The following is a 72,089-nucleotide window of genomic DNA, read 5'->3' as shown; positions in this document are numbered from 1 at the left end:
GTGAAATTTCCAGGAAGGTGCAAAGGCCTGCTCTTGGATGCATTCAAGGTGAAAAGTAAAAATGGCCACCAACTTGGATAGCATTAAAAGACAATTAGACATATTCATGGAGCCTTGGGCTATCATTGACTACTAGCCATGATGGGAGGGTTCTACCTCTTCTGTTAGTGGCAGTATGTCTCTGAATACCAGTGGCTGGGAATCACAGGTGGGAAGGGTGCTGTTGCATTCAGGTCCTGCTGGTGGGCTTTTCATGGGCCACTGTGAGAACAGGATGCTGGGCTTGATCCTTTTGGCCTGATCCAGCTTGAATTTGAATTGCCACCAACACCCCATCCCAAAAGCAACAAGACAATGCCCAAAAGTCTTTAAACATCTTTAACAGAACATTAGAAAAGTTTTTTTTTTTTTTTTTTTTTTTGTAAAGCAACATATTGTAATGGAAATATTTACTGTTGTTGTTGTTGTTTCTTATCTGCCATTCATCACAGGTTCCAGGGCAGGTTAGAATCATATAAAACCACAATACTATAATATTAACTAAACCCGTCTTAAAAACTAATGGCAATGTTATCACCACAGGGGGAAACTCTTAGGCGTTTCTGAAGCCAAGTGATTGGTTTTCATGGGCACTTGCTATCTGTGAGAAGAAAAGAGCTTGGGGAGGGATTTTGAATTTGTTGAGTGTGTGCATGTATTTTGGGAGGGGTGGGGTTTATTAATTCATTTGCTGCCTTACATTTATATCCCACTTTTCATCTGCTGTGGAACTCAAGATGGTATCCATGTGCCCCCCCAGGCCGTGGCTAGACTTGGACATGCTTAGGTTTCAACAAGGTAGTGGCCCCATATACTTTCACACCACCACCCTGGGACCTCCCTTTCCCATTAGTCCTCCGCTCAGGGTGCTAGCCTCCAGGGTGCACAGGGGTCCATGACAACTCTTCTGCAAGGTGCCCTCTATATTGGGGTGAGACACACTTCAGTGGTGTGTGTGTGTGTCTGGTGGGCCCAATGCACTGACAAAGCGCCACCACCCCAAAGTCTCTTTCGCTGATTCCCACTCTATGCACCTCATTTCATGCAGGTACCACCAGGAGAGCTTGCTTTGCTGATCTAAATGCATGGGCGGGTTGATACGGAGCCACACTACTGTATAATTCTGTCTTATTCATACTGGGGGCTGGGGAAGTTCATCTCTTTGACCTGGGCTGGGTGGACTGTGGCCAGTCCTGTCATGGCTGTCACTTCCCACACTCCTCCCAGACCCAGAGCCCATGTTTCATTACAATATTGTGCATATTTAGAAATAATTCACTCTGTCTATTGGCCTCTATAGAGCAGTCTCCATAGCTGTGGCAGCTGTAGTTAGATGAGAGTCCTGTGAAGATTAATACATTAAAGAATATGGAGTCCTTAGATATTAAACCGGGAGAGGACAGGCGGGTGTAATAAAGAGATAGGCGTTTTCACAACCCACCAGACTCGTCTTAGAATCTTCAGGAATCAAACATTAATCTCTCTGAATACCACTTTGAGAAACCAAAGGAAGTTGGGGGCCGGGGGGAAGGAATCACAGAGAAATACTTTGGATGAACATTGAAACTGGCTGGTTTTGTTATCTGTGTTTCATTACTTTCATGCATGGTGTCGCTGAGATGCTATCGTCCAGTGATTATAGTGCATAATCAGAAACATCCTCTGGTAGTTAACAGCTGCCCTCAAGCCCCTGTCCACACCATACATGGTATAGATGTGACTAGTCCATAACATCCAACATCTTGAGTCTCCAAACCAGGATGCGCATCTTCCCACCAGTGCTCCTGTTCGAGTCACATGATCTACATGAGATCACGCAGCCTGAAAGATGCACTTTCTTCAGGATTGCTCACACTGCACCAGAAAACGTGCAGTGGAGGTGCCACACGAGATTTTTTTCGGAGCAAGATCTTGGCACGAAATTGTGCAAGATCATGGCACCCAAAATGGTGCTCTTGTGAGAGAAAACAGGGTGTCTGTTTTTTCCGGGACACTTGCTAGTCATCTAAAAAAAAAAGGGGGGGGTATTTATTTATTAACAACATTAGCATTATTCACATTTAGGCCTCAAACCATAAACAATCATGGCTTCCCCCAAATAATTATGGGAACTGTGGTTTGTTAAGGATGCTGAGAAGATCCCTATTCCACTCACAAAAACTGCAGTGGCCACAGCAGTTTGACAGTCAATCCTCTTCCCAGGGAACTCTGGGAATTGTAGCATTCTGTGAGGAGAATAGAGGCCTCCTACCAACTCTCAGCACCCTTAACAAATTACAGCTCCCCAGGAAGCCACCACTGTTAAAGTAGCATGGCATTTCTTTAAATGTATGGTGTGAATGTAGCCTAGGTATTAACTTTGGACGCTCAAGAGTGGGCTTCCCTCACTCCACCCCGTGGATAAACTGAAATGTTTGTGTTTTTGGTACTATGGGAACAACTGTGTCAAGCAGAGGGTGATCTGGCAATTTATAACAGCCTAGCAGACAGTGAACGTGCACACTTCAGGAGTTTGGAGCTGCCCTAGCTACTAATTTCCCCTCTCTATTGGATTTATATGAAGGGGTTCCTAGGCTGCTGCTGTTGTTGCTGTTTAAGAAGCATTTCCTTCTTTAGCGAAAACTTCTTTCAAATAAGCAGTTGACATTAAAGCAATGCCGTTCATTACGGGTTTGTTTGGGTTCTCCGTGTGGGATTATGCTCTGCCACAGGAAGAGTGCCAGCTGGTAATTTAGGGAAATTACAGAGTCTGGGCATCTCTAAGTACGGTCACGCGAGGTTCAGCTTGACAGCAAAAGAAACAGGAGGGCAGATTAATGTCTGTGAAAGTAGCTAGGCTCTCGGGCGACTCGAGTTCAGTCTCTTGCCATCAGGGCTTGGTTATGCTAAGTATGCTACAGAACAGAGGCTCAGTTAAATTAGGGGACCTGCTGTAGAGAAATCACTAGGGAAAGTCCTTGGGGGGGTGGGAGAGATTGTGGTTATCACACTCTGCTGGAAAACCCTACAGAACACCATTGCAGCTTCTGCATCTCAGGGCAGTAAAGGAGCAGCGTTCTTTCCAAGTGTGGGTATATTTAAAAAGACTTGAGTTGGGAAAAGCATCCTTCAGTAGGTGTGGGCCTCCAGGTTTTCTTTCTTTGAAAACCAAGGGGAAGAAAAGCTATTCCAAAATTTTGGTAAAACAAGTTCATACTCATTCTAAGGCAAGAGTGATGGAACCTCAGGCTCAGAAGCTGAATGTGGCCCTCTAGGCCTTTCTATTTGGCCCTCAGAACTCTCTTCAGGCCACACCCCCTCACCCTGTGCCATATCCTTCACTGGCCCTGCTTCAAACCCCAAATGTTTTTGCCCTGCCTGCAGTGAGTCCTCAAACTCTGATGCAGCCTTTTGCTTGGCTTGGCGGAGGGTAGAGAGGGGTGTGTGAGAGTGGGCATGTAGAAACTACTGTATTTATGGGTTTTTGTGTGTGCATATACACACAAACAGTGGGGTACGGGTGGCGCTGTGGTCTAAACCACTGAGCCTTTTGGGCTTGCCAATCAGAAGGTCAGTGGTTCAAATCCCTGCGACAGGGTGAGCTCCCGTTGCTCGGTCCCAGCTCCTGCCAACCTAGCAGTTCGAAAGCATGCCAGTGCAAGTAGATAAATAGGTACCGCTCCAGCGGGAAGGTAAATGGCGTTTCCGTGCACTGCTCTGGTTTCGCCAGAAGTGGCTTAGTCATGCTGGCCACATGACCCAGAAAAACTGTCTGCGGACAAACGCCTGCTCTCTCGGCCTGTAAAGTGAGATGAGCAGCGCAACCCCAGAGTTGTCTGCAACTGGACTTAACTGTCAGGGGTCCTTTATCTTTACCTTTTTATACATACAAACACACATTCTTATGCACAATCTTGCTTTCTGTTTATATACATACATGCATACATTCTCTCTCTCTCTCTCTCTCTCTCTCTCTGTGTGTGTGTGTTTGTGTGTGTGTGTGTGTGTTTTCCCCTCTAGAAATTAATATGCTTCTTCCATTTTATTCCATTTTATTCACTGGGTAAATTACCCAAGATGTATTTCATTCATTTTGTCTATCTCCACAGTCAGGTTACTATATTGATCTTTCCCCCTACTTCTTCCTTTTGATATATATTTTTTTCCTTTCAGATTTCAAAGAAAAGCCTAATTACATGTATCTGATTCTCGATAGTTCTTGAAATAGCTGAGCAATCAATATTAAGTACACTTTGCACCAATTTAGAAACCTTGTTCTACTCAGACATATATTGTGTGTGTATGTGTGTGTGTATGTATAATTTAAACTGAAAAGCCGGGTAATAGGAATTTTCCAATTAGCTCTGGCTAAATCAGTGTTCTTCCATCACAATCTTAAAAAAAGAAGAAGCTGGTACTCGATGAAGAGAGGGGACTAAAACCTATCAAGAAAAAGAAGTGTGTGTGTTGGGGGGGGGGAGAGGATTTTAAAAGAAGGACATCTTGCATAAATGAGACATAGAAACTAATAAACGGAGTGTGAGACTCGTTTCTGAAACGCTCCCCATTCACCGGAGGGAGGTGTAGGAATGATCATTGCCTGTGGGGAGTGTCACTTGTTAATTAGACGCGTTTCGCCAGCACTTGGAAAACCTACGCTCTATGTGCTAAACATTCACATTAATGATTGCCTAGATGTTGATGGCTTGAGCGGAGGAGACTTTGCAACACGGTCTCCAGCTCATTGTTGTGAAGGCAGTGATTGTTTGCAGCCTTGGATGCTAAAACAGGGAGGCGAGAAATGAAGAAAAGGGATATGAGATTAGAAAGACAAGATGGGGGTATTGATTCTGCCAGCTTTAATTTTCTTGTGCTCCTGGCCTTATGGTGGGGAGGGCCAACTTCTCGTTTGTTGCATCTGGCTTTGACCTATAAAGTGATATAACAGAGATGGTGAGAGATCAAGCAGCCAACCAGCCAGGGGAGGCCGATCCACTAGGGCAAATGGGACACTGCCCCACCAAACTCAGACAGCCCCCAGCCAATCCCCACTTGCTGACCCTCTTTCTTGCAACTGCTCTGGGGGCAGCCCTGGATATCATCTTCCTCCTCCTTAGTTTCAGTCTTACTCTAGTAGAACTCAGCAGGAGGAGGACGAGGGCAAAACAATGCCTTTCATAAGTTCTGGAGCCCCCTATTATTGGTCTCCTTGCCTTCTACCCTACCAGTCCCAATGGGCACCACCAACTCTGGCAACCCTGCTTCCCCAATTTAGTGCCTTCCAGATGTTTTTGGACCAGGTTGGACAGAAGGTAGATCAGGATCTGATGATAGAGCTCTGGGTGAACTGCAGTTGATTGGCAAGGGTTTCTGATGCTCAAATACCTAACAAGTGCTTCCTCACCTCCCTTAGCTAGGTTGCTGAAAACAGTTGCATAGCATGGGTTGCCAGTGCCCGGGGCCGTGAGGAGGTAAACAGACAGGGTATGCATGCTCCTTCAACAGCCTAATGGTGTCCGCGTCACACAGGAGATTGCAGCCACACGGAGAAGCCATTTTCAACAGAGCCTAGCAACAGAAGCGCTGCCAGTCAGTGCAGACAGTACTGAGGTAAATGAACCAGTGGTCTGACTCGATACAAGGCAGATTCCTATGTCCCTCATCTCCTCTCTTGATGAAGACTCCTGTTTGTGTTTCTGCTTGAGTCCCTGACCAGGACATGCCTCCTCACTGACTGCTGCCAGTCAGTATAGAGTAGTACTGACCTCCCTCAGTCTAAGGCAGCTTCCTATTATGTCACTTACTTGTGGTAAGTCAGCTGTATGTTTTGGGGCCCTCCTGTTCATTTTGCTGAGAGGGATGTCTGCCCCAAAGGTCTGCTCTAATGGCATCACTTTATGGATTTTTCTCCCTAGTGTGTGTGTGGGAAATCCCTTGTGCCCCCTTCACTATCTTTTAGCTGCCAGCCCAATTCTGTTCCATTTGCCTGGTTTCTTGAGCAGACAAACATTGATTGTTTGTAATGGCTGCCTTACAGGTATCGTTACTGTTGTTTCTTTGTACCATTTCATTTGTTTTTAATTCCTTTATTCTTAACTGTTTAAGGTATGTAACTTTATGCTGGTGTCATGGGAGGTATACAGTCGGATGAAACACTTATACAAACATACCTCCATATTCTCACGGGGTGGTGGTGGACTTTATTCTTCAGTTAATGACAGGAAAAAACGGAAGCCCAGGATTTGTAACGATGGCTGGACTCTATAATAAAGGACAGACTTTTCCAGTAAGACACTGCCCAGTCACAGAGATCATAAATCAAGGTGCCTCCACCTCCATAGATGAGGTGACTGGTGAGAAGTCGTGGAGCTTTTTATGTGGTGAAACTGTCATCCTGAGACTAGTCAATTGGTACCTGCCCTGCTATCATTTAAGCATCAGAGGAAGACATTTTATTTCCCTTAAGCTTTTGGTTAATTAACATAACGACCCTCTTCTATTTTTTGCCACTGGCATTTCTGTCTGACAGTTTGTCATTTGATCAATTTTTATTTTATTAATTGTTTTTGTGTTTTCTATTCCTTTATTACACTGCCATGCTATACTGTATTAAAAAAAAAAAAAAAAGTAAACCACTTTGGTTATTCCCCCCCTCTCTCTCAGGGCATAAGGATAAAATAAAATAAATAAATAAACGCGATAGATGGATGTTTTATTAAAATGCATTTGTTAAAATTGCTAGAAATTGACTTGTATCCATCAGAGATTACATTCAAACAGCACTTTCTGACCCTCCCATCCCCTGAGGCCTATCCTGAAACTCCTCAACATTTGGAAAAGCAGGCTGGACACACACGTAGGTTTGTTCCTCACAATGAGGAACTCTTGACTGGTAGGCTTGTGGTTATCTCCCTTATCCTATCGCCTTGCCCTTCTTCCATTCATAACTGCTTTCCATTAGGGAAGGTTGCAGCTGCGCAGGAGGTAAATGATGGAGGGCAATTGGCGTGAGTGACAGCTGTGCAGAGGTAGTTGAATAGTGTAGGGAGGTGAGGAAATGGAGCCCCAGTCAAGATGACCCACAGATGCACTGCAAGCTTTCTCCTCTAGGGTTGCCAGGTCAGACTCTTAATAACTGGACTCAGCTCCTCACATTCAGGAAATCGCCTGGAAGAGGAGCCATTATGGAGAACAAAAGCAAATAATCTGTGCTGGATGGGAGGTGGGGGGTGAGCCCCTCCTTCAATGAAGAGAAAGGTAGCTGAGACAAAGCAGAATTGAATTTAGGATTGCAGTGGCAGTGATGTGACCTAGAGGAAAGAGGTTTCAGTTTGTTAAATGCAGCAAGCTGGAGCAGAAGGGCAGAGAGCCATGGCGGATTTCTTTTTGAATCCAAGGCCACAGCAATGGGAGAAACAACCCTCTTGGAGTCTTAATGCTCCATCATAGGCTCAGGTTGTATATATGTGCAAACAAACCGTATGTCCTAAAGACACAGCCATCTCTTCTGTGCCTCATTTCCAAAGGCATGATTCCTGGGTAAGCTCCTGGATGAGGTTCTCCTCAATCCTGTTCTCCTCAGAGTGCTGCTTTTGTGTAATGCTGTTATTTATTAAATGCCTTGGTTGTGTGCACCCTTCAGACAAAATGAGACTGAGTGGGTGGGTGAATCTGCTTCAGACCTGGGTAAAAACAGATCAAAAACAGCTAGGACCGAGAGGGCTGTAAAGGAGACAAAAATATTGTAAGAAGGCAATCCCTGATCAATAGAGCCATGTGCCAGACTCAGATATAAGGTGTATTATGAGAAGCAGAGACTTTTGCTCTAGCGGTGTGTTATAACCTCAAAGAATGAGGAGGAGGGAATCCCCTTGTCCATATCTAAAGTCTATACAGGGGCACCTTGTCAGTCAGATGCTGGGGCACCAGATAAACTTTCAGATGCAGCTGATAGAGTGACCCCGGCAAGAAAGTGCAGAATGATCTCCTTACGGTATTGGGATAAATCAGTTAGAATAATTCATGCTATAGATTGCCTGATGCTGAGAACTCTCTATGCAGGAGAGCATAAACATACATCACATCTGATAGATTTCTCTCTCCACCCCCTCCCCTTCCTCCCTACTGTTAGAGAATCTCTACAGGAGCAGAGTTGAACCACTCGCTCCCCACTGTCAAGATAATTCTCTAAAGACTTTTATTAGTAGGAGATAGCAACAGAGGTAGTGTTTTCTTTCTAATGCTCAAAATTCTCACACTGCGCCATTCAACACTACCTGTCATTACAAAGTTTGCAGACACAGCAGTAAAAGATGTAAGATGGTAAATAAATGGTTGTGGGTAATACTATGCAGATAGAGGCACATCTTTGCCTGTTAGGGTTGCAAAAATGAGGACACATTTGCCGACTTCTAATTTTAACTGTGGATCGCTATGAAGGCTCTACCCATTAAAAAGAGGATGTGTCCTGGAAAAAGAGGACATATGGTAACCCTCCTGAAAATCAGAACAACTGTCATTAGAAAGTTTACTTCAGAGGAGACCTACTGGTATCGGTAGAATTGTTTCAGGATTATTAGCTCCTAGGAAATCTCTGTATCCAAGCGGAATGCCAGAGGGAGGGAGGGAGGAAATTACTGTGAATATTAAGGAAGACGGTTGAAAAATATTAAAACAGTGTTTGAAAAGTCTTTCCCTGATGTGATGTGAGCCAATGTGGTCCAAAGAATTGGAGATCAAATCAGAGCTCATTTGTAGCCCTGTGAAATTGTCACCTCTGATGCTTAGTCCCTCCTGACCTTAGTCCTTTCTGAGCAAAATGGGAATAATATACTACTGTTTTGAGAGGTTGCGGTGAGAATTAGCAGCGTTAAGAGTCCTGCCTTTTTGATAGGCTAACCCTGAGCCAGAAATGCCATTGCAAAGGTAGAAGTGACTGAATATTAGGAAGAATACAGAAGAAGAAGTTGCCAGGGTCGAATTTTGAATTATGCTAGTTATTTGCCCAGGCATTTTAAGTGGATAGTTGTCTGCCCTGCTCTTTTTAAAATTTGCCCTTACAGTATTTGTTTTGAATTGTGTTTTTACTAGTGTATATTATACTGTTTGCTTTGATTTATATTCTGTACCTCACCATAATATCTAGAAGGTTATATATAGATATCCATGTACAGTCTATCTGTCTGTCTGTCTGTCTGTCTGTCTGAATATCATCTATCTATCTATCTATCTATCTATCTATCTATCTATCTATCTATCTATCATCTATCTATCTATCTATCTATCTATCTATCTATCTATCTATCTATCTTCCCTACATCTGAGGGCAGTTTACAATATTCCCATAAAAAGCCCAATAAGACCATGAACAAAATAATAATTCAAATGATTAATAACTGCATTGTTACAGCAAACCAGTTTCAATTTCCCCAAAAGGCACAGGTTGTTGTTGATTTATTCAGCACTGCATAATTTTTCCTTTCTGCTCCCTGTGCACTGAAGTCTCTTCCCCCAGCCTATCCCTATTCTTTGAAATCCCTCCTGAAAACCTCCTCATTTTCCACGTGACCTTTGGGCTTGCACCCTTAATCCTCATTCCCAACCATAGCCACGTTTCAAATATGTGTTGTCATTAGATTGTAAACTACGATTTATTCTATGAAATTATTATTTAGAATTGATTGGGCTCTGATGCGTTTGTATAGAAAGGGTCTATCTACGGACAACATGTTGCTTGAGATGTTAAGAAGGAAACTGCTTCTTTGAAACATATGTTTATCCAATGTCCGACCTGTACGATTTTTTTGGGAGGAAAGTATTAGGATGTATAAAAAAATACTTTGTTGGACAATTTATAATTGTCAGACGATATTATTATTCTAAATCATATACAAACTATATGGGATTTGACAGTGGGTCAATGTCGCTGCACTCTGCACTCTTACTTCTGCCAAATGACTGATTTTGATTCATTGGAAAAATAACACTATGCCCCCCTTTGATCAATGGATAGAAGATATGATAACCCTTGCAACATATGAACAGATTGCTTTTAGACACAGCCTGTGTATGGATAAATATAATGACATGTGGTATGCATTTATAAAAATTATAATGACTTGTTAATAATTTTATACTTGTCGAAATAACCATCGCCTACAGAAGTCTACTTCACCCTGATGCTGTCCAGATATTTTGGTCTGCAACTCTCACCTTTCCTGATTGCTTGCCACACTGACTGAGGCTGATAGGTATTGCTTTTTTAAAAACCTGACTGCTATCTTGGTTATAATGACTTTGATTCCTACTGTTCCTACTGTTGCTTGAGCTTAGATAGATTCCTTCAAAGAATGCTTTAATATTATTTTAATTGTTTTCTTAATTGTTGAATATTCTTTCAGGAGAAAGGCAGGAGAGAAAAATGCATGCCTGCATCCATACTTACGAACTTCAGTCTGTGTAACTCAGCACTGAACTATTTGCAATTTTTGATAAAAAAAAGTATTTTAAATTTCAGACAAATAAACAGCCAATTTGTAGGCAAATGCCAGAAATTTTCTATGGAAATAAATTACATTTTAAGCAAGCAAGCCTAGCAAAATACTGAGATCCATGTAGCAGATCAAAAAGTCCTCATCATATCTAGTCTTGCTTATTTGCTATGGACTTGATGAAATACATTTCCTCACCCACTCCAAATCAATTTCTTATCACCTGAAGAGTCTGAAAAGGTTTTGTTTATTTGTTGTTGTTGTTTTTTAAATATCCCACTTGCACCTTTCTTATTGAGCACGGGAATATTGTGACAGAAAATAAAAAGAGTGAAACTGAGGGGATTCCTTCTACTTATTGCTCAGCAATTTCAAGGGCTTTTGAAACTTTTCAGAAGTTATTGTACCATCTAGGGAGGGATGAAACTGTCAAATTTGGTGTATCTCAGTTACTCATACTTCCAGTCTTATGTGCAGTTCTCCTCATTTCCACAGCAGTTTGCAGTTTTTTTTTTTTTAAAAAGCCATCCTAAACATCAACCTGCATTTTAGTGCTCTTTTCTCTTAATATACACATTTTTGCAAGCCATGTCCCCAAATCTGATATGCTATTTGCACTCATATATACATTTTAATGTCTACTTCCCCCTAATATATGCATTTTTGTGCAGACTATTGGGTTGCAGAACTGCACCACAAGATACAGAGAAGTGTGAATTTTGGTGACCGTGTTTTGGTTTGTGCAGCGTTTCAGAAAGTTCGAACTATTAGAATCCCAAGCGAACCACATTTATCCCTCCTTCCCTGTAGGGCCTACCCTTGAGCCATAACCATGGGAGAGTCACTTAGGTTGGTGGCCTTTTTCAAGATGCCCACAAGCCCAGAACATCTATGCATCTCGTTGGTCAAGCGGAAGGCAAGAGGGCTCTTCCTGCTGTTAGCATATGCCCTGTGTCACTTGAGGTCCTTCTGTCTAAAAGAGAGAACATAAACACACACAAAATGCTACAAGAGCTGTGTCTGTCAGGTTTATCTGCTAAAGCCGCTTAGTCTCTGACCGCTTACATTCTGTTATCTGTTTCCTTATGTATATTTCTCAACCTTCTAGCCAGCTCTTTAGAGATGTGCATGCTAAGTGATGGAAGGGACCACAGAGACACTCCGAGGAGCTCTGCTAAAGGGTGGAGAGAAAGGGGTTAACTGACCATCATCAATTACAGCATCCAAGGGGGGTGATTAGGCCTGAAATTGCTGGGAGGTTTTTAATTTAGCTCCGAGTAGAGGAGAAGGTCGCTGCGGCTTCCACCCTCACTGCTCCTGCCCCCCCCCAGCTTAGCTGAGCTCATCAGATCATATACCGCTTACGCCTTCATCCGCTTACCATACGCTGCTACTCTGAGCTATTGTGTGTGGAGAGGGCACCAAGCAGGCACTCTGATATAATATTATTCCTTTGTGCATCCTCTCTCCAGGTCCACTGTCACATCCTCCTGTCTCAGGACTGCCTATGAAGCAGAATTCCCTTTTGAAAAATAAAATAAAATGTGGTTTAGAAAAAAGGAAGGAATATTGTGCTAGTCATCTGTACAAAAGATGTTGTAGAAAACTTTCTCAATATGGGGGAAAATCCCACTCTCCTGTTAAAAATTGAATGCAGGTTGCTGTCTGGAATGAAGCCCTCCAGCCTTTGTTCTAGAGTATACAATCCTATAAATACAAAAGCCTATATAGCCTTAGTTATGTTAGTCATTGTGAACATCAGCTTTCTCCAGCCTGGGGTCTTCCAGATGTTTTTGGACTACATGTCCCATCAGCCTCAGACAACGTACTGGCTGGGGCTGGTGGGAGTTGTAGTCCAAAGCATTTGGTAAGCACTGGGTTGGGGAAGGCTGACAGTAGTGTGAGTCACCCTTTCTTTCCTTGCACAAGGAGTGTTCATGTGTTACATTCAATGAGGCGACAATGTATACCTGTATAGACTCATGCAGTTATTCACTTGTGCAGTTTGGTCTGTGTACATGTATAAACAATAGCTGAGATGCACAAATCAACCATTGTGTACATGCTTTCACACCAGTTCTTGTAGATGGATAGCTACAGCTGGTACCTGTGCTCGGTGTGGTGTGTGAACATTGCATGTTGACAAGCGTGAGGCCATACTTGCTGCCTGTGCCTCCTCACATCACATCTCCTGCCAGCCCCAGCCTCTGCCCTTCACACATTGGAGTAGGTCTAAGTGGGGAGCCTGAACGACAGAAATTGGGGTCCCCTGTGCAAATGAACAGAGCCAGTGTGTCCCACTTATCTGCCATCAAGACCAATAAAATTGAAAATCTGCAGCCCTCTGGCTGCCACTATGTGCTCGCTTTTAAAGTTTGTGTAGGATTAAGATACGGGCTGCCTTCAGAGGAGCCTATCCCCAGGGTTAGTTCAGGAGTCATCATGTTGGGTACCGCCTTCCTGAAAAATGGCAATCCCAGAACAGTAGTGCAGTCAGGGATACAGTGAGTAGCCTCCTCTGTTACTTTTCACCCCTTAAAATGGCCTTTGCTTTTTGTAGGAAATTACTGAACTAGAAGTTTGAATAGTTGTGATAAATGATGCCTCCTTCTTGTGGCAAAAAATATCATTATAAATTAAATACACCTGAACTATTCAACATCTGTGAGTGGTTTTTTTTTGTTTTGGTTTTTAAAGGAATGTTATTATGGAAAATCTTAGTCTTTAGCAAAAAAATTCAAATGCAACTCTTTTTTAAAAAAATAATTACTGAACATTTATCTGCTATACAGAGTCTAGAGGAGGATCAATGCCTTAAAGCTCTTAGATACAAAAAAATGCATTCATTGATTTAAGCAAATGGGGGTAGCCTTAAGAACTATGGGGAAGCACAACCTGAACAGCATAGAAAAGAGATTTGTTCTGCACAATGCTATCATTTTGCAATATTTTACTGAACTTAACTTTGTGATGGAAATTGGGTTCGAAATATATTAATGGCAATATTAGTTATTGTAACTTAGAATATGCCATTTTTTTATCCACTTGTTTGCATGGCCTTATATTTATCAAAAGTTGTATAAACATACATTTATGTATATGTTCCTGTACATTTATCTGGAGTTATTTTTTTAACTGTAACTGCTTTTAGATGATTTTGATTGTAATTATTCTCAGAATGTATCTATCTGTTTTGGGATGTTTTTAATTTTGTTTTGGCTTTAGATTGTATATCTGTTTGGATTCTTTGGGGAGGAAAGGCAGGACATAAATTCAATAAATAATAAAATAAAGAACATTGAAAAATAAAGAAATTGCTGCTTAGAGAAAGCTGCCTGATGCTGCCTTATTCAGAGGGCTGATCCTTGTCTTTCTCAGTTGGGAAAGGGTGACTCTGTCCAGTGCGATCTCTCTCCGTTTCTCATTTCTCCATTCTTAAGCTTGTTTTGCCCCATTTCTCCATATGTTTCCATTTATTTATTTTTTTAAAAAATATGCCTGAAAATTTATATGCATTTTTATCTTATTTCTCCCAGTACGCACAATTCCATGCACAAATTTTCCAAGCATTAATACTAATAATACATTTTCAGTTTGTTGTTTGCCTCATAAAGGGCAGTCTCTAGGTGACTTACAAGAAGGTTAAAAACGACATGCCTTTTTTTTGCAAGCTTCTTCTCCAATAGAATGCATTTCTGTATGTCATTTTTCACTAATAAATGCATTTTAGTATGCATTCTTTAGTTGGAGAACTGCATTGCAAAATTGGGTGAAGTGCGACGTTTCGAAGGACAGCTTTGCTTTTTGTTTGCATGTTGGTTCTGGACCTGCAGATTTGGCAGGTTTGCATTAAAATGTGAACCAAATGAATTTCTCCACCATCCCTCTGTTCACTATAGCCAGGAAGAGAGATGGGTGAGTGAAGGGACCCGCAGATGAGTGAGTTCAGGCACGACCAAAAGAAAGCAGTGAGCACAACCAAATTAGGACCACAGGATGATGGAAGCTGATCTATCCCAGGTTTGTGCTTGAAAGGTATGATGTGTACACAGCTTTATGCTGACTTAGACCACTGGTTTATCTAGCGCAGCATTGCCAACACTGACTGGCAGCAGCTGTCCAGGTTTTCAGACAGGGTTCTCTCTCAGTCCTGCCTGGGACTGAAGGGGCTAATGCACTCCTGTTGCCTTTACACAAGACAGTAACACTGAGCCAGTCCCAGGTTCAATCCCTGGTGTCTCCAGTTAAAATAATTAAGCAACAGATGATAACAGACCCTTCCCTGCCTGAGACGTTGGAGAGATGCTGCCAGTCAGAGTAGACAGCACTGGGCTAGATGGAAAACTAGTCTGATCTTGTGTAATGTAGCTTCCTGCCAATCTTGAGCACTGAAGTATCTCATTATGCTAGGTTCCAGCTTTCTTTCCTGATGAGCTCCATTCATCTTGATGTGTCATGCTGTAAAGACCAGATCCAGCCCTTTCTCATTTGCTGTTGGCACTGAACGAGATATATGTTTCAATAGAGAGAGGAGCTGCCCAGCTTTGGGAAGGCAGGATTCTGATGATTAAAGATCAGATGCTTCAGCTGCAGATAGTATAGGAAAGGGCTGGTGCCCTCCAGAGTCAGACTACAATGCTCATTATCTCTGGCCATTGACCATGCTGCCTGGGCTGATAGGAGATGGAGTAGCTATGCATGATATAGAGCAAGGACCAGCTCCAGGTTACTGGGGCTCCTAGGAGACCTGCTCACCTTTAGCTCAGTGGTAGAACATCTATCTTGCAAACAGAAGCTCCCAGGTTCAATCCCCGGGTAGGGCTGGGAAGGTCCACTGTCTGAAACCCTTGGAGACCCGCAGCTGGTCAATGTCCACAATACAGAGCTAGATGGCCTCACTAGAAAGCAGCTTCCTATGTCCTTATGGGCTCATTGAGCAGCAGGCACTGTCTTGGAGAACCTGCCTAGCATTTCAACTTCCCACAATAACCCGGAGCGACACCATGTTAGATGTACCAGGATCCTGTAGGAAAATGGAAGGCAAACATAAGAAGCTGTCCTGTGCTGAATCAGAACATTGGACCATCGAGCTCAGCAGTGACTGGCAGCAACTCTCCAAGGGTTTCAGACATTCCTAGCTCTTTCTGGAAATATTGGGGATTGAACATGATACACTCTGCATGCAAAGCAGATGCTCTATCATAAAACAGCCCTTCACGTGGTGAGTCTTGCTAGGGAGCTTGGTTGCTGGCTGTGTGAGGTTGCTGGGTGATGGAGTTTGACCCGAATGGTGCTAAAGATGTGCTCTACTTGGTTCAATCCTATGGCCCACACACACACATATTTTTTTTTTAGCTAGCTGGCACACAGACTTTTTGTTTATTACTGGCCCAAGGTCACCCAGTGAGCTTCATGGCTGAGTGGGATTCGAACCCTGCTCTCCCAGGGTCCAACACTCTAACCATTACACCACACTGGCTCTCTGATGCACCCCAGTAGCAAATCTCATGGATACTTTAGGTTGGAGCATCCCCGTTATAACAGGAACAGGCTGTTTGTATCCTAATGACTGGCCCTTAGCAAAGTAGTAACCATTGTTGCTTGTTAGGTGCAATTGAGGGGAGGGAAATCGGTTGCAATGGGAACAGGAAGGGGCTGGTATGATATCAAAATGGGGAGGAGAGTAGATAATATGCCCCATGCTCTCTCAGAACACCAACTGGGAGTAGTGTGCCTCCCTGTCTTCCACCCACAGTGGGAGGGGGTTATCAAATGGCCACAAAGGAAACCAGAGAGGTATTTGTCAAGGTTGTTACTTACATCAAACGTTTCTTCCCCGCCAAAGCTTTTATTTCCCCTTATAGCAGATCAGGTGGAGTTTCGACTAACTGAGACCTGCGGCCATTGACCGCCGTTTGTACTCAGGGTGCTTTATAATCCAACCTGAATTTTACTTCATTTCATCCCCCTGGTTTATGCTTGTTTACGACTTGTGTTTTCTTTCTGATACGGAACTAACATGTAGTTAATTTATCAGTTATGTTGGAGCGGATTAATTCAAGGCAGGAAGGTGACAGTAGTGGTGGACTTAGGTGAAGGTTGGTTAGATAATAGACCAAAGTCTCCAACAGGTGCATTTGTTTTAGTTTATAGGCAAAAGAAGATATTTTTCATTTTGCTAGGTAGAATTGTGAGCAAACAATTTCCATGGAGGTTCTATCATGGGGGGGGGGGGAAGCTGGTTTTAAAATCATTGAAGAGTGGGATTTGGTGTCAAGATGCCCCCTTTGCATGTCTCCTTCACCCCAACCTGCTTTGTATTGGGAGAAAGCTGCAGTGTGTGTGTGTGTGTGTGTGTGTGTGTGTGCAAACCCTAGGGCTTCTCTAGAGTTATCTACTACAGACTGAGCAAAGGTGATACCTGGGGCACTGTAATCATTGAATATTTTCACACAGTAATTTTATATAGGGATAAGCTAATCTGTCCATTTCAATTTCTTATTTTTCAGCTCTCAAATTCAGTTATCCACATTTCCACGTGATTTTGAAAATTTTATTTTTAAAAAGGCTTCGTGAAAATTCACTAGAATTTTTGTGAAATTTTTTCCTCACATGCACATTTTTTTTTGCATGCAGTTTTACCTTAAATATACATTTTTCACTAATATAATGCATGGTTTAGGTTATTTTCAGCCATTTATTCACTTCTAGGCACACTTTATGTCAGTGTATGAATTTTTGTACATGTTATGCAGCTGGAAAACTTCTGTGCAAATTTCGAAGGACAGCTGTGTTTCAGTTTGCATATTGTTTTGGAAAGTACAAATTAGGTAGGTTTGCCTTGACATGCAAACTGAATCAGGTTTATACCCCATCTCTAATTTGCAGTTTACTCTATTTCTCCTTTCATATTCCTTGTTCAGAGATGAACCATTGCTCAGCTGGAGAGCATCTGCTTTGAATGCTTTGATCCCTGGCATTCTCAGGTATGGGTGAATGAGGCCCTGGTCTGAAACCCTGGACAGCAGCTGCCAGTCAGAGTAAACAATACTGAGCCAGATGAACTGATGGTCTGATAAGGTGGCTTCCTATGTTCCTCTGGCCTCTTCTTTTCCTTTGCTTTGTCATGATCTTCCCTCTGGCCAAAATTTCTAGATGGTAACTACTACTACTACTAATCTAATCAATTGATCATTTCCCCTTGCAGTTGTGTCCCACAATATTGTCAATAAAGAAATAGGAATGAAGAATTAATTGCTAAGACCTGTTTGGAAACCAACCTCTGTCATCAAAGTGTAGTGGTGAGCAAAGCAGCGAAAGAAACTCAGTGTTGCTTCCCACACTGACTATTCAAGACCATAAGCCGCAGTTAACTCTGTAGCCTCAGCAGTTCACCCCTTTGAATTCTGATATCTTAGCCATGTTGGCTGGTAATAGAAAGCCTTCTGATTTTCCACAGAGAAGCATTAGATACTGTTGCCGGAGGTCAATATAGTTCTGACCCCACTTCTTACTCCGACGCACCTCCCGATGACCTCAAAGGGAGTTCTGAGCGCCGTTGTAGAGGCAGCTCCTAATGTAAGTACTGATATGGTTAACTAGGGCTGCCGGATCAGGATTTCAAAAATCAGGCACACCGCCGAGTCAAAAGTGCCTGGCGAGCGAGGTTCAATAGCGCTGGACCAATCTGAATGGGAAGCATCTGTTCTGAATAGTGGCATAGCTCTAGAATTAGAGGCAGCCCTTGAAGGGAAGGCACCTTTGGCCAGTCTTTGCAAGGGCTATATCAGTGTTTTTCTTGCACACTCAAATTAGCAAGCGGGCTGTGTGCTTGTGGAATCCGTTGGGGCATCCTGACTGTGCGGAACTGTGCCGTTCTTTGACTATTACTGGTAGTTTGTTGAGGAGTGGGGTGGGGGGAATCAATTCACCCAAACAAAAGTCTCATTGAATGCGAGAAATTAGGAGAAAGGAGCTTCTCCCATTACAAAGCAGAGGACATATCGTGAAGTTCATGTCCTTCAGAGGCGTCCCTTAATATAGTAGGAGTTTAGTACTTTTTAAAAGCCAATGGCAGGCATCCAACGCTTCTCTCTTGGAGCTGTGAAGTTGTCTAGGAGAACTTTGCTGCCCTTCTGGCTATGCAAGAGGTAGACGGGAAACTTGACCAGACATTCTGTTGTAAGCAACATGGCAGGGCCATGGCATGGTTCTCTCCGGCTGACAGCCAATTACTCCCTCAAACACTGGGGCCCACTTCACTTTCAAATGAGAGGTTTTGCCACACTTGCCGCGGCAAACCCCTTGCCTTGCATCAGGTCACAATTCCTTGTTTCTGAGTTTTATTACATCGCGGCCTGCCCCACTCTCCTGCAAGGACCAAGTTCTGAAATCCATGTCTACAAAGGCTAGGAATTAAATAAGTGACATGTGGCTTCTTTCGCATTAGTGGCAATGCACTTTCTTTCTTTCTTTCTAAGCCGTATTGGGAAAGATGTGATGAATGGTTTTAACGATAAACAACTGCCTAGATAAAATACCTATTTTAAAGTTTTACCTGTATGATTTTTTTTGGTCACAGCCGATAGTTGAAAGAAATTCAACTTGCAGTACAAGTCCCCTTCACTTCACTTACTTGGAAATAAGACACATTGAGCTCAGCCTTGTTTATTTCCAAGTACAAATGCATAGGATTCTCATGTTCCTTACAGGATAGAAATTAAGCAAAGTCACCTTTAAATTGAGATGCTCCATTTCCTTATTTTTCTAAAGGACTGATACAAACCCCTTTTTTTGTGGAGCAGAGGAGGGAGAATTCAGAGCAGATTTTCAAGAATGATGAAGGAACTAGAAAGACAAAGCTGATGAGGAAATATGGGTTTTTAGTTACCATGGAAGAAAATTAATATTGCCAGTTCTGAGTACCTATCCTGTTAAAATCTGTGGCGTCTTGGGTAGCAGTGCAATCCTATACTAAGGTTACCAGATTTTTTTCAATGAATCCGGGGACACTTTTCAACTTCCTACTAAATAGATGGATTTTGTAAGGGGACTGATTTGTAAATCTGGGGACTGTCCCCGGGAAATGGGGACGTCTGATAACCTTATCCTATACAGTGTATACACCTTACTTAGGAGTGAGCTCTTTTGAGTTCATTGAGGCTGATACAGCAGTATAAATGCATGAGATCTATATTGCTGTAGAACAGCATCTTGGAATATTATTAATCTGCTTTTAATTATGAGTATTGTCTCCTCTCACAATAGAATTATGGTGACTAAAAAGAACAAAAAACACACACATAGGGATTCTTCTAAAAATTGCCTATTATGGAGCTTCTGTAAATAATTTAAAGGGGATGTATTTGATTTAGAATCCAGACTCTTGTCTGTACTGCGCAGTAGGATAGATAGCAAAATTGTTTTCTCTTACTTACTGGGCATCATCAAAGTTAATTTTTCAGCCCCTTTATAACAAGAAAATGCAAGCGGAATTTATATGACATGAATAGGGGAATGCCTGATATTAAAGCAGTAGTTGCTATGTTTGTTCTAGTATAATAAGAATAATAAGAAATATACCATGCAAGTTTTGTTGAATGTAATCAAGTAGAAGGAGAAGGAGGTGTAAGAAGAAAAGTTAACACACAATTGAATTGCAGACAAACTCATCATTTGGTCATTTAAAAATGTTATTTCAAGAAACTGTTTCTGAAGGCTTCTGCTGTTCCAATAACTGCATTAGGGGATGGTTCCTTGAACACACAACAGCTACCCATTGATTTCTTATTTGCTCCTATTGGCTAAAGTTATAAGGATCGGGACCTTACCATTAAACTTCTATTGATTTATTTTTATAGCGTTAGCATCTGAGTCAATAATTCAAATAATCAACTGCTGTGGTTTCTTTTTGGTAAATAGCATTTAAAATTGCACCTGAAAGAGTTTTTATCATGTTCCCAAGTTCCTGTTTTCCAAGTATAAGCTTACTTCTGTCTGTTTCCTCCAGTCTAACAACTTTTTCTAAATGCATGAGATGTTTATTCCACACCTTACATTTTACAGCAAATATTTCAGCTTTCTAAGACAACTTTGTTAGGAGTAATAAGAAGAAGCACACATACAAACATATATGTAGTTATTTTTCTGTCATCCAGCTACCTCTTTCCCTGCTTGTATTTATTAAACAAACCTAAATTGCAGCTTAAAAATAGTTTTGTAATCTGAAATCAAGATCTTAGTAAGTAGATTTCAATAACCTAGTTAATTTGTTTTAATTTGGGGCTTCTCTATCTTCATGGAAACAGAAATATAGCAGCTAATTTCATCTGCTTATATCTGATTTAATTGTGTGTACTTGGATGGATTAAGTTTCCAGTTAATTGTTGGAATTCAGAATACTGTAGTAGAGGGAGATTTAAACTAAAACAATAATTAACTACCTTAGATAATTCTAAAATATTCATATTAACTTCAAATTTGGTGCTTTATAAATTACTGATATCTATTTACCACATTCAAACTGTCACCCCCCCAAAAAACCCTGAGTACTTTAATCATATATTAACACTATCAGTGAACAGTTTGTTTTAGGATATAATTATTTTTTTCTCCCTAGAAGTGCTGTTGTATTATGATGAAAACGATTTTTCATATTGTAAAAACATGGTAATATAATAACAGATGAAGGGCAGTTGCATCAGTAAAGGGAATAATTAAATACCCAGAATGTTTCATACAGTTTTGGGTTTTTCACATAAAATTTATTATGGCTTACGTCTATGACATTCTTCCTATGTGTGCTTAAAATATAAAGATTATATTTGGACTGGGGTTTTTATACAATGTTTTCAAAATTGTTGATTGTAAGTTAAAATGAAGATTTCCTTTCCCTTTCAAACATTTGCCAGTACCCAAACCAAAACTTTTCTTTCTTCATACATAATCTAAATATTAATGGAGTAGAACAAGTATACATTTCTGGTGAAACTTAATATCTGCAGGATCTATTGATATCAACAGAATTAAAGTCTAGAAAAAAGTCATTGATGAACTTGTTTTTAAAAATTCACACACACCCTGGGGAAAACCCCCCCCCCAAACGTTTAGTGAGATAATATTTTTAAAATAATTCTGAATTGGATAAAAAGGTGGGCTTCTTTTTCTTCCTTGTTACTGTTATGCCTCAAAAAATATCTCTTGCTAGTGACCTGAAAGTTAGGCTCTTTTCCCCCCTAACAGATTCCTAAGTGATTGTGATATTTTATCACAGGATCTTATTTAAAGTATTGGGAAAACTAGGTGGTGAAGATAGAACTGTAACAAACTGCTTGCTTGATTCATCCCAACTAAACAAAACTCATTAGGACATCTATAATGTCCATTAGGGGATAATTTCCTGAGACAACAACAACAGCAGCAACAACAAAGGTTTTTCTTTTGTTGATTAATTCACTGCCAGATCTGCATGCTTCCCTTTTACTCTCCCAAATTGCAATGTTCTTCCTTCTCGAACGTTTCATCAGCAGCCACTCTCAGATTAAGATATAAAGTCCTAGAGTCATAAAGCTTTGTAACAAGCCTTCCCCGCTCAACCCCGCCGTCTACAACAGCCTGAGACTAAACTTTCCCGCAAAGTAGGGGTGCTCCCCCCCCTAAACATGTAATTAGTATAATTAATAATTATTCCCTAATTGAAACACAGGTTAACAAACTTCCATAACGCTGAGAGGTAAAAAGGGGAGGAAAATGGCATTCATTCACCCTGAGTGTTTTTAAGCCTATAAAAGTCTTCAAAAGACCTCAAGATATCAAGCAATCTTTTATCCAACTAAACCTACCCCCCACCTTCATTCTTACACATACTTAAATACCCACTATGCTCACAGCTTGGAAAAAAAGAAGAAAAGCCTTAATGGATCACTGGTTTTAACTAAAAGAGGATAGGTACGTGCCTCGTATAAGTGGTCTCAAGCCTTTTTTTCTCTCCTTGTGGTATTAATAATTTTCATCAAACGAAAACAAAGGCATCTTAGCAGCGCAGGCGGCAGAGCTTTCGAGAAAGCTCCCATTAACATAGCTTTTATTTCCAAGCACAAACATTTCAAACAATTATGCTGGTGCCCACTACGCCGGTTACTAAAACGAGTCTTCAGGTATTCCTCTCTGGCAGAAAGAGGCAGGAGGAAATTTGGGTAGCTTTTGAAGGGAAGGATCCAGGGCCCTGATCCTGTCCATGCTCTATTCCTCCCAGCCTACTCATTTGTGTAAAGGTTTGCGAGAAATTTCATCACTTGGGAGTGAAAGGGAATTAAGGAACAGAGTAAATGGCATTGGGGCAATTTGTTTATTTATCTGGAATGAGACCCTGACAGTGCATTAATTTTGATTGCATGTTCAGGAATCACATTGTCACATATAGAACAAAAAATATGTGGTCATCCTGATTCCTTTCCTCAATAAAATATAGCCTTGTCATTAGAATATTTAATGATTCAGTGGTTTACTTACAGTTACCAGACTGCTACATTTAGATAAAATCAGGTTAAAATTAAACCCCAGCATGATATGTTAGTAATTTATCAACACTCTTTTAAAAGTTATTATTGTTAAAATTCAATTTTCAGAGAACAAGTTGCTATTAAAAATTAAAGGTTTGTCACCTGCAAGCACCTGAATTTTACATTTTCTGTGTTTTCATATATGTAGATCCATACTGGTGCAAATGTAGCACATCATAGTGTGAGCAATCTGAAAGGCTGAGTTTAATCACTTCTATTACAAAATTCAATAGGCTGAATCTAAGCAAGTTATTCTCAGAGTAGACCCTCTGAATCGAATGGATGTGACTAACATATGTCTATCTATTTCTACTCTGAGTAGAACTAACAGCAACCTTCTATTTCTTAAGTGTGCTTGCTTTTAAAACTGTAAACTGAACTATTGTGAAGAGAAGGCTTTTCTTCAACTGTTTAAAGGGAGCTCCATAAAACAAATTTCAGTGGAATATCATAAACCAAAGTTCTAGTTCTTTATACCTCTTTCCAGTGTCTGGTGTGTGTTTTTTTGTACAGCTCTTGCTACCTCAATTGCAAAGATTGTCATCATCTAATATCTTTAGCAATTACTTTGAAATTGCTGTTATTACCTTTTGTCTATCTGTGAAAAAATTATGATATTGATATTTGAGTTTAAGTTTGAGAAGTTTTGCTTGAATGCTTGCTCTTTTTAGGGGGGGTTCAAAGAGGAGCAAAATAATTTTATTAACCAGAATGGGAGGAAGATGTAATAAAATTGCAAACGCTCCCATTTTGGTTTCAGCTGATTTTGTGCCAGGACAGTTAGTGTGGCAGTTCAACAACTTTGACTGTACAGACTGTTAGCTGACATGCAGGGCTGTGTTAAATCAGTACCTAAATTTTGGAGCTGTCTTCAAATGTGGGGGCACATAGTTATATCCCAGAGTGCTTCCCAACAAACCTTTTTGGTTTCTTTAGAAAGACAGCATTTATTAACCTAATATGTAAGCAAATAAAGTTGATTTGGCATATGGGTGACACTAGAACCCATGGATTTAAGGTAGTTTGGGACCAGGGCTTTCTATGAAATAAACAACCCGGGTTGTGAGTTTAACATCAACTATAATATTTGTTCTTCCACAGTGTGCTTACTTATTCAAAAAAGAATAACCTCTGGCTTAACTGATTTCAGGATCAGAGCTGAAAGCAACATTCTCTACCTGTCTCTCATTTATATACCCGAGTCTTGTTCTGTGGAGAGAAACTTTCTCATTTGCACAACTTACTTGAATATGGGTTTATTTCTACTACTTAAGTTCTATGAAAAACATAAGGCTTAATTTATTTCAGAATCAGAGCATAAATTAACTATATCTCTTTGCGTCTCATTCATCTACATGAGACAGGTTTTAGCGGGGAGGAGAGCAAATCTCATTCCGACATCTTGCAAGAATATCGGAACAGTGTCTATGACTCCAGACTTGAAAAGTCCATGGCCCATAATATATAGGGGTGCCCTTTCCTTACAATGCTCTGACAAATTGTCAAGTCCACCTCAACTTGTAATTGCATATTCAGGAAGACCGAAGAGCTATCTTTTCCCTGACCCTCACGCTGAAAACAGACAAGGACACTGAGAGATACAGGCAGCTTCCATATATATATGACACCTGTCTGGTTGTTGCTGCTTCTTAAAGAAAAAGAGAAAAAAAATAAGGAAAAAGCAAGGGATACCATTTTCAATTGCAAGTGATCCCTGGAGCGATGGCTTGGCTTCTTTCCATTCTTTCAAGAGTGCCACTTGGAGTTTTAAATTGTGCCTTCAAAAACCATTTATAAGTGTTTGCACACAAGTTCTACAATCAACATTCTGGGGCGGGGGGGAAAAGTCACCTCCCCAATAGGACTAACATTGTACAAATAAGAATAAGAATAAAAACAAAAAGACAGAAATTGCCCCGCAAAGGTGAAAAACGACTTCTTACAGCTGCATTAACCTGTAGCACACGAGGCAGTAGCAGAATAATAATAATAGTAATGAAAACCTCTCTACATTTAAACACTCAAGAAAGAAGCAAAGAGCATAGATGGATCATGTCAAGAACTAGCAGAATATCTAATTAAATGGCAACAGTTGGAATCGGTTGCTCTGGGTATTTTATTTTTTTAATTAAAAAACATTTCCCCTTTCTTCTCAAGGAACTTGTTTTTATTTTCTAACCTTTTTAAAGGATGAACTATCATTCCTCAAAGAAGCACTTGTGGATCAGAGAAAAGAGAATCACATTTAATAAAAGAAAACTATCAGTAGATTCTCCTTTTAAATGCACTTGAAAAGAGGGCATACTTTACAGAGAGGTTCTGGTTGTGATCCCGTCATTTTTTCTCGAAAAATGTTTTCACTGAAATCCATCAGATTTACTTCCAAGTAAATAACTGTGGGTTTGCAGCTTCAGTGTCCCAGTATACAAACAGAACACAAATTCCCTTTGTGTTCTATGAGAAGGGATTTGATTGACAACTATGTGTGGTTTACCTACATACCTGTCCATGTTTGCCCAACACTATGCTCTGTCTGTCTGTCTGTCTGTCTGTCTGTTAGAGATGGGCAAACTTGTCAGTTTTGGTTTCTCTTAGTTTCTCATTTTTCCAGTCAAGTCCAGTTCTCCACATTTCCACAAAAAAGGACTTGTGACAATCCATCAGCAAATTTCTTCTAATATACACATTCAGTTTTGCCTAATGAACACGTTTGCAAAGCAATTTTCTCTGATATTATTTTGAATGTTGTTTCTACTAATATATGCATTTTAAGCACACTTTATCCAAATACTTGGCTAAAGAACTGCACCGCAAAATTCAGAGAAGTGCAAATTTTGAACCATGATTGGTTTCATATATTGTTTGGGAAACTGCAAATTTGGTAGCTTCACCTCAAAATGAGATATGAATTTTCCACATCCTACCATATATCTATCTATCTCTCCTACCAAGAAATTTTACAGGAATGGTCTACAAAGGAATGAAATTATATTCTCTTGTCCCATTTCTCTGCACAGTTCAAAAATGAATTTGTGAGATCCAAGTGCCAAGAAACAGTCCATTCCTCGAGAAGTTTAATTAATTTATAATCTAAATAAATAATCTTAATTATCTACTGTCGGCTATGTTAAAGGAAGCTTACAAATACCAAACACTGTAATATGCCATAACTTTTTTTTTAAAAAAAGATATTTGTAGACACTTTAAATACTAAGGTCGTAATCTGCTGGGAAGTTCTGCCATGCAAAACTCATTGAAATAAGCAGGAGAATTAGATGCAAGAGCACTGTAGGCTTCTTGTACCTCTTCTCTACATATCATTGGTGACTGAAGAGGAGAGAAGCAAATCATAACATACAGCACAGATGATCAGAGGCAACACCTATTGATTTTAATGGAGCTGGGTCAGAAACAGATTTGGCTTCCAACACAAAAGGTTGATTTGGGCATAGACAGAAGGTTCTGCTTTGGGGAACCAGGTACATTCTTTCTGACACCACACAGTGCTGGTTTCTTGTTGGCCTATATGCCTGACAGGGACAGTATTGTGACCATTCCTAATTATTGGTTTCCTGTGGTGAACACAGGGTGTTCCCTAGAAAATATCACTTGATTTTGGAGGGGAAGATTCCTCCAAAACATTCGGGAATCCAGGAAACCTTGAGCTCAGGTATGTACATGCCTTCCAGATATGATCAAATACATATATGTATTTGCTGTAAACAATGCTTCTAAAACAACTTTAAATGCCCCTTCCTTACTACCAATCATCTGCTCTTGCAAATGTCCCTGCTAAGATTTACATGTTTGCATAGCCATAGACAACAACCTAGTACTTTTTCACTTTCTGAGAGAGAGAGAGACAGACAGAGAGAGAGAGAGAGACAGACAGACAGACAGACAGACAGACAGACAGACAAAAGTTAATTGCAAAAGGGATATAGTTCCCTGGAGTTCCAGTGACAGAATCCTAAAAAATGTCAAATCCGCTCCCCATCTGAGGCAAATGTTCATAAATACTACTAATTTCTACAAGCCAAGGACCTGGATTCTTAACCTACCATTTCTCATTTGTAATGACTACTGTTCCTTATATCACCACCCCACACATCTTTGAAGACTACTGTGAAAACTATGTAATGAAGGCAGGGGGGCGGGAACACTGCCGTCTCTAAAATGGGCTGATATGCTTTGTTAATCAAAGAAATTTCTTTTCACCTTCTATCAGGGTTAGATTAGGATGGCTGTGATGACGGGGCACAGCAATTGTCAGAGAAGCAAAGTCAAAATTAATGACCAACAGAATCAACTTCCTTTTGTGGTTGATTTCCAGCCAGCCGCATCACCATATAAAAGAGCTATCAAAGGAAGGGATCCATTAATTATTAACTCAGAACAGCTTCAGTAAAACCATCCTTAAACCTCCATTGACATCTTCCTGACAGGCTCATAATCTCTCGAAAAGTTGTTGCTACGAGTTGCTTTTTTGTCTCCATGTGTCGTCATTCCTAGCTCGAACGGTCGCAAGTCCTGGAGGATGTCTCAGCAGCGTCTCTCTGAACACATGGGACCAATGACCATTTCTTGAAAGACATCTGTGCGGAACATTTTTACATCAGAATTCCCTGCATAATTCCCTGTATAACTCTCTTTCAGCTGTCAACATAATAGAGCTGTCAACAGCCTAATTGTAAGATACAACATGTAAAGGGGGGGGGCACCCATCCAACCGAGGGGTGGTGGAGAGAAAGGGGGGGGGAGAGAGAGAGACGTATGTGGAAAGTAACACAACTCAACTGTCATTTTCATAAAGACTAGCCCAACCTGTGGCTAAACCATTTAAACCTCCCATTTAAACCTCCAGTTTAATCCCTGGATTTCTCAGCGTAGGTTGGATCAAACTAAAAAATAAAAAATAAAACCAGCGATCGACAAAAGATAGAAGCTTCAAGGCACCCAGAGCATTGAACACACCTGCCACATAAGCCTGTCTGTTATTGCTTTTCTTATGTCACTGACTTAAAGGGATTTGTTGCTCCCTTGCATTCTGGTTTTTAACTCTTTGACAACTTTATGGCCTCTCCCCTTCTTCCAATTCACTGCTCTCCCAACAGATTACATTCCTGATTCAACACAATATCTATCTATCTATCTATCTATCTATCTATCTATCTATCTATCATCATCTATCCATTGACATGCAATTTCTTTTAACAAACATTTGGACTGAAAAAGTAAAAAGATGAAGCTGTTGGAATTCAAAAAAAAAACAAAAACCATTTAAGACAGGCCAAAAATATCCCCCTCTCTACATGAAAAAGCTAAACAGTTAATGGTGATGATTTCCATTATTTGAAAGGCTCAGTAGAATAGTACACAAAATGCCTTGGATTACTTTAAAAAATATATGTTTGGAATAAAATATATCACGACGAAAATGAACGTTTGCAAAAATCCACCATGGAGTCAACTGGCCGTTCTAGTAATCAAATGCCTTTTGCTATTTAAAAGTTTCCCTCCAACTATTAGATGCTCTGCAATCTATTTCTCGCATTTCTCAAAGGAGACTCGGAACAAAACAAACCACCAAATGTAACAGGTTTCTACTTTCTATTACTTACTGCTTTAAAGAGCAAGAGAGGGAGAGAGAGGGAGAGAGAGAGAAACGTTAATATCTCTTATGTTAAAAAGAGGTTTTTCTTTTTTTCATTTGGAATAATTACAAGATGGATAACAATACCCCACTCTGTGTCCAGAAAGATGGAAAAGTCGACTTGATGTCTCAATGCAACGAAGTCTTTCCTTCTTGAAAATAGTATTCAACCTCCTGAATTTTCTATTTAGCTATTGCCAAAGAGCTTAAAAAATATAAATAAAATAAACTTTAAAAAATCAGATTTTGATTCTTAAAACTTTATTCTGACCCCTCAAAAAGCTATACAAAAACCATTTGGGTTACTGATTCCCGTTTAAAGTCTTGACTTATCAATAAAGGCCCACTGGCAACATTTCAACCCGAAAACAAAAAGTTGCACAAGTTACTAGCTAATTACTATTAGTTGTTGCTGGGGTGGGGGAGAGAAGTTGGGGAAAAAGAAACCCAGATGAATTTATACAGCATGTAATTGCTCTACGGCAGTTTAGTAACATTCCACCCTGCTCTTTCTCAGATTTCCCCCCCTCAATTTAGCTTTGTTTGGCTTTTGTTTCCTACCTTTGCTGGCCTGTCACCTGCTCCATTAAAAGCTGTAAATTTGTGCAGATGCTCCTGATCATTCTATGTTTGCATCAGTGTGAAACCTTAAAAATGTTCTTTGGCTTTAGAAATGTGGGTTAATATAATAGCTACTTGAAGCAAGGGGACAGCGGCAACTTGCGTGTCTATAGTTGTCCTTATTTAGGCCTGTCCACAATTTTGTTTGTTCCTTGCCATTCACGGCAGCTGGACTCTGACCTTCAAGTTCTTTCCACCCCCCCTAAGTATTCTTTTCAGATTCCAAGTTCTTTCCTTCTTACCCTCCCACTGACACCATCCTATTCAAAAGTGGAGATAACTTTATTCATCTACACATCATTGTATCAAATTCAATAGGCAAAAGGCTTCGACGTTCTCCAGAACTGGACAGGCTGGTAATGTCTTCATTCCACACATACACACACACACACACACCAGCCCCCATGCAAAAAGGATTCTTTAAAATTTGAGCCTTAAAAAAAAAGGAGTTCTAAATGTTGTTTATCAGATTTAATTTTCCATCATCTTCTTGGGATAGAACGATTGCTAATGTATCGCTTGCGATGATTCCCAACAAAGCAAGATAAGACATACTCATGTATCTGGAACTATAGAATGGGACCATGTTAATCTAGGGTACATGGGTGTTGAAACATTTCTGCCCAGGTTTATATATTACAAGGAGAAAAGGGCTCTTTCCTAAAAAGGAGGGGGGAAATGTGCCGTCTTTTGGCTGATTTCCCCTCTCGTACAGCTTGCAAGGCAGAATTCAAATGAAGTTGCTCGGGGACTTATCTTCTGTGGGTGGGGGTGGACAACCTAATCTTCACTCCATGTTTGTTGATTACAGCCAAGAATTATAGAAGAGGCTGATTATGTCAGCATGCATTTTCTGCCAGTGACGTAACAAAATTCCAGATCCTAGAACTAATTGAGAGGGCTCACTTAAATGCTAATGACATCAAAATCTATTGATGCAGAGGCGACTCCAGCTGAGATGCATCTGACTGTCTCTCTCTTCATTCAAATCTCTCCCTGTTTTTCTTTTCCAAACTTTCATCAGACCATGGGCAGCTTGCAGAAGTAATGTAGCTGATTCCCTTAAAAAGAAGAAGCAAAAACTGAACACTTTGTGACACTTCTTATGCAATTATGAACACGGGCCCATCTAAACAAAGACTATGTCCAGTGCTGTTGTCCTCTGCCCCTTCCCATTCCTGATTTAACTGTCACCCTACAATATCAAGATTAGTGAAGCTATGCAGACTTTAAATTCATTCCCTCATTTTTCGATGAGCTAAGATGACAGATGGAGAAACCTGAAAAGGTGAATTAGCAAAGAAATAGGAACATCTGACATCCTGAAAGCAGCTGATCGCAGGGGAGCGTTTCAATCTGTGAATTAGAAATAAATAAATAGAGGAAAGTGGTGGGGGAAATAATGTAAAATCAAACCCTCATCCCATACGAGGTATTTCCTGCAATAGGCTCTAGAAGTTTATGTAGAGGGAATAGAGAGCAGTGGCAGGGATTTGTGTGTTTCAAAAGGGAGAAGTTTATACATTAGTGCAGCAAGTTGCAAAACACTGTTGATATTCAAATGTTTATTGTGTAAAATCTGGGATAAGCTTCAGCATGAGAGAGCCTTTAAGTGCCTACAACTATTGCTAATTCCCCTCAGCATTGAGTCAGACACAAAAGCCTTAATCCAATTCCACTCCCCACCCCACCCCAAAGGGCCTACACTATTTTCTCTCACATAAACTAACAACACTATCCCATCCCACTGCAAGAGTGGTCAAAGAAAAAGGGGCTCTGTGTTTATACTTCAACCAACACTTTGTGTTTCTTGGCTAAGTATGGCGAGAAACTTTTAAGTGGAACCCGAGGCCCCCACGCCACCTTTAGAAAGAAAAATCAGCCTTCAAAGATAGAAGGCGAGCAAAAAGGTTGAGACGACGTCACCCGTCTTCTCTATCACTATCTATGTAAAGAAATTGATTGTTTGAGCCAAGACATTCTTGCAGATATTATTTTTTGAGGGTAGTGCAAGGCAGACCTCTAAACTGCAATTTCCTTCTGGACCCTCTCTATTCCTTCCTACACAGATGGTCCTTTAAAAAAACCAATCCGTGTATTTATTTATTCGGCAGATTTGCATACTGCTCCCCAGTCAAAAGCTATCGACATCATGCAAAATGATAAACTTAGATGAAATATAAAAGATACAGAGCCAATAAACTGAAAAAAGATGGGTTGGATCTAGGTAAGTCCTATACTGAGTCAAGCAAAAATTCATGATCCTAAGTTAGCCATCTCTAATACTTTCAATGGGTCTACTCTGAGAAGACTAGCATTGCTTACATCCAAATAAAACTGATTCTACAATTAATATTCCATAAAATGACTGGGTAAAATTTCAGGAAAAACTGTCTTAAACAAAAATGTCCAATATCAAGATGCTAGGTACTTGTTCAGCTGGTAACTAATTCCAGAGGGCTGGAGCTACAACACTAAATGCCCAGTACCTACTACCAACAAAGTACACAGCAGTCTCAGCAGTACCCTTTCTAAGGAGTGCAGTTGCTGGACAGCATATATGGTATGAGGCAGTGTACTGATGTTGTATGTATGAAACTCTGAAAAAAGTTGTCTGGACAATATCAAAATAGATAAAAGGAACGTAATTGGTATAGAACATATTTTCAGATACCATATGTCATGGGAGTTTGATCCATATATGAATCTTATTTTAGGTGACAACATGGCATAACGACAATAATGTGAATCAGACCCATGGCTAGGGATGTCAGGGAATCCCATCAGAAGGAACGGGAGCAGAGATTGCTGCCATTCGCATGATCTTTGGAGGTCATGGATGGAAATCACCCAAGTGAATATGAGCAGTATTCACACTATCTCACTGTCTTTTAGTGTGCAAGTCTTAAGAAGATAATTACATTATTTTCTGCATTGTCTTTGATGTTTCCCTTCCATTGCAATGGGCTGAAATTGATTGTGTAAATAAGAATATAAGGTGAGCCTGCTGGATCAGGCCAAAGACTCATCTAATCCAACATCCTGTTCTCACAGTGGCCAACGAGATGCCTATGGGAAACCTGCAAGCAGGACATGACTCAGCTGGATAGCTCAGTTGGCTAGAGCATGGTACTGATAATGACAAGGTTGCAGGTTCGATCCCCATATGGGACAGCTGCATATTTCTGCATTGCAGGGGGTTGGGCGAGATGATCCTCAGGGTCCCTTCCAACTCTAAAAAGGTAAAGGTAAAGGGACCCCTGACCATTAGGTCCAGTCATGGCCGACTCTGGGGTTGTGGCGCTCATCTTGCTTTATTGGCCGAGAGTGCCGGCGTACAGCTTCCAGGACATGTGGCCAGCATGACTAAGCCACTTCTGGCAAACCAGAGCAGTGCACAGAAACGCCGTTTACCTTCCTGCCAGAGCGGTACCTATTTATCTACTTGCACTTTGACATGCTTTCGAACTGCTAGGTTGGCAGGAGCAGGGACCGAGCAACGGGAGCTCACATCATCATGGGGATTTGAACTGCCGACCTTCTGATTGGCAAGTCCTAGGCTTTGTGGTTTAACCCACACCGTCAACTCTATGATTCTATAAATAGCACTCTCCCCTGCTGTGGCTTCCAGCAGCTAGTATTCAGGAGCATTACTGCCTCCAGCCATGGGGGAAGAGCATTAGCCACCATGGCTAGTAGCCATTGATAGCTTTAATATGCCATGAGTTTGTCTAATGCCATTTAAAGCCATCTGAGATGGTGCATCACTGCCTCTTGTGGTGATGCTGGGAGGTGCAATACAATAACACATGGAGACCCACAGGGTTCTCATCCTTGTTTTAGAGTTTTAATTTTCACAATGAAAAGAATTCTGAGATGTCAGGGACTGTGTTGAGGAGGGCTGTACTGAGGAGGAATGGTGGAAGCCTCCCCCTCCCCCTGCTCCAGATCAGGATCCTGAATCTTCCCAGGAACAGGAGGACAGTATAGATTTGGAACAGTGGTTTGCAGAGGGACATAGTTCAGAAGGCAGAAGCTGGGAAGTACTGGATGGGGAACAGCTAGGAGGAGGAGAACTGGGAGAGAGAGAGTTAACAGACTCACTGTCGCTGGAAAGCGTTCATCCGCTCAGCCCAAGGTCAAGAAGAGCAGGTAAGGTGGCAGCACAGAAAGCACAGTGGTTGCGAGATCGGTTGCAAGAGGCGGAAGTGATGGGGTGACTGGGGAGGAAGTGGGTGGAACCCTTAATTGGGAGCACCTTAATTCCGAGGAATGGATTCTTTGTTCTCTTGCTGTGATCATTAAAATTTCTAACTGGTCAGATACTCCTTTCTCTTTGTTCTGCTTATCTATTGCCAAAGGGAGGGGGGAGGAAGAAGCCGAGCCCTTGAAGCCTGACATCAGAACACAAATACTGACTTCCATGATGGCCGAAGAGGATTAGCAACACATTCCTAGGCATGCCTACTCAGAAGTCAGGCCTAAGGGTTTAATAGGACTTCCTACCTAGAAAGTATGTTTAGGACTGTAGTCTTAATTTTAAGGACTACCAGTCATCATACCAAGGTATTACTTGGGCCCATGTAGTGACTAGGACATGCTGCTGTGTAATGGAATTAGAATCAGATTATATTTTAGCACCGTATTATCTGTAGAGTCCACCAGAAGTGAACTAAAGTAGAGCCCTGGTACATTAGGGCTGCCTAACCAAATATCCTTTTTCTCACAGTGGTCAACCATATGCCTATGGGCAGCTCACAAGCGCCTGAGAGCAACTGTGCTCACCACACGTGATTCCCAGCAACTGATGTTCAGAGAAATATTTCTTCTGACAGTGGAGGTGGAATTTAGGCATAATGGCTAGTAGCCACCGATAACCACATCCCCTGTGAATGTGCCCAGTCCTCTATTAAAGCCATACAAGTTGGTGGCCGCCACCACATCATGTAGTATAATGAGATAGAACCCAGAATCTGGGAATCTGGCATCTACTGGGAGATCTCTGGTTGGTTTGCAATAGACCAACACTAGCAACAGCAAAATAACCTTTCTCACCTAAATTAGGCTGTTGCAATGAAGAAAGCTGGACTTTCCGTGTGCAAGGTCTGTGAGCTTTGTTCAGTTCTGATGCTGGAAACAAATCCTTAGGTTCAGAAAATGTTCAGAGGTGCCATGTTAGTTAGTAATTCTCAATTATCAGGGCTGTGTACAGATGCCTAATTTGCCCTGTGGGTCTCCAGGGTCTCAAGTAGGTAGGTATTTCTCCTAGCCCTACCCGGAGATCAAAGCTGGGACCTTTTGCATGCAGAATACAGTATGTGCTCTATCACTGAAATGCAGCTCAACTAATATGATAGGAATATTTATATATAAAAGGTGAAGGACCCCTGGACGGTTACGTCCAGTCAAAGGAGACTATGGAGTTGCGGTGCTCATCTCACTTTCAGGCTGAAAGAGCTGGCGTTCATACACAGACAGCTTTACGGGTCATGTGGCCAACATGACTAAACCACTTCTGGTGCAAGGGAACACTGTGACAGAAGCCAGAGCGCATGGAAAAGCCTTTTACCTTCCTGCTACATCAGAATTTATCTACTTGTATTGGTGTGCTTTCGAACTGCTACGTTGGCAGGAGCTGGGACAGAACAATGGGAGCTCACCCCGTTGTGGGGATTCGAACCGCTGACCTTCTGATCAGCAAGCCCAAGGGGCTCAGTGGTTTAGACAACAGCGCCACCCGTGTCCCTAGGATACTGCCTATAGGAATATAGGACACTGCCACCAATAGTCAGACCACTGGTTTGGGTAGCTCAGTAGTTCTCTAGGGTTTCAGACGGGTATTTCTCTGCCTTACCTAGAGATGCCAGGAGTTGAAACTGGGAACTACTGCATGCAGAGCATGGGTTCCACCACTGAACAATAGTGTCTAGTTACCAGGGTAGTTGCCATTGTTTTCCAATGGGATTTATTTTGGTATTCACCTCCTTCTTTAATTATTAAAATTAGTTTAAAGATTTTAAAGTAATAATTATCATGAAATGAAATTAGATATTAAGATTAATAACTCATTAATTAGTCAATTTTCACATACCTCCATATTTCATGTGTCTCACTTTCCTGTTCTGCAATGGTGGGAGTGGAAATTGGCATAACACACTCTACCCACAGCAGAAATTGGATATTTAAAATTAACAACTCTTTAATTAGTCAGTTTTGACTGTAATACCATATTCATGAAACAAATATGGAAGTAACATTTTCTAATTTGGCCACTGTTGAAATAACAGCTGATCCAAATATGAATCTTATTTCCTTTCTTGTTTTACTTTACTAATTTTGAACTTCATATTGCCAGGATCTCCAGCAATAGCCTAAGCCAGCGACAACCAGTGTGGGGTCCACTAGGTTGTCTTAGATCACAACTCCCACTAGCCCTAGCCACTGTGGCCAATGGTTAGAGATGATGGGATCTGTAGTCCAATAATATGTGGAGTGCTGGCTATCCTTCTCCCAAGATATCACAACACTTAAATTAATGTGGAACAGGAAGCACATTGTCCTTCAATAGCTCTCTATGACATCAGCACAGCTCAGCGAATGGCAGCAGGAGGCAGGACAGGCAGTGGTTGAACAATGGTATTGCAAATATGGGAATGATGAGCAGGACTCCCAGGAATGAAGTTTGATCTCACAGATGATTTATTGATTGGCTAGCAAGATACCAGTTTGGTAAACACTATCAGCTGGTATATACTGAGAAGATACAGCTGATAATAATGCTGACGAAGAGGACTCTGCTGGGATGAGAAAAGAGTAAGACAACAAAAAGCTCCTGTTTTAGCTGTGTTTCTATTTGGGCTGTGCTGAAACCTGTTTCTACAGTTTCTCAAAAGTTATCTTTCCCCCTGAAAGAGCCTCCTTCATTCTCGAATTTATTTTGGATTGCTTCAGAATTTTGGTTGAGCTTATTTTGTTGTTGCAAAGTGGTCATGGGCAGTGGGTATATATGTTTCTTTCTATTGGCCATTTCTCCAGCACTCCACAGTCTCTCTGACTGCCCATGCATCCTGAACTGAAAGTCCCACAGGATCAGCTATCTCACAGCATCGTCCCCTGAGCTTTAATTGATGCATGAAGAGCCAGCAAAGACTGACTACCAGACGCCTATTGGTGAACTTGCTGATTTTCTTTTTAAGGGAAGTTCTTTCTTTTACCTTTTGAAGAAGAAGAAAGTTTTCCCCACCGATACTTTGAAAAGTAAATAAAACTTTGTTTAAAAACAATGAGCACGGGTGCACAGCAAGCAGCCTTCCCATTTCTCATGCTTTCAGTCAATCAATCAATCAATCAATCAATCAATATCGGTTAGTCAGTCAGTCAATCAATCAATCAATCAATCAATTTATTATGGTCAATAGGCGAGAAATAAAAAGCATGTGGTACACAAGAATCTAAGAGCAACAGAAGAACAAACATATAGAACTACAATAATCTTAAACTGGTCCCTGAAGATGGTCCTTCCAGTTCCAGTTCTGTTTTCTACCAATAGGAATTTTGCCACTTCCTGAGATACCTTTGGATTTTTATATTCTATCAGATATTTAACAGAAAACTCAACTGACTATGCCATTAATTTATTCAGCAAAGGGCCAGTCGTTGGCTGACAAACCTCAGTACAGAAATTACAGAACAGAAGGACATGCTCTATAGATTCTGCCTCCTGGTTGTTATAGGGGCTTGTTCCTCATGCTGAGGGATGTTTTCAGGAAAGGCAAGCATCTGGGAAGGCTGCACAATGCAAACAGCCAGAGTTTTGAATTGTAGAATGAAACAAACAACCCTTATAAACACTCCTTGGCTACCTTGGAAGTAATGTAAGATCAACAAAAACCTTGCACCCAACTCATGGGAATTGTACCATTTCCCCTCTCCCCTTTAATAATTTTCAAATGCAATTTTAGGTCATGTTCATGGTCTAGATTTAAAGTACATTTAAACCGAATGACTTCAGAATCTTAGAAACTGTAGGGTGGCTTGGTGTCCCCCCCCCCCCGAATAAAATGTCAGTGATGGGAATTTTAGCTCTGTGAGGGGAATAGGGGACTCCTAACAACTCTCAGCACCTGTAGCAAACTACAGTTCTCTGGTTGGTTTGGGGGAAGCAATGACTGCTTAAAGTAGTATCATGGTGCTTTAAGTGTATGGTGTGAATCTGGCCTTTTATTAATTGATGGAGAGCAACTTGCCAAAATATACCATTCGTCTGATAATAAATGTTGGAAATGTAAAGAAAATGAAGGAACATTCTTTCACCTCTGGTGGACATGCCCTAAGGTGAAGGCCTTCTGGGAAATGATATATAATGAGCTGAAAAAGGTATTTAAGTATACCTTCACTAAGAAACCAGAGGCCTTCCTTCTGGGTATTGTCGGCCAGAAGGTGCTAAAGAAGGACCGAACATTCTTTATGTATGCAACAACGGCAGCAAGGATACTCATCGCAAAAAACTGGAAAACTCAAGATCTACCCACACTGGAAGAGTGGCAGATGCAGCTGATGGACTATATGCAACTGGCCGAGATGACTGGCAGAATCCGAGACCTGGGAGAAGAGAGGACTGAGGAAGACTGGAAGAAATTTAAGACGTAAACAAAAACATTGTAATTTGGCTGAATGTTAAGAAGGATGCTAGATTATAAAAAATTGGCCACCACTAAATTAGATTTAAATTTGATGATAAGTGAGACTAAAGAAAATATAAATTTTTTTGGAAGAATTGCTAGATTATATTTGAATGAGTGGACACGAGATTGTAAACAAGTTGATAATTTGTTTGGAAAAATCTTTTAATGATGTAAATGGGAGCGGGAGATGCGAGGGAGTCCAAAGAAGTGATGAAACTATGTTTGTGACAGAAGTAAGATTGTTTATTATTTGTGCATTCATATTCAAAAACTTTAATAAATATTTATATAAAAAAAATATTAATTGATGGAGAGCAGTTGGGGGGAGGGAAAGTAGCAGACATTTTTTGCACTGTGCTAATTTCTATGGACTTTCTAAAGACGTTGAAAAGAAACAGATTTGGCTAAATGTACCGTTCTTCAAATCCCCTCCTGTTTCCCTCCCTCAATCTAAGCAATGCAAATCAGATTATACTGCATGTTCGCAAACATGTGACAAAGTTCAATGCCTCACCTCCCCATCCAGAATATATATTTTTCTTTCTCTCCTTCGCTCTCTTCCCTCCAAGCCTCCTGTGAATAAATCTTTTCTCGTGGGGGGATTCATTCCTAGCACATCATCTTGGATGGCGGTATTGCATTGAAATAAATTATAAGAGTGATATTTTCTTTGACTGACACGTCGCCCAGTGTAGTTAACAACTTTAATTATCCTTGTCATTTCCAGAATGAGCAGGGAAGAAATGTACAAAATCAACAGAAGCGTGTCAGCTGGTTATTAGTTACCGAGAAGTCTTTCTTTTATCTGCTTTCTCTCAGGTAGAAACCATTCTTCCTATTAAATAGAGAACTAGTTCAAAAACTTAGGCATGTCACTGTCTGCATGAGATGTAATTGCTCCCCTGCCTTCCCCCCCCCCTTTCCTGCAATTTTCTTTTTACTAACTTTTACATTTCTCTTTGCATCACATCCCTTTGGTGCAAACACCACCTGTGATGGTAGGGCAGAAGGCAAGTTCTACATTGGGCGCGGTGACAGGCAAGAGTAGGTGGAGCCAGAACCAGTGACTGTCCATAGTCTATGAAACTCAATCTCACAGGAGACAGTGATGGCTGTCAATCTGGATGGTTTTAAAGATGACTGGGCAAATTAATGGAAGACAAGGCTATCTAGGTTCTACCTCCACTGCCAGAGAGGCATTATGCCTCTGAATACCAGTTGCTCAGATCCTTCCAGCGGGTTTCCCATAGGCATCTGGGTGGCCACTGAGAGAGGTGGAAAAGGTAAAAGGTAAAGGACCCCTGGACGGTTAAGTCCAGACAAAGGCGACTATGGGGTGTGGCGCTCGTCTCGCATTCAGGCAGAGGGAGCCCGCTGACTAAACCGCTTCTGGTGCAACAGAACACCATTACGGAAACCAGAGTGCACAGAAACACCATTTACCTTATCTGCTTGCACTGGCATGCTTTCGAACTGCTAGGTTGGCAGGAGCTGGGACAGAGCAATGGGAGCTCACCCAGTCACAGGGATTCAAACTGCTCACCTTCTGATGGGTGAGCATCCCACTGAGAGAACATGGTGCTGGATGAGATGGGTCATTGGCATGATCCAGCAGGATCTTCTTATGTTCTTATGCTTGGTTCTTATGTAAGTTCACATTACAATACAAAGCAAACTTCATTCCTGGCTCATTCCTGCTGGTGATTAAATGCAGAAGTACCCCTGAGTGCCCCTTTTCTGCATACTTCTGCATTTAATAAAATGCCCTCATGGAAATGCTTACACATTCCCATGTGCAGTGCTTGTAATATGCACATGTAATGGTGTCTAGTATATGCAACATTTACCCAATAGAATGCCTTCTTGCATTTTCCTTTCACTAATATACAAATCCTCAAGTGCACTTTTCACAAACATGCACATTTTTTGTACAGTTTCTCTGGTTAGAGAACTGCTTCACGAGATTTGGAGGAGTGCAAATTTTAGAAACACTCCTAGTGTTTCTCCCAGCAGTGCTTCGGTTCACATACTGGATTGAGGAGTATAAATTTTATAGCATCATGTTAAAATGCACACTGAACAATTTTCTCCAGTGGCCCCTACTCCTAGAAGCAGGAAAGGACCTTGTCAAACAGGCCTAGCTTTGCTAAACCCAGTGTTGCTGTTCACCCCATGGCTGGATTTGCCCAAAGACCCCTTTCCCCTTGTGGCTAGAAATGAGCTCTTCAAGTACGGTAATAAGGGAGGTTGTGGGCACAACTGATTCTCTTTGTTCCTTTAAAGACAAAAAAAAAAAAAAGTGTTAGTTGCTGACCATTGATTTGCACAATTTCTGTCCTCACCTTCTCCTGAAATACATGTTAGATCTTTACTAAAAAGCTGCTTCCTAGAATGAACTCATCTCTTCACATTTTATGAATTCAGAATTAGCAGGGAGTGGCCCCTTTCATTTTCTTAACTTGTTCTCCAATTACTCCCAGATTGCACAGGTAAGCACATTCACTTTTTCTTCTCTCTTCCAGCACTTCATTTAAAGATTCAGGAGAAAATGTAGCTTTTAAAAGAAGAGCTTCTGTGCCGCTTAAAAAAAATAAAATACTTGGCATGGAGCTTGGTAGTTCCTTGTGTGAGCATTGGCTATTTGGATCTCATATCAAAGGCTTTAGAGCTAATGATTTTAAGTATGGTTGAATTTTATTGCTCCTCCAGCGGGCGAAAACCTTCAGTAACTCTTTGACCTCTTCCCAGTCAATCCAATTCCATCTAATGCTGTGTGACTAATATGGTGGATATTTAATCTACTTTTGCTGCTGAAATTACTTTTGAGTTGCAGAGGGGGTTTTCTGCTTGAGAATATTCCCCTTTAGGGGAAAAAAATGCTGATCACAGGTTCAAAATATGCTGTGTCTCTGTAATATACATAACTTTAGAGTTGGGTAGGGGAGAGAAAACCTTAAGAGGTTCCCCCCTCCACACACTATTTGAACATCGTAAAAATCGTAAGTGGAGAAATAATTTTTTGAAGTAAGAGCAAAGTGTGAATGAAACAATGACTCAGCTGACTCTGATCATGTTCTGCTTATGGGTGCCATAACCAAATACTTCCTGAAATATAATAAAAGAGAACAAAACAATAATTATGATTACGAAGTCTTGGACATATATCCTATTGCTCCCTACAGGCTACACAGACAGGATCAGAAGTGAGTCATCGGGTGGGGTGGAGCCCCTATGCCAGCTGCCCAGAAAGTGGGTCACTGTTGCTTCCTGGGAGAAAGAAGGGGAGTGATGAGGCAGTGGGGAGGTCAGTGTGGTGCAAATACATGAGGAGGAGTGCCAGATTGGCTCTGCCAGTGCATTTGTATCTCACCAACAGAGTTCTCTCCAACAGAGCTCTCCCCACTAGTGATTCCCACCAACTGGTGCTCAGAGGCATATTGCTAGAAGCCGTATTTCCCTTTCTTGGTCCCAAGCCATAGAGGGCTTTAAAGGTAGGCACCAGCACATTTCAGTGGTATAATCTGAAGCTTGCTGTTGTCGTTAACATCATCATCATCATCATCATCATCATCATCATCATCACTACCCACCCTTCACCAGCAGGTTGCAGGGCAGGTTACAAAAAGTTAAAATGAAGTTCAAACAAAGTACCGTCACAGAAATAGGGTGAGTCCTGAAAACACACATCTCAGGTGTCAAAGGCCAGTCTACACTTTAGCATTCACTGAAAACTGCAGATGGAAGACTCACCTCTGTGGGGAGGGAATTCCACAACTAAGGTAACAGAGCACAGAGTTTAGGCAATCTCTGTTTAGATATGGTCACAGATCCTTATGAAATCTCTGGCTCCATAGGGATAGAGTTTGTGAATTTGGGCAGATAAACAGTTTTATTAAAGGTGGCTCCAGCAGGGCCATTTCTTACACACTCATCCAGGCTGGTAGATAGGGACTGACACAAAGTGGCCTCCATGGCTTGAGGACTGAACATGGCTCTGCCAAGTTCCAGTGTAACTCTTCCACCAGTACAACCAAACTGAGTATATATTATTTTAGTTGGCTAGTGGTAATTTATTTGCCTTGCTCTTTTCGTTCTTCTTCTTTTACTAATAGCAGCAGTATGTGGCACAGTCTCTTAGCCTGTACAGCGAAAAAGCTGGACGCACCTCTGTAGGGAGGGATTTTCACAATTTAGGAGTTGCTGCTGAGAATGTCCTTTTGTGGAACATCCCCCTGAACTTCTGAGGAAGGTAGAACTACCAAGGAGGTAGTTCTCTGCCAATCTTAACACCCGGGAAGCTCTGTAGGGAAGGAGGCAGCCTTTGGGGTGGAATGATGTAATGACAATGCAAGGTATGCAAATTACTAAATTACGTAATTTCATCATAGTTTTTGGCAGAAGACAAACTGCAGCAGAATGGAAACAGGGCTGCAAGTGATGAGCATAGGATGGAGTGGAAAAGGATGTCTTCTTACATCCATACTACAGACATGCCCTCAATAGATAGACTTGCTGCAGATTGCTTTGTTATCTGAATGACTGCATTGAACTGTGCTGGGGCACAGACCAAATCCTCATCTGACAATACTCAGGACATCAGTTCTGCTTGAGTCCTGACTTTTTGATGGAACTCATCCCCTTTCGGTGGGAGGGCCCAAACGTTGACATTGGAAGGTGCTAGCTTCCATTTCGGGCAACTTCAGTTAAAAAGGATCTTGGACACCCTCCCCCCCCCCTAAAAAAAATAAATCTATGAGAGCCAAATGACAGTCAGCGGTAGAGAAGACTGGGCTAGCTAAACCAGTGGTCTGACTCAGCATAAGGCAGCCTCATATGTTCATATTAGATGGAAGTTTAGAATAGCAGGCTTCCCAAGCAGATTTAAAAAACAAAGCACAAATGCGGCTAGAATGTAATTTGTCCCCATCTATTTTTCCCTTTGATATCTGACAAGTAGGTTTGTTATTTCGACTCAATGAGACATTTAAGCACGCATAAACACACACTTCTTTCCACACTCAGCCGTTCTATACTAACACATGACAAAACGATCCAAAGTGACAACCACCATGTGTGGTTAATTTATAGACAAATGAATTTGGAGCAGGTACATATCAAGGTGTAAAGTGCTAGATTATAACAGATTTTCATGCCATATGCATTTACTTTTGCAGTCGAAGCAGAGAAATGATTGAAATGAAATGAATATATTCCCCCCTCCCCGATGTAAAGAAATGCTGTCAACTTTCAAAACTATTCTCCCAAAGTTACCTCTCCTAATTAGAAGAACATTCCTTTTCACGTGCTCTTTGTATATTTTATTATAAATTATTTTTCATTATTCACATTAGAAACAGCAGCAGCAGCAACAACAACAGCAACCACACACACACACACGCACACACATGTTGCTACATTTTAATGGAGTTCTAAATGAATTTGCAAGCTTGAGTCAAATCCTCAACTTGAACTTTTGACTTTCCTTCAGGTCAGGTCTGCACGAACTGGGATCTACCTAGTTGAACTCAATCTCCCAAAAAGGTAATGTAACCTGCTGATTACCACTACTCATTTTTTAATCCCAGGCAGTGCTGGTTCAAAGGGTGGGGTGGAGTGGTCCTTGACAATATAGGAAAGGCCCATCTAGTCCGATTTTCTGTTCCCACAGTGACCAACCAGTGTGGTGTATTAGTTAGAATGTTGGACTAGGACCTGGGAGAACAGTAACTGATCTCTTAGTCTAACCCACCTCACAGGGTTGTTGTGAATAGAAAATGGGGAGGCGAAGAGCCATGAACTCCACAAGAAGCTCCTTAGAGGAAAGGTGGGTTATAGACTAAATAAATAAAGAAATATTGAAGTCACTTTCCAGGCACTGTCTCTTCATATCTGCTCTTCCTTGGGCTGATCAGGAAATCAACATGATAGCTCTAACTGCTGGTTACCTGCCTGATCTTTAATCCTTGTGAGAAGGGTGTAGAGTGGTGAAAGGAAGGGCTCCCCAGCAACAGATCCTATTCTCAAGGTGTGGGTGCCCTGAGCATGTTTCAAGAATGTCATTTCCTGCTGGGATACATGGGAGTGCTGGTTTCCCATGGCTCCTGCTTCAGTAAATGTGTCTGGGAAGTAGAAGAAGCAACAAATCTCATGCTTCACCCTAGGAATATTCAGTATGTCAAAGTCCAAGAGGAAACAAGATGTGGCACGGTTGACCAGTCAAGGTGAGACATTTTCAAAGCCTAGCAAGATCGAACCATTGTGTTGTTCAGAGCAAAAGAAGAAGACCTGGCCTGAAAGCTCTTGTAAAGGGAATGTTTGTGTGTGTTATGTCAGGCCTTATCATATGACCCAGTCTGTCCAACTAGTGTTCAGAAGATACCTTGTGGACCTACCTAGTCTTCACACAATTCCTGCTTTTGTACACAGCACAGTAAGGATGTAGTAAAGCATTTGCTCTTAACAGATATCATTATGAACTTAGGTCCAAGCTTTGGCATGAATCTGGGTTCAGATAGACTGTTCCTATGAATGAAGATGAAATTTCTTATGTGTAATATCGTTAAATGAAGAACAGAGGTGTTTGGGTCTCTTTCTCTCTTTAATTACAGTAATCTATGCACTTAAATTATGGCCATTTTCACTGTAAAGTCGGGGGGGGAGCAAAAGAGAGAGTGAGGGAAATATATGAATATGTGCTTTGAAACTTCCTTCACCAGTGCTGAGATCTTTTCTTTGATGTATTTTGAATATGTGGAATGCATTAGTGCTCTTTAACTTTGCTATTTTCTTACATTTTCGACAGTTAGTGGCAAAGAGCTTGCTGCAGCGATTGTGCTATTTTGGGCATGGAGCTGTCAAAATGTTTCCTCGGGGAAAGAGATTCAAGCGGTGAATTTTGAAAACAACAATGACAATTATTATTATTTTGCCTCCACGGCCAGCAAGGATCATTTGAATTAACAATGTAAATCCTAACATTCGAAACATTAGAACATATGGAGATGGGTGATATGGAGCAAAAGAAAGCTGGATCGAGTTCGGGCATTGCGTTAGCCGCATGTGAGGAAGTTTAGAGCGTTTGGCTCGTGCCATCCAAAATATTGCACAAAACCTCACCAGAAGTGAGGTTATTGGAAGTGATGGAGTATGCACTGTGAACTGATGCATAGAGAGGCATTTGTAACCTATACAGCACCTTTATATGCACTGGGACGTTTGAAAACTAAAGCACTGTGAGCAAAGGTTGCAGTATGCGGGATTTTGAGAGAAAAGGCAATTAAGAGATGACATGATAGAAGTGTGTGAAATTATGCCTGGCACGGAGAAAGTGGGTAGAGAATGATAATGATAATGATGATGATAATAATAATAATAATAATAATAATAATAATAATAATTTATTTATTTATACCCCATCCATCTGGCTGGGGTATGTATTAATACTTAATTACATAATTATAATTTTATTATTTATATGCTGCCTATCTTACTGGGTTGCCTCAACCACTCTGGGCAGCTTCCAACAAAAGATTAAAAATACATTAAAACATCAGTCATTAAAAACTTCCCTAAACAGGGCTGCCTTCAGATGTCTTCTAAATGTCAGATAGTTGTTTATTTCTTTGTCATCTGATGGGAGGGCGTTCCACAGGGTGGGTGCCACCACCGAGAAGGCCCTCTGCCTGGTTCCCTGTAACTTCACTTCTCACAGTGAAGGAACTGCCGGAAGGCCCTTGAAGCTGGACCTCAGTATCTGGGCAGAATGATAGGGGTGGAGATGCTCCTTCAGGTATACTTTTCCAGGGTGGTCTCTGCTAGTTGCCTTCTTTGAGGGAGGCTGAATAGGATTTATTTGGGGTGACCCTAACTGGCCCGTGTCACATCTTTTTCGCCTATTTCACACTGTTGGGTTGTTAGAATTTAGCTAATTGACATTTGGTCCGGGTGGGTGAGTGGAGTTTGGAAAACACTGGACAAATATTGGAGCCAGACTGGTGTTTGGGCCTGTCAGGCACATTGGGGTAAACGTTGGCCAATGGAGCTATGGTGTGCATGTCAAGCTTCATATACCCAAGGAGCACGCAGTGAGGGGGGGAGCAGGCCTTGTTGCGTGATCACAGTGTGCAGCCGGCAGCTGGCTCAGGAGATAGGACAGGAGAAATGCTCCCATCAATCCACCTCATTGCCTGGACCTCATTGGTTTTGGTTAATTTGGTTAAATTATTCTGACTGAAGATTCTATAGTTGTTAAAGGTAAAGGTAAAGGGACCCTTGACCATCAGGTCCAGTTGTGGCCGACTCTGGGGTTGTGGCGGTCATCTTGCTTTATTGGCCGAGGGAGCCGGCGTACAGCTTCCGGGTCACGTGGCCAGCATGACTAAGCCACTTCTGGCGAACCAGAGCAGTGCCCAGAAACGCCATTTGCCTTCCCGCCTGAGCAGTACCTATTTATCTACTTGCACTTTGACGTGCTTTCGAACTGCTAGGTTGGCAGGAGCAGGGACCGAGCAACGGGAGCTCACCCCGTCGTGGGGATTTGAACCACCGACCTTCTGATTGGCAAGTCCTAGGCTCTGTGGTTTAACCCACAGCGCCACCCGCATCCCTTTTTATAGTTGTTATGTTTTAACAAATACAACCTGTTACCCATCTATCTTGTCCCAAGTCTCCTTGGGTGTGTTGGCAATCCCAAGTGGGAAGAATGCTGTTGTGCTCAGCTCCTTCTTGTGGGCTTTCCAGAGGCACATGTGAGAACAGGATACGGAGCTAGATGGCTCTAGGACCTAATCTAGTAGGCCCCTTCTTATGTTCTTATTCTTATTCTTCATTAGGATGCAGATCCACTGAATGCTAGCTCAGGTTGAAACAAGTATGTTTCCCACATTCAGGCACAATGCTACTTAAAGGAGTTCAGGTTTATTATGTATCACAGAAGGGATTCTTTGCCAAGGATTCTCTGTAATTAACCCTCTCCTGACCCACTCTGGGAGGAAAGCTAGCACATACGTTGGATTCCACCACTGTGAGTCAGCCCCGAATCAAATCAGCTGCTCAGGGTGTCCTTGAAAAGCACAGCATGCAAGACCTGACCTGACCCGTTCTTTTCAGATCAGACGAAAACACAGGTTACTTTAACACACATTTTACCTGTCAGTGAAAACAAATAGCTTTCTGTTAAATCACAGGAGGCTGAACAGTAGGAGAAACTTATTGGTGCATAGCATAAATCTGCATAAAGTTTGCATATGCTAATTTATATGCAGAGGTGCAAAATTAGTTCTCTGAGCAAGTTAAGATGGTGGGTGGCCAGGGTTAGGGAAAAATTCCCCCCACCCCCAGAGTCATCATAAGCTAACACAGTTGAAGACTTCGTTGTTGAAGCTCTCCCATGAAAAGAATGGGGAGAACCATCAAAAATTGCTTCTCTTACCTGTAGTGTTGAAGTTTATCCCATTGCCTCAAGTTTCTCATCATTCTGTTGCACATATAATATAAGCCAGAGAAGGGAAATGACAGCAAAGTTCTATTTGCACAATTTTAATTTTCTTCCAGAAATCTTAATTTCTGTTGTTTAATTTAATATTCCCAGAATTTTTATTCAGAGTTAATGTGAGGTGCATTAGGTTTAGGAAAGAACAAAAGTTGTCATTTGATGGCAAATGCCTTTCCTTCCACCCTCATTCCCCACCGGGCTCCTCTAATCTCTGCTCTGGAGAGTTGGAGGATCCCCCAGTGTAGATCGGGGTGGGATCTACACTTCTGGTTATGGAAACAAATCCCCAGGTTCAGTGAAATATACTCGGAGTCGAGAGTGGATTTCATGCTCTTTATTCAGCTCATAGTGGTGAGGAGGAATGGAAGTTCCCCCAGAATGTCTGCTTTATATACATTATTTACACAATTGGCCCCATGTGATTGGCTAATTCCGAGATTCTCCTGTAGGCCAATCAGGTTGCAGATTCACTTCCACCTGGAGCTGGATTGGGTGGCTCCTGTGGACCAATCAGACTGTCGTATTCTGGGTCCTATTGTTCTAGCACCAATCAGACTGCTGCATTTTGGATCCTATTCAACTCAGTACATAACACCCAGCATGTGCTCAGAGGCACCCTGTTCTCTAATGCTGCTTGTCTTTCGCACCTGGCTCTGGTTGGTAGCTCTTGAGATTCCAGTTCAACAACAAAGTAGACCGAACAAAGAAGAATTCTGTCAAATCCTGCATTAGGTGGTCTGAGCCCAGTCACTCTCTCTCTGTTACAGCTCCCCCAGTCATGCCATCTGAAAAATGGAGACAATAATATTGACATACTCAACAGGGTCACTGTAAGAATTCTAAGACGATAATGAATGTGAAGTGCCCTAAAGTATGGGTGAGGAACCTTGGCCCCAGAGCCAAATGAATCCCTCTAGACTTCCCTATCTGACCTTCAGAATTCTCCCCTGGCCACACACCCTCTGTAGCCCTGCCTCACACCCTAAATGTTTTCCTCATGTGATTGAACAGTGATAATGCCTCTTAGTTGTTTGGATGGAGGATAGAGAAGGGTGTCTGCCTACTCTACAAAGGTAAAATGTGCATCCATTGCTCCACTGACTTTTGCCTTTGACCCTGCCCATCACTGGTCTGTTGTCCTCAGAAGGTTGCCTTAGAGGGAACATGGCCATTGGGCTGAAAAAGCTTCCCTTTTTCCAGCCACCTTGACATCTGACAAATAGCTTAGTTGATAGAGCATGGGACTCTTAATCTAAAGGTTGTGGGTTTGAGCCCCACATTGAGGGAAAGATTCCTGCATTCCAGGGGGTTGGACTAGATGACAATCGTGCTCCCTTCCAACTCTATGATCTATGATATGGGGGGAACTCTAAGCTAGAAAGAACAGTCTAATTGGATATATAAAGGTGAAATGTTGTGAGGTTTACTGGTAAGTCATAAACTAACAATGGTTGTTTGACACTGGGGTAAAATAAAACAGGGTGGACACTGCATGGCATTATGTTTCTCTTGTACCACCTTTGTCTCTTTTCCTAAAAAAAGAAGGGTGGAAAAAACCCTACACTGTCTGTCTCCCGTCACAGTTGCTGAGAGGAAGTAATTATATTTTAAAGTTCTCATTTCCTGCCCCCTCCAATAGTTTTGCAAAAAGATATGGTAAATATGCAAACAGCACGATGGAAAATGACTCCGTTTTGTCAATATTTGTCATGCAAATGGTCCTTTTCTCAAATGACTCTAATAACTGAGGCTGACATTATAGCTTCTATGCTTTGACACGTTTCCTCTTTTTCAAAATGTTTCCACTTCACAGTTTTTCAGCTTCTGACATCTTCTGAACCGCTGTTACCACAATTGACATCAGTGGTCAATCTTCTTGGCAGACTAAGCAGAGAGGGGAAAAGGTTTAATGGAAATGCAAAACTACTTTCTCAGTCCCTCTCGCAGCTCAGGCGGCAAGGAATGAACAGGTGAGGAGGCAAAGCCTCCTGCTAGTCATCTGTAGAACTCCTTGGGCCCATCGAGAAGGCTTAGTTCATTTGTTATGGCATCAGTGGGATCGGGCCTAACACTGGCCTCAATGTTGCTGCTGTTTGCACCCACAATAGCTCAGTTATCTGGACGTTTTACTGCAATCTGGGACCCAGCTAGGACAGGACACCGAAACTCGCTGAAAGTAGGACCCCAGCCCACTGTCTGAGATAAAACAAAAGAAAACGCTTCTTCTCCCAGCACACAAACTCACTCCCAGAGGAGGCAGCCATGGCCACCAACTTATGTAAAGGTAAAGGGTAAAGGGACCCCTGATCATTAGGTCCAGTCGTGGCCGACTCTGGGGTTGCGGCGCTCATCTCGCTTTATTGGCCGAGGGAGCCGGCGTACAGCTTCCGGGTCATGTGGCCAGCATGACTAAGCAACTTCTGGCGAACCAGAGCAGCACACGGAAATGCCGTTTCCCTTCCCGCTGGAGCAGTACCTATTTATCTACTTGAATTTTGACATGCTTTCAAACTGCTAGGTTGGCAGGAGCAGGGACCGAGCAACGGGAGCTCACCCCATCGCGGGGATTCGAACTGCCGACCTTCTGATCGGCACGTCCTAGGCTCTGTGGTTTAACCCACAGTGCCACCCACATCCTACCAACTTATGTAGATGGTTTTAAAAAGGGTTAGACAAAATTCATGGAGGAGAAGGCTATGTCTACTAGCCATGATGGCTCCGCTTTACTTTCATGGCCGGGAGCAGGAATGCTTCTGAGTACCAGTTGCTGGAAACCACAAGAGCAGGAGTCAGCAAACATTTTCAGCAGGGGGCCGGTCCATTTTCCATCAGACCTTGTGGGGGGCCAGACTATATTTGGAATAGAAAAAAAGAACAAATTGCTATGCCCCACAAATAACCCAGAGGTGCATTTTAAACAAAAGGACACATTCTACTCATGTAAAAACACACTGATTGTCCGCAGGCTGGATTTAGAAGGTGATTGGGCCGGATCCGGACCCTGCCCTTTGTTTGCCTACCCATGCACAAGAGGGTAGAGTGTTCTTCGGTTTAGGCCCTGCTTGAGGGTTTCCCACAGGCATCCGGTCAGTCACTGTGAGAACAGGATGCTGGACTAGATGGTCCACTGGCCTTGCTCCAACAGACTCATCTTATGTTCTTAGGTCCCACCCCCACTGTTTGAGAAATGCTGCTCTCACCCCTAGCCTAGACCTCTCATAGTGCTCTTCCATTTCCTGTGTAAGCATGTCTGATTTGTTTGTGTTTGTCTGTTATCCACGCCACCCCAAATGACCACACAGCATGGCAGATCTGTCACTTTCCCTATGCTAACTCACCATGGCCATTCTCATCCCTTCTGTTTGCTTTCTCCCTCCACCGCCTCCTCCTCCTTCGATAACTTCTATTAATTGATGGTGCTCTGTCAGTAACAAAGCAGATTAGGAAACAGAGGAGTTTAAAAATGATGGAGGTATGAAAATGGCCAAAAAGAACAAATGCAGCCCATGCAACATGACTAGCTTAGTTAATATTCATACATATCCTATAAATAATATTCTACAGTTCCTTGGGATGGGGGGGAGAGTATGAGTTAACACTAGGCAGTAGTCAAGGTCCCCACGGGACAGCATTTCATGAATGGGGTGCACTATTCCAAGTCATCATTGACGGGTTGTCCAAAGGCTTCCATAAAGTTCATAAAAGGGTAGTAGCTCATGAATCTGGAATATTGGTACTGTAAAGTTTGGCAAAGAGCTATACTGGAAATATTTTCTTAAGAAAAATGAAATATTGATTATTGTCTAGATCATAGGTTATAGGCAACAAAGAACACTGTAAAGGAGAAATTAGTATTCTGTCAAAACAAAACAAATTCCTTCCAGTAGCACCTTAAAGACCAACTAAGTCAGTTCTTGGTAGTGTATCTGAAGAAGTGTGCATGCACACGAAAGCTCATACCAAGAACTGACTTAGTTGGTCTTTAAGGTGCTACTGGAAGGAATTTTTTTGTTTTGACTATGGCAGACCAACACGGCTACCTATCTGTAATCAATTCTCACAGTTTAGCAAATTTGTGCATCATATGCTAAAGCAGTTTTGAAAATGGCCTGGAAACCTTCATAAAGGCAGCAAATATATGTTTTAAATAAGTAAATAAAAACAAATTAGGGGTATCCAAACACTCAGAAGCAGCAGCACCCGTTTGCCGCCATGTCTGCGGGTGCCTGGGGTTTGCACACATGCCACGGGGTACGCATGCTACGTCATCATGCCCCTGGTGTGCACGTGCTATGTCATCACACACACACATGCTGACATCATGTAATGGGGCAGAGCGACGTACCGTGTGCATGGCAGGGGGCATGCATGTGTAGTCGCGGCACATTTCATGGGTGCCTTCCCCCCCATCCAAAATGTTGTGGGAGCCATGGCACCCAGGGCCTATGGGATCTGGTGCCTATGCTCAGAAGCTATGCTGCGGTGTCCTGAAAATGCTTCTTGTACAATGCTTGGACCACATCTCTCCATTCACCGAGCATGGCAAACCCTTCCCATCGCCAGACCACTTTTCAAATGTTTTCCAAGATGTGTTGCTTGTTGATCGAGCTGTCAGGCTGCTACACTCTCATGTCTGGTTTAAGAACATAAGAGGAGCTCTGCTGGATCAGGCCAAAGGCATCTTTGTTTCCACATTTACCACCATACATTTAAAGCATTAGGGCTTGCCGATCAGAAGGTCGGTGGTTCGAATCCCCACGATGGGGTGAGCTCCTGTTGCTCGGTCCCTGCTCCTGCCAACCTAGCAGTTCGAAAGCACATCAAAGTGCAAGTAGATAAATAGGTACCGTTCCGGCAGGAAGGTAAACGGTGTTTCCGCGCGCTGCTCTGGTTCACCAGAAAGTGGCTTAGTCATGCTGGCCACATGACCCGGAAGCTGTACACCAGCTGCCTCGGCCAGTAAAGCGAGATGAGCGCCGCAACCCCAGAGTTGTCCGAGACTGGACCTAATGGTCAGGAATCCCTTTACCTTTACCTAATATCACTTTAAATAGTTATGACTTCCACCAAAGACTCTTGGGAAGTGTAATTTGTTAAGAGTGCTGGAAGTTTTTAAGAGTCGCCCATTCTCCTCCCAGAACTACAATTCCCATAGTTCCCCCGAGTGGTTATCATAGTGAATGGGGCCACAGAGCCTAACCAGAAGCTTGTAGTGAATCTGCAAGCAAGACCTGAGCACAACAGTAGAAGAAGAAGAAGAGTTTGGATTTGATATCCCGCCTTTCACTCCCTTTAAGGAGTCTCAAAGTGGCTAACATTCTCCTTTCCCTTCCTCCCCCACAACAAACACTCTGTGAGGTGAGTGGGGCTGAGAGACTTCAAAGAAGTGTGACTGGCCCAAGGTCACCCAGCCGCTGCATGTGGAGGAGCGGAGACGCAAACCCGGTTTCCCAGATTACGAGACTACCTCTCTTAACCACTACACCAGACTGGCTCTCTTAACCACAGAATGTAACTTTCCCCTCTCACGTGATTCCCAGCAACTGGTATGCAGAGGCAAGATTGCCTCCAACAGTGGAGGGAGAGCCATTGTGCCTGGTCGCTACTGATGGACATGGATTTAATGTGAGCAAATCTACTGGGGGCGGGGGAACAAACCAAGAAACTTTGTATTGACCATATCATTACAATGGTTGTGAATATCTGTCTTTCCTTTCTCCAGCAGGAGAAGGCCTCCATTAATTTCCCATCAATCTCTCCAATGGGAGATCATTTGCTTCCAGACTGTTTTGCTTGTGCCCTCTTCAGTATAGAGTATATGTCTTGGGAGGGGGCATACATAAGCGAATCTTTCACTATTAATCTCATTTACCTCTTTTGTCATGACAGATGGAGAGGCGCTGATTTGCTTCATACGCCGGTCATGTGCATTTTTCACTCCAGGTCTGGGAACAAATTGTCTTTTCAAAGTAACACAGTTAAATTGAGTGGATTTAGTGACCACTAAGTTCCAAGGTACATAAGACACATTAGAAAGTTGTCGAAGTTGGCATTGACGTGACAGCCTCCGTTTGAGAGTGGAAAGAATAAAAATGAGCTGGAGGCCATCTGCTGCTCAGAGGAAGAGACAATTCCCATTTATGTAACGCTGATTGTCCTGTCTGTCTTGAAGCTGTAAAGAGAGACTCAATGCAGTTGCAATGCATGGAACGTGGGTTGCCTGAGGCAACCGCAAGACATTTTAGGCTGCAGGGAGACAGTGTGGTATAGTGGTTATAGCTGTGGCTGGATGGTTACGTGGGAGCCGGTTGAAGTTAAATCCTTCGAAGACAGAGGTCCTCTGGCTGGGGCGGGATGATATGGGATTGAGGGGGCAACTCCCATCTCTTGCGGGGGTGCAACTAGTGCCAGCACCGTCCGTTAAGAGTTTGGGTGTAATCTTCGATACCTCCCTCTCTATGGAGGCGCAGATTACAGCTATAACAAAGGCGGCATTTTTTCATCTCCGCCAAGCTAAGCAGTTGGCCCCTTATCTCTCTCGCCCTGACCTAGCCACTGTGATCCATGCGACGGTCACCTCCAGACTGGATTATTGTAACTCGCTCTACGTGGGGCTGCCCTTAAGACTGACCCAGAAACTCCAGCGGGTGCAGAATGCCGCGGCGAGACTCCTTATGGGGTCTTCGCTGCGAGATCACATTCAACCGGTACTATACCAGCTGCACTGGCTCCCGGTGGAGTACAGGATCAGGTTTAAGGTGCTGGTTTTAACCTTTAAAGCCCTATACGGCCTAGGACCCTCGTACCTACGGGACCGCCTCTCCTGGTATGCCCCACAGAGAAACCTACGGTCTGCAAATAATAACATCCTCAAGGTCCCAGGCCTCAGAGAGGTTAGGCTGGCCTCAACTAGAGCCAGGGCCTTCTCGGCTGCGGCTCCAATCTGGTGGAACGCTCTGTCACAAGAGACTAGGGCCCTGCGGGACCTGACATCCTTCCGCAGGGCCTGCAAGACAGAGTTGTTCCACCAGGCCTTTGGTCAGGGCGCAGCCTGACTCCCTCCTCTGGCAACCTGCTTAGAATCTTGCTTAATTAGTTGCCATTAATTTGATTTTAATTGATTTTTATAATGTAATATTTTTAGAATGTGTGAATATTTGATTGTTTGATTGTTGATTGTTGTTAGCCGCCCTGAGCCCGGCTTCGGCTGGGGAGGGCGGGATATAAATAAAATTTATTATTATTATTATTATTATTATTAGAGAGCCAGACCAGGACAAGGGAAACCAAATCCACACTTGGCCATGAAGCGTGGGCCAGTCACTGCCTCTTAGCCTAATCAATCTCACAGGTTTTTGTGGAGATGGAGAACCATGTACACTACTGAGCTCCTTAGAGAAAATGGTGGAATATAAATGCAATTAATTAAGTAATTAATTAAAGTGGATCGAGACCATAATGACATAAGAAGAGCCTCCTGGATCAGGCCAATGACCCATCTAATCCAGCATCTTGTCCTCACGGTGGACAATCAGCTGTGGATTTAGACCCTAGAGGTCCACATTCATATCTCCACTCACTTATGAAGCTCACAGGCAGCACTTTTTTCTGGGCGTACTCAAAGGTATGCAGTACCAGCACCATTTTTTTCTAGAAGAAAAACACTGGTTAAAAATGTGGCAGTTACTGTAGCAACTTCATGGTGAGTACTGCCACGTGTTTTTTTCCCTAGAAGAAAATCACTGCTCACAGGGTGACCTTTGCCCAGTGACTAAAACTGAATTTAGGCCTGGTAGAGCAGGGTTCAACCCATGTACGGTATGTAGCTGGCTTTGGGACCCAGCTGAACTGCAAGGATCTGTTTAGTGGGAAATGGGAACCAGAAGTCAGAAGTCAGAGATAGATGGAAGCCAGGGGTAAGGGAATAAGTGTACAAGTGTTCCAAAATCTGCAAATACTATTGTTGCTATTGATATGGGATAAATTTGATTCAGTGCACATTTAAAGGTGAACCTACCTGATTTGTGTTTTCTGAAATAATATGAGAACCAAAGCAGTGCAGTTATCCAGCCAGGTAATGAGTACAAAAATGCACATATTTGTGAAAATAGCATATGGAAATACATTATATTAAGCAAAATGGCCTACAAACATGTGCATATTAGATTTAGTAATTAGATACAATACTGATGAATTTTAATCTCTTTTTAAAATGCATTGGGAAGGATAGCTTATAAACTGCATAGGGGAAATAATGCCATATGTGGGAAATCTTCCAAACAACCATCAGCCTAACTTAGCTCATCGTGACTCAGTGGGCCTACTTTTCAGGGAGTCAATGTGGCTTTAAAAGAGTCTCAAACAAATCCATGGAGAAGGGGACTATTGATGGCTACCAGCCATGATGGCGATGATCTGCTTCAACAGTTAGAGACAGCAATGCTTCTGAATTGCATTGCTGGAGGGGAGAGTTCTCTTGTGCTCCGGTCCTGCTTGCTGGCTTCCCATTGTAGCATATGAGTGGCCACTGTGAGAACAGGATGCTGGACTAGATGGGCCATTGGGCTGATTCAAAAGGCTCTTCTCTTCTCTTCTCTTCTCTTCTCTTCTCTTCTCTTCTCTTCTCTTCTCTGCTCTTATGTACCCGTGAGGAGGGAGGTTTTCCTGACTCAATCCCCATCAGAGCCCCAAAACCCTAAGTGAGTGACACAGGTCAACCTCAGAAGTGATCTAATAATTATAATTATAATTTTATTATTTTTATTATATCATATCATATTTACCATATATTTAATTACTTAATTATATAATTATAACTTTATTATTCATATGCTGTCCATCTTATTGGGTTGCCTAACCACTCTGGGTAGCTCCCAACAAAATACTAAAAAACACAATAAATCATCAACCGTTAAAAACTTCCCTGAACAGCCTTCAGATGTCTTCTAAAGGTCAAATAGTTGTTTATCTGCTTGACATCTGATGGGAGGGTGTTCCACAGGGCAGGTGCCCTGACTGAGAAGGCAATAGAGTCTACTTGACACACCTTACAGCTTTGTATGCAAGCCTCTGGGATCACTATTTGCCTGAAAATGCCCCATGACTCACCGTTTGTGCCAACCTCTTCCTGCCCAGTGATCTAAGCCAATCAAACCAACCCAGTGCCCACCACTAACTGCTCCAGACTGGCACAGTGGGACAATATCCCCATCAGCCAATCAGAGAGAAGAAAAAAAAATCCAACTTGGCCTCAACTGTGGTGACCAGCTAATCTCACACAGCATACTGGGAGGGAAGGTTGGGTGCCATGACTCAGGAGGAGACAGAAGGACTTCTATATCCTTCACTGACTCATCCCCTTCGCTTTATGACCTGCTTCTGGTTCCCAGGCAAATGTGCTCCCATCTAGACCCCTTTTGGAGCACTATGGAGGAGTGGTGATGTGTATACTACTAGCATTCCAAACATGTACCAAAACAATGGCTCATGTCGCTTGAGGCTCAAGTGGCCTCAGTGATGTGGTGGCCCAGTTGTGTCTTGGATAGGGACAGCCTAACCTCTGTCACCTATCTTCTGGTAACCTCTAGGTTAGATTACTGCAATGCTTTATACACAGGGCTGCCTCTGAAGACAGTTTGGAAACTTCAGCTGGTGCAAAATTCAGGGGCTAGGTTGCTCATGGGGGCAAGACTGCTTGAGCATATTACACTGAACCTGGCCTGCCTGCACTCAGTCCAATTAATTTCTAGGCCCAACTCAAAAGTGCTAGTTTTGAGAACTCAGCTCAAACAGCTCAGGGCCACAATAGGTCAAGGATAGCCTCTCCCCATATGAACTAATCTTAGAATCATAGAATCATAGAATCATAGAATCATAGATTTGGAAGAGACCACAAGGGCCATCGAGTCCAACCCCCTGCCAAGCAGGAAACACCATCAGAGCACTCCTGACATATGGTTGTCAAGCCTCTGCTTAAAGACCTCCAAAGAAGGAGACTCCACCACACTCCTTGGCAGCAAATTCCACTGTCGAACAGCTCTTACTGTCAGGAAGTTCTTCCTAATGTTTAGGTGGAATCTTTTTTCTTGTAGTTTGGAACCATTGCTCCGTGTCCGCTTCTCTGGAGCAGTAGAAAACAACCTTTCTCCCTCCTCTATGTGACATCCTTTTATATATTTGAACATGGCTATCATATCACCCCTTAACCCCCTCTTCTCCAGGCTAAACATGCCCAGCTCCCTTAGCCGTTCCTCATAAGGCATCGTTTCCAGGCCTTTGACCATTTTGGTTGCCCTCCTCTGGACACGTTCCAGTTTGTCAGTGTCCTTCTTGAACTGTGATGCCCAGAACTGGACACAGTACTCCAGGTGAGGTCTGACCAGAGCAGAATACAGTGGCACTATTACTTCCCTTGATCTAGATGCTATACTCCTATTGATGCAGCCCAGAATTGCATTGGCTTTTTTAGCTGCCACTAAATCTTGACTCTGCAATCATCACCTGAGACCCTTCTTTGTGTTTCCCCTTCATGAGAAGTCCAGAGAGTGACAACACAAGATTGGGCCTTTTCTGTGGTGGCTCCCCGCTTCTGGGATGCTCTCCCCAGGGAGGTTCACCTGGCACCATCATTATATATCTTTAGGTGCCAGGCGAAAACTTTCCTTTATAACCAGGCCTTTGGACTTTAACTATCTGTTGCCATGTTGAAGTGGGTGGGATGCTGGTGGAACACTACCTTCCCATTGAAGTTAATGGACAGGACTAACTCAGGGCCATTAATTTCAATTAGTCTACTCTAAATAGGACTTAGTTGGATACAACCCATTGTGCTTCCGAACTCTTTCTGAGCCTATTGGGATGTTTTCAGTGCTAGAACGGAACTGAGCTCACAGTCTTTTCACATAAAAAGTCTGCAGCTGGTTAGCTTTCATTTGATTTGGTGGTTGCTTTTCTTAAACCACGGGGCATCAGAATATCTTGGCGATCAGCTGCAAGTCACTCAAGGATCTACCCGTGCCTTTGGCCCACCCCTGGGCTAGAACCATGCAACATGCAGAGACCCTGCTGCAGACTCCTCTGTGGGTGGGGACTTTGGGGGCAGAGAGAGGTGCCTTTAATTCCTTCCTTGAGGCAGACCTGCTGTTCTCCAGCAACCCTGGCACGGGATTTGGGAACGACTGCACAAGGCTTTAATATGCAGCAGGCATGGTTTCAAGGCTTAGAGGGATCATGGAAGATATTAAAAATGGGTGCCAAGGATCCAGATTGCTAATCACACCCTCACAGATCTGGTCAGCGATGTGCTTGCATTCCTAATCAACTATCAGAAATTGGCAAAAAGCGCCGCTTTCTCGGTTCATGCAAAATAGTTGAATTATATTTCCACGAGCCACTGGGGGGTATGTGCATGAAGCGGGGGGTGAGGTGGGGGGGTGGCTTGATGGAGGAGAGAGGGAGGATAGCATCTCAAGTGTTGATATGGAGAGTTCTGTAAAGGCCCAAGATTTTAAGAAAGTAACAAGTATGTGAAATGAATTTTAACGGACCGATTGACAGGCAAGCGTGGTGTTCTCTAATTATAATTTTGCGAAGAGTGTGGCGAAGCCAAGGTTTCACAAGGGAAAAAAAAATCTATTTACAGGAGAAAAAATATTATGCTTTTCATTTGATAGATGGCGGGGAGGGGGGGGAGAAGTAATTATTGCAAGGAGACCCATAGAAGATCTAGAAGACTGTCACCCTCCCTTTAATAAGTCCTTGTGGCAGCTAAGTGGGGATCAGCAATATACTTTATCGGGTCTGCATTCAAGTAGCACTAAATGTATGCAGGTAGGAATTAAATAGTATCTGAGTTTAATTAAAATGATATATGAAAAAAACACACACACCACGTCGAAGAATGGTAGCGAGACGTCTCGACCGCATTTTAACCAGTAACCTCAGACCCTAATTAGAAATGCTTTTCATATCTCCTCGATGCAAGGGCTTAATTTGAGGCGAGGCTGTGAGCCAGGGCTTGGGGAACAGTGTTAATTCTGCATTCGATCTGGGTTTGTATGGAAGCAGGCAACCGTTGATTGACCGAGCCGCCGTACGGATCCCATGACCTTGCAGGGATTTTCATGTGAGGTGTTAATTGAGAGGGTGGGTTAATCTTCCAGCATCATTGTCCCTGAGCGATGGGCAAAGTTTGCGCTCTCTCTGTTTCCTTACTCCACAGCACATTTGATCTCGCCTTCCTAATTCTCCAACTAGGATAGCCCTACAGGAGAAAAAATAAATAAAAGGAAAAGAATCTCACTCCATGGATTTATTCCTTGGCAGGAGAAGGAATAGCTGTGATCTTGCTCTCTGAGATGGCGTTAATCGCCAACCTTTAGATGCAGTCTTGACAGATGGATGTCCCACTCCTTTCTCAAGGATCATGGCAGGTTATTCTTTCTTTTTTTTAATGCTTGTAGAAAAAGCAGAAGATGGAATGTTTTTGTTTTTGTTTTTTTATAAACAACTTTATTTAGTCTTTACAGGAAAGACTGGGAGGGCACTTAAAATGTCAAAAACAAAAGGAGTGCACTCTGCGATGTGTGTTCTCACAAGTGTATTCTGGAAAATGTCACGTGTGGATGTGGGGAATGAGGCATAGACCCCCAGACACAATGCTTTCATGGAACATAAATTTTACATTCAGATTTCTGTCTGATTTGCGTTTTTTTATGCTTTTATGTCTTCTGACATTGCTACTTTATTGATTTTAGGTTGTGTTTTAAGTTTAGCGTTTTAGTGACATGTTCTTTGCACTCTGTACACCGCTTGGAGATTCTTGAATTAGGAAGTGGTATATAAATGCTTTCAAATAAATAAACAAGAAGTGAATAAACAACTCTTGGGTGAAAAACTCTAAGAATTGCTTTGGCATATCAAAGAAAAAAGGGTATTTCTAAAGGGTATTTCTAAAGAAGAAATTGTATCCCCTGTTCTCTGTATATAGCCTAAACAACAACAGTCCTTAGCAGTAATCAAACGACAGTCCTTAGCAGTACCGTATGATGAAGATGCCTGCCTGATGTTGATAGGAGGGAATTTCTGGTTCCTTGCTAGTGCAGAACAAACATTATATGGCACTTTTAACAGGATAAGTTATCCAAATTCCACAGCAGGCAAGAAAAGGGTAAGGCAATACTTCAAGTAAACTGGTCCCAAGCCACTTGCCTGCCTACAAGAATGTCAAGAACTGTGGCAGGGGAGACGACAGTGGTGGGAACCTAAACTTTGCTGCTGGAAACTGCAAGAGCGGAGAGCACTATTGTTCTCATATCTTGCTTGAAGGCTTCTCACAAGCCTTTGGGTGGCCACTGGGAGACCTAGATGCTTCACTAAATCAGCCTGCTCCAGCAAATATTCCTTATGTTCTTAAATTTCAGATAACTTGCACAAACATTCTGGAACTGCTATCTTAATGATGCTCAACCTGCCCCAGCATCCTTTCATTGGACAGTCCTGCTGGCAAGTTTGGGTATGCAGCCCAAAGCTCTGAGTACCACCACTGTAGGCCATGACCGTGCAGGCAGCAAGTTTGCCGATGAACAAAATAAGCAGTGCAGGCAAGAAGGTAGCCCCCAGGTGCGAGGGCAGGCACCTAGGTAAGCTTGCCCAAACCTGCAGCCTGACCTGAGTGCAATTTTCTTATATGCACTCAGTGCAATTTTCTTATATGCACTCTGGCACATAAGTGTCCTAAGGCAATATTTCATACCCAACAAAATTCTCCAAGGAAAATAGGGATTTTTTTTAGTAGTAACAGCAGCAGCAGCAGTAGTAGTATTTATACCCCACCCATCTGACTGGATTGCCCCAGCCACTCTGGGTGGCTTCCAACATACAGTGGTACCTCAGGTTACATACACTTCAGGTGACATACACTTCAGGTTACAGACTCCGCTAACCCAGAAATATTACCTCAGGTTAAGAACTTTGCTTCAGGGTGAGAACAGAAATAGTGCTCCAGCAGTGTGGCAGCAGCAGGAGGCCCCATTAGCGAAAGTGGTGCTTCAGGTTAAGAACAGTTTCAGGACCTCTGGAACAAAATAGGTACTTAACCCAAGGTACCACTGTATATAAAAACATAACAAAACATTAAAAAACTTCCGTATACAGGACTGCCTTCAGATGTCTTCCAAAGGTTGTATAGTTACTTATCTCCTTGGCTTGGGGGTTGCATAATGCCACACCTTCCAATGAAAATAGGGGTGTTCTACCATATTTCTCTGATGAAAATAGCGATGTCTTAAGGGAAAGCAGGACATTCTGGGATCAAATGAAAAACCAGGATGGCTTCTGGGTATTTCTCAAACTTACCGTCCTTTCCAGGATACCTCTCACCCCACTCGACTACCTCTTTGGCAAGTGTGAAGAGAATCACCATCACCATCATCATCAAATAAGGTGCAGCACTCTGTTTCTGCATACAAAAAGGGGTCTGTAGATGAAATTAGCAAGCTTCCTCACCCATAGGGGGTGGCTGCATCTTGTTGGACTCACATTCCCTCACCCACTCAGCTTGACATCAGGTTGTGTTCAGGGGCGCCGACTTATAAAAAATATTGGGGGGGCGGGGGCCCATACCGACTTATAAAAAATATTGGGGGGGGGCCAAGACCTCCAAACCGCTGCTGCTGGGGGAACGAAAGGAGCGAGCCCCGGGCTGCCCCGACCTTAAGTGAACCTGTGAGGGCCCGCCCTTTGCGGCAGCCGATTGGCTGCCGCCGTGGGCGGTGAATATTAATGAGCTAGGGGGAATCCCCGCTTCTCGCGGGGCTGACGCCAGCCCCGCGAGATTGTTGATGGGTCGAGAGCCCGCAACCCCACCCCCTCTCTAGATCGGGAGTGGCTTTGTTTTAACTCATTCCTGAATGTATTTTAAAAGGTAACTATCGTCAAACAAGGAAAATAAAAAATACCAACATAATTTTGTGATTTTACAAAGCATAATATAACTAATAATTTTCTTAAATTATTGGGGGGGCGGAGCCCCCCAAACGAATTTTTGAGGGGGCTTGGGCCCCCTCAGGCCCCATGGAGTCGGCGCCTATGGTTGTGTTAACAGTCTGAAATAACCAAGGCACACATAGGACCACAGGAAGCTGCCTTAAACAGAGTCAGACCATTGCTTCATTTGACTCAGTATTTTCTGCAGTCACTGGTGGCAACTCGACAGGATTTATGGCAGAAGACATTTCTAGTATGTACCTGAAGATGCCAGGGTTCTATTCACAGTTAGCACAACTCAAGTCAAGAGAGATGATTCTTATGCAAGCCTCTAAATAGGAAAATATCATTCAAGTATGTCCAAGCTTGCAGCTTTCCTAGTCATCTGGTTGGACACAGTGAGAACATTATACTGGGCTATATGAGTATTTGAACTGACACCGCAGGGCTCTTCTTAGGTTCTTTAATACCCTTTTGGCCCCCTTGCCACATCATGGCAACTGGTATCACTTGCACTCGGTGCCAGAGAGGTTGGTAGGCTGCTATGGACTAGATGGGCCTTTGGCCTGATCCAGCAGCTAGGCTCTTCTTATGTTCTAATGTAGATTATATGGAGCTAGAAAAACCAAATGGTTTGAGTTAATAGAAGATAGGGTTGCCATATTTCAAAAAGTAAAAATTGTTGAGCTTGATTTTTGACTTGCATAAGATCCAGGAAGAATATAGCAGCCCTATACTATAGAATAAATTTTCCTATGTTCATATGACCACCATCAGATTGTATGTATCTTATAGTTGGCCTAGCCGGACTTATGGAGCAGTTGCAACAGCTCTGATGTATCCAGGGGAAAAATTGCTGCCTAGAGAAGACAATGTTTGGAAGAAATAGGAGCTCGTGAACTTTGGAACTCCCTGCTTATTGATACCAGGCAAACACCTTTGCTGTACTCTTTTTTGGCTGCTGCTAACATTTTTGTTTAGGCGGCAAAGATCCAGATATGTAGAATGACTTTTATGTATGTAATAAATGACTTTTTCATGGGAATTTCATGGCTTCAGGTAGGATTAATGTATACGAGCTGACATTAAATCAGACTCCCAGGTAAGGAAGGTGGTGGTTAAAAGTAGCAGAAGTAACAGGGACTTGAGCAAGCAATGCTGAATGAGAACCACAATGTGTCTTTTATTAAAAGAGAGAGAACGAGAAACTGTAGTTGTCTTTGACACGTACGGAATTGTAATGGTTCTAGGGGTTGCTCGTGCATAAATCGGCACCACGCTTGGCTGAGTTACCTGGGTGAACCCTTTCTGTCCGGACAACCACTCACCCATGGCTGTCTCAATCGCTGGCAGAATCCGTCAGTGGGCGTTTCTTGAACTTCTTCCAGCAAAGAAGCTCTTTGACGCCTAGTCTCCACCTACTCTCCCTGCGCGGAAGCCTTCTGCGCAGGGAGGGTGTGGGCAGCGGAGGACCCGCGCTCTCCCCGCTGGTCTCCGGCGAGGAGTCATGGAGCCAACTCGCCAATTCCCCCATCTGCCCCCCTTCTCCACTAGTGTTACGCTGATTTCCTTCCCCAGAAGATAGGCTGCTTCTCTCCCTCCCGGTACGCTCTCCAGAATCCCTCTGGAGCCCTCCCTCTCCCTCTGGCTCCGATGGCAGTTCCCTGACAGGAATATTTATGCTACTTGTTTCTGCACACCAGCTGCAGATGAGCTTAATTACAACACTTCAGAACCAAAGCAAACCCCCTATACCACCACACCCGTAATTTTGGAGTCGTTTCTGGATGGCAGGGCGGGAAAAGGACAGTTCTAGCAACTCAGTTAAATATGTTGTATTGCTAGTACTAGCTCTGACCCATCCCCTGCAGAAGAGATGGGATGAAAGATTCACTTACAGCCTGCTGGTGGCTCACAGTGGGAGGCAGAAATGGATGTCTCTTGGAGGTCCTGTTAAAAAGCCAAACTGAGGCAGGCCCTTAGCCAAAGGGTTAATATTTAGATTTCAGAGGTCATTTTGGGGGGTGGGGCGTTTCTCCACCCAAGATTGTGTGGGCACTCCATTGGAGCAAAAAAATAAAGGGGGTTGGGATTACTCTGAAATAGCGTGTTCTCCCTCATGGAGAGCACGTGTTGCAGTGGGAGCTGGCAAGACACCTCACTGTTGCTGGGAGAAAAAGAGTTTGGCCATCTTTAAGCAGGGGCTGGCTGTTACTGGGGAGGTTTATATGTTGCCATTTATTGATTGACAGCCTTAGTTGTTAAATACTCTGCACACAGCGACGAGCTTCCTCTTTCGCTGCGTGCATCGGATCACCCGCCCTCTCTCCCTATTTTAGGCTGTTTACTTGACCTTGCTATGCTTGTCATGGGGTCGTCTGCTTTTGGGGCAGGGGCCCGGTAGGAATTTTGTCCATTTGGCTGATTGGCTGGTGCCATTTGGTTTTTGCCTACTGCGTAGCAAGTCGTCACAACTTGTAAGCTTGCGGTTAGGCATTGGTTTGGGAATTGGTTGCTGGAGGGGTATGGATTCGGCTGTGCCTGCTGCTGCTGCTGCAAGGGTTTTCCGTTAAAGGAACCCAGGGGCTCGCCATGCTTTTGTCCGAACCCCTGTCAAGGGGCTAGGGTCATGCAAGAGCCCCTGGGAGCATTTGGGGAGAGATGAGGCATGGTTCCCAGTCCCGTCTCTCCCCGGGTGACTTACCCTTTCTGACTTCGCGGGGGGTGCGAATGTCAGACTGTCCCTGTGCGGGGTCAGTTAGTCGCAACCAATGCCTAAGCAACCACTCACATTGCTGTAATTTTAATCAAGTTGTGGCCAAAATTCTGCCAAAAACCTTAAACAAAAATTAAGCGTCATTGTGTTTTATTTGGGGGGGGGGTGTCTTGGGGACCTCGTCGCACAACAATCAAAAAGAAAACAGAACACCCCTCTCCCAACCATTTCCTTTAGTGGAGTGCTTCTGAGAGTTGCATTTTTGGATAGGTTTTAATGAAAAAATGGAAAAATTACTTTCTTGCAAGTGTCTACATTCCCTTGGAGAGAATCTTCCAGGGGTGGGGTCACATGCCAATAGTGGGTGGAGCCAGAGAGAAAAAAGAGTGGATATGGCAACAGATGTAAATATTAATTTACTGTACTCTACATTCCAGCTATGGACAGGGCAGAAATTTGTTTGCAGTCACAATTAAAGACAAATCTATCAAATTTGATCTTTCTGGAACAACATAAGGCCCAAAACACAGCCATCTTCTGGAATTTACACCTATCTGAATTTTGTGATACAGTTGCATTTATTAGGACAAATTGTGCATAAAAATGAATATATCGACGAAAACAAGAGTATTATAAGGAGGGAGATTGCTTGCAGAAATGTGTACACTGAAACTGTGTATAAAAATGTATTTATTTGGAGGAATTAGCACTAAAATGCTGATGAATCTCCACGAGGACTTTTTATTTTAAAAGATCACAAATTGCAGCAGAAATGTGGAGACTGAATTTAAGATAAGAAAAATGAGAAACTGAGGGAACCGCAATTTACAGATACTTCCATTCCTAATTGAGGTAACAGAAAAGCATACACCCATCTCTCCACCTAGGCAAGCAAGAGGTTAATGATGCATTCTAGCCAGGCAAAAACACTGAAGGAGAGTGCTGACCAGGACTGATGATTGGTGTGGCCTAGGAACAGGGGGTGTGGCCTAGAGAGAGTCCTGAGGGCCAGGCAGAGCTGCCTGGAGGGCCACATTCAGGCCCTGTGCCTGAGGTTCCTCACATCTGCTTTACCAACTCCATGTTGTGGAGAAAGGTTGCATAGAGACGAAAGAGACAAATAAATAAATAAATAAATAGATTTGTGAACAGTCCAACTTGAGTCCAGATGGCAACTTGCTACTACTGGGAAATTGGCGAAGAACAACACTGAACGAATATACTTAGTATATTATTATTATTATTATTATTATTATTATTATTATTATTATTCCCGCACTGAAAATTTCTCAGGACAGACAACAGTCCATTAAAATACTACTAATATTATTAATTATAACAGGTCAATACAACATTAAAATCAATACACCAGCAACATTATAAGGCAGAAATCCTACAGCAGATAAAGTTAACTATTTACATCAGCCACCTCCATGCCCCCAAGGAAAAGGTATGTTTTAACTTGATGCCTGAAAGGGAGAGAGTTTCACATCTGGGATGCCCCATAGAACCAGATGTTTTGGACTACAACTCCCATCAGCTCAAACTGATATGGCCATGCTGGCTGGGGCTGATGGGAGATGTAGTCCAAACATCAGGAGGGCATCAGGTTCAGGAAGATGGACTTAGAGCATTTACAGCAAATTATGTCTGTTTCCTTAGTAATCCCCGGAACACTCCTGTGATGTAGGCAGATGTTGGCATTCTCATATTACAGAATTGTAGAGTTGAGGGGCAGAGAGATAGTTGCTTGCTTAAAGGTCACCCAGAAAGCCAGATTGCTGAGGCTAAATTTCAGCCAACAGCCAACAGCTTTCCAGCTCACACTTGTAGTTTCAACAACTCTTATATGTGAATTCGGGCACAGATGAAATTTATTGGTGGGGGAGGGATTTATGACATTTTTTAAAAAAGTTCTTTTTTAGCTCCCCCAGGAGAATTTTAGCACTCCCATTGAGAATATTTGGCCCCCCTCGTCCGTCCCCCCAATTTTGACACCTGTAACTTCTAGAGAGCAAATGTGTTCTGATATTGTTTAACTTGTTTTGTTTAATCTTGTGGAAGCAGACATCCTCCTCACAGTCCCCCCTCTCTTAGCCCTTTGGCTGCCTTCATCCACCAACGTGAACATATAGTTATGGCAAAATTCTTCAAAGAGTTTTATAGAAACAACACCTGTATTTATATTAGTAACTTTGTTAGTTACTAACTATATTCCTTTGCCCATCCATATCATAGTGCAGTTTAGAGTACAATATTCATATTAAAACCAAAATGGAAACAATAACAAGAAGAAGAATCAAACCAGTCAACACAGCCAAACAGTTAAAACAACAATGGCAATAATGGCATCTCGGCATCAAATAGAGCTTTTCAATTTCAATGGATCCATTTCAAGGCATGTTGTGTGACTCGCCACCAGGCCAATGACTACCTTCTGGCCTTATATTCTGGCTTCCCAAATGCCTGACAATATCCTTGCTACCTGCTTTTTTACTGGTAGGCAGCAGACAGAGGTAGCTTTCCAAACCAGGTCACCAAATATGTCAGGCAGGTGAAATGTACCTCAACGTTTAAACAGAAAATAGGGAGGGTGTGTGGAATTAGATCATGGATGGACAGTGGTTGCTGGTACCCACTGGGACTGATAGTGGGGAAGGCAGAGAGGCTAAGAGTAGGTGCGGCCAGTGCCAATGACAGGTGAAGCCAACGAATGCTAGTTTTGTCCCCATCATCAGCAGGATGATGGGGAGCTTGAGGCTAAAAACAAGGAAGCTGACAGCCAGGGTCTACCCCTGAGCTGGCTGTGAGCAGTAAGGCAGGTAGGTGGGTGCTGGCTTCCAGGAATCGCATGCCAGTCCAGTGGTGGATGGGGCCAGAGGCAAAAGAAGGAAGATCAATGGGCTAGTTTCTACACATACACCTATCTTCCACTTTGGCAACCAAGGAGCATTATCAGGGATCAAGGACATATTTCAGCCAGGCAAAACTACTCAAGGAGGGTGCATCGCAAGGCTGGTGAGGGATGTAGCCAGAGGAGAGGATGTGTGGCTCGGCAGAACTGGACTAAAAGATCCTTGGGGTGCCTTCCAACTCTAAGGGACATGTAGAGGACATCCCATATGCAGGTCCCCCTTGCAACACACACACACACACACACACACACACACACAGAGAGAGAGAGAGAGAGAGAGAGAGAGAGAGAGAGAGAGAGAGAGTTAAGAGACAGGGTGTTGGACTCTGAATATTTAAGGACACAAGAAGAATTTGCTAGATCAGGCAAAAAAACAAAACAACCCCATGTAGTCCATACACTCCAATGTTTATCTGATGAAAATAAAAAGGTAAAAGGACCCCTGACCATTAGGTCCAATCATGACCGACTCTGGGGTTGCGGCGCTCATCTCGCTTTATTGGCTGAAGGAGCCGGTGTACAGCTTCTGGGTCATGTGGCCAGCATGACTAAGCCGCTTCTGGCGAACCAGAGCAGCGCACGGAAACGCTGTTTACCTTCCCGCCGGAGCGGTACCTATTTATCTACTTGCACTTTGACATGCTTTCGAACTGCTAGGTTGGCAGGACTGATGAAAATAGGGGCATCCTATTCTGGGCTGCTTCCAACATATATAAAACCATAATAAAACATTAAACATTAAAGAACTTCCCTATACAGTACAGTGGAACCTCGGGTTATGGCAAGGATCCATTCTGGAGGCCCCGCTGCAACCCGAAAATGATGCACATCGAAGCGCATGTGCGAGTGGCGAACCCAGAAGTAACCCGTTCCAGTACTTCCGGGTTTGCCGCAGATGTTCGCCGAAGCGGACGCAAGAGGAGGCGGACGCAGAACAAGGTTTGACTGTACAGGGCTGCCTTCAGATGGCTCGGGAGTTGGATAACTCCATACCCTTCAACATTTCTCTGACGGCACGTTCTAAAGAAAAGCAGGACATTCCAGAATCAAATCAGGAACTGGGATGGCTTCTGTAAATCCAGGACTGTCCCTGGAAAATAAGGACACTTGGAGGGTCTGATATTCCAGTATACTGTTCTTATGGTGGCTGACCAGATGCCCGTAGGAAACCTGCAGGCAAGAGCTGAGCAGAAGAGAAATCTGCCCTCCTGGGGTTTCCGGGAACTGGTGTTCAGAAATACCATGGAGGCAGAGCCTAGACTCCATCATCACTAGTAGGCATCGATAGCCTTATCCTCCATGAATTTGCCTAATCCTCTTCTAAAGCCACATAGTTTGGCAGCCATCGCTGCCTCCTGTCGGAGCAGGTTTTAATTTGAATATTTGTATCATAACGCATCTCCAAATGACAAAAAGGCAGCTCCGTCGTGAGCCCTCCACAAATCTGCCATTTGTAGGGATGGCGAAGGGACCTGCTCCCAACACTTGGACCCCCTCCTGCTCTGCTCTGATGACTGCACATTCAGTGCAACCTCAGGAAGTACAGCTTATGCACACTTGCCTGGGATAAAGGACTAACTAGTTGGAGCATATGTTCAATTTGGTGGGTTCGAGTTATATAGGCCTCAAAATTTTTTTGTGTGTGTGTCCCCTTTAAAGCTCACTCTAGGGGCATCAGTTTCTTTTAAAACTGTTTATCTATCTTTGTGGGCACCTATCTCTTCAAAGCATTTCATGCTAAATTCACGATGATACTTTTGCAGGGGGGAAGGCCCAGTTGCTTTTGATGTTAATGTATGAAACACGTGAAATGTGGAAAAATTGCTTTACAACCTACATCTTATTAAACCCCTTGTCAGACAACCTTTGTTCCGGTTTTGCAGATGGTAAGAGGCCGGGAGGAAATTATTGTCCTTGCCCTGTGGATTCACTCCCAAGGTAAGGTTTGAACTCAGTTCTCCATGCCCCACACCTCATTTCCCCCCTTCCTTTTTTGCCCACAGAAGCAAAAAATATTTATGCTCCTTTCCCGGCATATTGAGGAGACTCAATTTCCCCTTTGCTTTGTGTTAGATTAAAAATGAAAGAAGATGGGGAGGGGGATTGTACTGCTACTGGAAAACGCCAATTAATATGCATAGAATCTGGTTTACCTCATTGCAGTGGAGGGGCTTATGAGGTCAGGATTAAAAATACAACATTTGGGCTTTTGCCAGCTTGCTCACTGTACACTTTGTCGGCTTGTGATGTTACTTTGCCTTTAAGTAATAACAAAAGGCTTTCATTAGAACCCTAATCAACTCCCTCACCCTTTGGGACTTAATCTTGCATTTCAAATGCTCATCTATATATGAACCTGCCCAATTGTGATGTAAGGGGGGGGGAGAAAATAAGCATAACCTTGAACAGAAGTGTAACAACCCCCCCCCCCCCGAAGAAGAAGAAGAAGAAGAAGAAGAAGAAGAAGAAGTATATTTGCTAGGAGGTAAATTTCTAAGACTTTTTTTTTTTGCTGCTAAAATTCTGCACACAAATTTCAAATTAGCTTTACGCAGGCTTCTTAGAGCAGGCAGGAAAATGAAAAGCGGGGGAGAAAAATAAGGTTTGGGTGCTGGATCAACATAGGCTGAAGGCTGCGCAAACGGGATTAAGGAGGAGAGCCAAGAGTGGAAGGGAAAATGAGGATATGACAGAGGGCACAGCAGGTTCAAACAAAATTTGGCCTGGAGAAGGCAGGAGGAATCAGATTGGTGACAGGTGCCATCTTGTGGGTCATTCTGCCGCTCTGCCTCCTGCCACTTTTTATAACAAGAACAGATAAAGGAGGGCCGGATCTGTGGAGGCTCGGAATTGGGAAAGTAATTCAAAGAGATGGAGGCATGCGTGGCTCCAGGGTTTCCTATGATACTGTAAACATCAAGGCACCGCGGCTTGTTGGAGAGCTATATGCTACTTAAGGACTTAAGAAGCGGTGCCCCTAAATGCATGTCTCAAAAACACGCAATTGTCAAATACTACACACAATAATCAAATTATTTGTGGACTTTTATTTGCAAGTAATGCAAATAAAATATTCATGCAGCATGAAGGCTGGGAAAGGTTACAGTGCTACACACTGTTAATTAAAAATATAGCAGTCCCAAGAGCTGATGGTGGAAAATAGCTTATGTCTGAAATTCCACCCCCACCCTCCCCATTCTTTTATGATCTTATCACTGATGTACAAATAGAAAAGAAAAATCTGTTGAGCTAGTATTTTAGAATAGTGTGCTTTTAATGCAAGCATGTGTGTGCTTTAATGCCCTGGGAACAAATGCAATACAAGGGAAAATAGAGTCAAATGGGGAAAAGGGTGTGAAATGGAAAATATCACTTTTTATTATGTATCGGTAAATATTGCAAGGGTGTGTGTGTGTGTGAGAGAGAAAGAGAAAGAGAGAGAGAGAGAGAGAGAGAGAGAGAGAGAGAGAGAGACATTGAGGTTTACTGTTCTTAGGCCAAAGTTTCAATCTCTCATCAGGTTTGCCATTAAAGCAATAAAATGCCACCACAATTGTTAAGTAGAATATTTTAAACGTTTGCATAAAATCCATGTTCGGAGCGAGGGAACACACACAAGCTAACATTATTACACAGCAACATCAGGCCTAATGAACATTTTAAACAAGTTCTCATCCCAACCTAATTCATGCACATTATCAAAACAAACTGTTTCACTCTCATTTTGTTTTAAGGCCCACCATCCGCAAATGCAGTTATGTGAAGTACAGAAATTTCAACTCCACATATAAGTTCATCCAGTGAAGGATTATTGTTATTGTTATTGTTATTTTATTAAATTTTATAGCGCCCTTCATCACATATAAAGATAATTAGCAGACCCAACTAAACAGAAGCAAAGTAGTGATGTGTGTGTGCATGTCTACACACACACACACACACACACACACACACA

This window comes from Podarcis erhardii (assembly GCF_964252035.2).
Source record: "Podarcis erhardii genome assembly, chromosome: 14".
Taxonomy (NCBI): Eukaryota; Metazoa; Chordata; class Lepidosauria; order Squamata; family Lacertidae; genus Podarcis; species Podarcis erhardii.
Note: the sequence above shows the minus strand (reverse complement) of the source record.